Consider the following 63,100-nt stretch of genomic DNA (forward strand, 5'->3'; position numbering starts at 1 on the left):
CCGCTGAACGACGTCGCCGAGTAGATCCGCCGCCGCTTGGAGGTTTTGTTGAGGGGTCTTAAAAACTGCATGCCACTCAACCAGAGTGTGGAGTAGATTGCGTTGCACTTTGCGCGGGTGGCTCCTTAGATGTTCATGAGGTTGATTCTGATGTTGGCGTCTGGCTTCGTCTTCATGTCGATGGCGTTCGTCTTCCCGTCGCCGTTCTCAGGCCAGCTTGGCTGCTTGCTTTTCTTGGCACTCCTTCTCAGCCTTGTTCGTTGTTGCCCGAGTGATGGTGAAGACCTCTCTGGGGGGAACGAAGCTTCCCGAGCTGCTGTAGGTGTCTGATGCGGCAACTTGAGTAGTCAGCTTTGCATTGACCTCGATCCCGAGCGGCGGAGGTGCCGACTTAGGAGACGGCAACTCGGTGATATGAGATCTAGATTGGATGTCATCTTGAAACAGCACCGAGTTGTTTGGTTCAAAGCGGCACACCTCCTCATCTAGTCTAGATGAATCTGAACACGTGTAGAAGAGCGCACCACCCTGATCGGCGAGGAATCTGATGACGCCAAACTTGGAGGTTTGCCCCGGGACAAACTTTGTCTTCATAATCTTCGAGTTGTCCATTTATCTCGTCGGAGACCTCAGAGTAGCTTCCCCTACCTGGCGCGCCAATTGTCGACGATTTGGATGTCGGCAATATATATGGAGTGGCTAGCGAGGCGTAAAGATCGATGGTTAGGATGAAGACATAGGGTTACCCAGGTTCAGGCTCTCGACTAGCGAGATAATACCCTACTCATGCTTAGCGATTGTATTGGATTCTGGGCAAATCAACTAGAAGTTAGCCGATCTGATATGTCGTCTGTTTAGCTGTCCTCATGAGGTGTGCCCCTATCCCCCTTATATAGTGGGAGATAGGGCTTACAGATAGAGTCCTAATCTGATGAGACTAAGATTTATCCTAATTCGCTTACAACTCGGATCTGGTACATGCGGCATGCAATCCTACAGTAACCAAACTCCAGTTGATACCATATAGATATAATCTCTTTTCTATTCGGTACCCCTATGACTGTATGTATATGTAGTCTACGGATACCCCTAGTACGGGTATTCCACAAGAGGTTTGTTGGTGTTTCCTAACAGCGGGGACCGGACGGTCCAACCCTCTGGCCGGATAGTCGATGGCAGGACAGCCCGGACCTTGGTCCGGCCCCTATTCAGAGTGAGTGAGCTGAGTGTCGGCCGGACGGTCCACCCCATAGCCGAACAGTCTGATTAAGTTTCTTTTCCAACGGCTAAGTGACGTCTGCCAGCCTATATAAGGCCCCCTTGAGATCTAGCCGTTGGAGGGGCTATCTGTTCGAATTCATTGGTTGCTAGGGCAAGTTTAGCATCTCTCAAGCCTTCCCACTAACCCAAAACACTTCCTAGAGAGATTAATCATTGGATCATGTCTTAGTGAGAGTGTTTAGGTTAGTGAGTGATAAGTGTTCGTTCTTGGGTATTGATGGATGCGTGTGGAGTCAAGGTGGCCTATTACTCTTGGAGATTGATCTCCTAGACGGATATGCATCGCCCACAAGCCTCCGATTCTTGTGGATCGCCTGGGAGAAAGTTTTTGAAGGTTGTTGCTCCGCAAGGAAATAGTTAAGATTGTTAGTGGATTCTTGTGCTTTCTCATAGAGTGCTGCAGGGTAGAACGGATTGCAATCTAGGGCTGGGCAAGCCTCCTTGATCTTGACCTTGGTGGTCGATCGGAGGGGTTGCTAGTCCTTAGGTGTGAATCCGGAGACTCGTGTTGGCCTTGTGAGAGGAAGCCAAGAGAGGGAAAGGATCGAGAGAGATCCCGCTCGTAGGAGCGCCTCAACGGAGAGTAGAATTGAAAGATCCGAACTTTGGGATAAATCTCTCGTGTCTTTATTCTTGTGATTTCTGTGTTCTGTTTGTTCCTGCTATCTTTCTGCTTTTATATTTTGCACACGATCACATCACGTTCCCAGAAACCTCACCGAAAAAGGAGACTGTCAAGTCTGCATTTTTCACTGACCGGACGGTCCGGTGTTCTAACCAGGACGGTCCGGCCAGAGCTCTCGGCCCAACCCGAGAGTGCCCACTGGACGGTCCGGCCCCTACTAACCGCTGCGTTTTGAAAGATTTTTCAGAACACCTATTCACCCCCCTCTAGGTTGTCTCCCTAGGACTTCAAATATAAACTCTCAATCATTTCCTACATACCTGAGATTTAGTGCTGCTTAGAAATATATAATAGCCCGGCGTCCCCGACACAACGGCGTGGTCGATGAACCTCGTGAGCCCGAAGTCGCCCAGCTTGGCACCGAAGGACTCATCCAGCATGACATTCCTCGGCTTGATGTCTCGGTGCATGACGCATTTCTCCCCCTCTTCTCATGGAGGTAGACGAGGGCTTATCCGAGTCCAAGGACAAATTTGACCCTGTCGCAAATGAAATCCAAGTCAATGGGGTTCAATCTCACAAGAAATATATAGTACCGATCGATTTGGCATCGTAGTGTTAGTGTTTTATTATTTGTGGAGCAGGGGACTAGAGGTGTTGTGAAAGAGGTAGAGGGAGCTCGTGAGTATAGTTGCAATGTGCAGCTATCTTTGCTGGTTTATTGCTTCACAACTTGTCTCACACATCTCATACAAATGCACAACTTGTCTATTTATAGGCTATCAAACCGACATGGGAGGAAGGTTAATCCGACATGGGAGGAAGGTTAATGATACACTTCATATTCTAGTTTTTACTAGCTATTGTAAGCTACTACAAGCTATGAGATATGAGTAGATATGGCAGTGTACTATCTTTTGACTTTTGTGCTTCAAGAAAGGATGAGAGAGATAGAGAGTTATAGCTAGTGGTTTCTAGAAATGAATTAAACAACAAAGTTCCCCTTAATTCATTTCTTGTAGACTCCGATCAACTCTCTATTGCAAATGATTTTTTCCTTTGTAGGGCTTTGGTAAATATGTTCGTCAATTGTTCATCTGTGCGATAGAATTCTAGTTTAGCCTCTCGGTGATCTACTGCTTCTCGAATATAGTGATACTTGATAGCAATGCGTTTCGTCCTATCGTGACTGATTGGATTTTCACTGATTGTGATAACATACTTACTATCACAATAAATTATTGTCAGCTCATCCTGCTTCTCACCTAGATCTTTCATTATTCTTCTTAACCAACCAGCTTGTCAGATAGCTTTTGATGCCGCTGTGTATTCTGCTTTCGTGGAAGATAAAGCAATAATATTTTGTTTCTTTGTATACCAGGAGCACATACCTAAGCTAAGTGAGAAAGCATAGCCAGATGTGCTCTTCATATTAGCAAGGCATCCAGCCCAATCACTAGTATAGCCAATTAATTTTGATTCTTTGACTGACTTATACCATATGCTATAATCTGCGGTCCCTTTGATATACCGCAAAATTCTTTTTGCAGCGGTAAAATTTAACTGACTTGGGCTAGACATCTAGGCTTCTATAAATTGATGGATCTGCCTTAGTCAGCTCCATCTTTTGTCATTTGTTTTTCATTTGGCAACAAGTGGTTTGTGACTAATTTGCAATTCTCCATTTTAAATTTCTTCAAAATATTTTCAACATTTTTTTGTGATATAAATATTTCATCATCATTTTGATATACTTCCATTCCCAAGAAATAGTGTTGTAAGCCCAAACCACTCATTTCATATGCATTCATCATGTCTCTTTTAAATTCTTGCATCATCTCCTCACTATTACTAGTATATATTAAATCATCAACAATCATCAACTTGTAGTGAGATAATTAAAATACTCGTAACTGATTTCTTGACATAGAGAGTAGGCTCACTTATGCTCTTGGCAAATCCTTTCTGTATAAAGTATTTGTCAATTTGACTATACCATGCTCTTGGTACTTATTTTAATCTATATAATGCTTTCTTTAGTCTGTATATTTTATTTTCTCCCCCTTGAATTGAAAAAACTTCTGGTTGTTCAACATAAATTTCTTCTTCAAGATAGCCATGGAGAAAAGCTGATTTAACATCAAGCTGATAAATCTTCCATCTTTTTTGGGCTGCTAGAGCAATTATTGTATGAATTGTCTTTAGCCTTGCAACAGGAGCATATGTCTCATAGTAATCAATGCCCGGCTTTTACTTAAAACCTTTTGCCACGAGCCTTGATTTGTATTTTTGTACTCAGCCATCTAGATTTAATTTTGTCTTGTAAACCCATTTAACTCCAATGACTTCTTTGTCTTTAGAACGATCAACCAATTCCTAAGTATTATTTTTCTCAATCATGTAAATCTCATCATCCATGACTTTTATCCACTTTTTATGTTTTTCAGCTTCTTGAAAACTTTGTGGCTCAACAATAGAATAATTATAAAATTTATGTTGTTCTGGTCCTCTTTGTTGAGAAGTAGATTCTAATAATTTAATCATACTTCCTACCTGTCTTGGAGGTGATTCCGGTGTAGATGTAAGCTCATCATTTCCTGGGGTTAAGTGTGAACTAGAGCTTGAACTTGACCTTAGACTTGATGACTGTGGGCTTGAAGTATGATCTTCTACTTCATGATTATCATGCATAACTGGTTGGCCTAATGTGATAGTAGTGGTTGGCAATGATGTATTACTAGCATCTTCTGGAACCTTCCAGTTGCATCTAGTATTTTTTTAATCAAAAATCACATATCTACTAATACTAATTTTCTTTTTCTTTAGATTATAAAATCTATAACCATTGATACCATTAGCATAGCCAACAAATATGCATCTATCACTTTTATTATCAAAATTTACTCTCTTTTGCGCTGGCACCTGATCAGCATAACAAATGCAACCAAAGATTCTCATATGTTTGTGTTGTGGCTTGAACTTGCCATCACGGACGCGATGGCGTTGTTGGAGTACGCGATCGAGTTCTTGGTTGGCGTTGAAGTTGGTTCTGTTTGGAATTGTGGAGATGTTGCAACCTTGATATCACTTGATGTCTCAGTGATAATGGAGGTACAAAATTCCTCGGAAAACATGCACCTCATATCTCTCTTCTCACTAAACATCTCCAATAGCCGATCAAGCTTATCCTCATATCTAGGATGGACATCTCTCATTTTTCTTTTAATAGATGCACTGCTTCATCTCGAGTGATATTCTCCTCACGCATGACAAGAAGAACATCTTCCTCGAACACCTCATGCTTGTTGGACATTTCGTCAAACAAGTTGCGGGCACCAGTGCCATGAGCACCTCCCTTGACCAAATCTTCCTCCCTATCGGGTTGTGGCCTTCCCAACCTATCCATCATGAAGAATACCATGAACCGAGTGGCTCTAATACCAAGTTGTTAGCAACCCTGTTCTCCGATCCTCAACAACACCTCAAATATCAAACATCTAGTATAAAGTGAGAGTCTCCAATTAAGAGAAAGGAAAAAGAATGAACTAGGGAAATACAAATGATAGAATGTTTTAGAAGCTTCTAGACTAGGTAGAGTAAGAGGAAGGGTAGAGAGAGATCGACAAGGGTTGCCCACCGGCCGCCTAGGTTGCCATCGCCGAGAGATTCTGCACGTCTATTATGTTCGTTCCTTCTCTTCAGTTGTCTATTGTATATGTAAGCAGATAATTTTTTGAATTTAAATTTTATTTATTAAATATTTACAAATTTAATTTTGTATTTCAAAAATTCACAGAACTAACCTCCTGTCGCCCTTTAAGAAGGTGGAATGCTGATGTGTCAAATGGCCACCCGACCGGGAGGGACGGCCAGCAACGGCACGTCGGGCCATTTTACATTTAGCCCCTTTCCGCCCTCTGTAAGGGTGGTAAGAGTGTAAATGCAAAATAGCTAGGTGTGCCCTGGGAACTTTCAATTGAACCACGTTGTGATCCATATATATATATATATATATATATATATATATATATATATATATATATATATATATATATATATATATATATATATATATATATATATATATATAACATATGTAATTGTTTAATCACAAGCATATCTTCTATCTAGAAGACTAGAGGTCAAATCTCCAATATGCTGCTACGAGAATTCGACCTCTAGTCTCTAGGATAGAACAGAGTGGCAGTATGAGTCAAGGGAGTATTTATGATTAAACAATTACATATGTTATACATATATGTATCAAACCGTGGTTCGATTGTGAAAAGTTCCTGGGGCGCGCATGGGCATTTTGCATTTAGCCCCGGCCCGACGTGCCGTTGCCGGCCGTCCCTCCGGGCCAGGTGGCCGTTTGCCACATCGGCATTCCGCCCTCCTAGAGGACGTTAGGAGGTTAGTTATGTGAGTTTTTGAAATTTAAAATTAAATTTGTAAAATATTTAATAACTAAAATTCAAAAAAATCTATAAGCAGATGTATTGTTGCTTCTTGTGCTTGCCAACACTCTGCTTGCAACCTGGCCATCCTAGCCCACGTGCGGCCCAACTAGATCCTAACAATCCTGGGTGAAGGTGGTGTAGTTGAAGGACAAGGCGGCGACGGGAGCCACGGCCAGGTAGCAAACGGAGAAGAAGATGAGGCCGGCAGAGCACACGGTCGCCGATGTGATCAGCGAGCAGCCGGCCATCGCCGCCAGCTGATCAGCTTGGATTGGAGCAGAGTCGGGAATCTGGACGCCGTCGAGTTGATCTCTAATTTTTCCTACCGAGTATTACTTTGCAGCTAGCCAGCAACGTGCAGTAGTTGTTAACGGCAGCTAGGCAGCTAGCTGTCTATACACGTGAAAGTAGTTCTATAACATTGATCTTTTTCGATTCTAAATCCGACATGTGTCAGTGTAATTTTTATCTGAATCTTATATTTTTGGAAATTTTATTTCCACGTGACTCATCTTTTAATTGCTTTCTAATTTTATAATTTTTTTAAATCGTATTTCAGTTGATCTCCGATTTTCATATTACTTTACAGCTAGCCAGCAACGTGCAGTAGTTGTTAACAGCAGCTAGGCAGCTAGCTGTCTATACACGTGAAGTAGTTCTATAGGATTGATCTTTTTCAATTCCAAAGCTGACATGTGTACGTGTATTTTTTTTATTTTGTTCGATTGATTTTTTTTTATTTTTCTTTAATTAATTTCAGAATCTACCTCGTGCGAGATAACGTGTGGAGGCTGTTGAAATGTGACTTTTGTTGTCTCCTGTAACTTTTCTTTTTCTGACTCAAATGGATGAACAACTCTTCGTAATTATCAGAATCAAGTATCATTCGAAGATATATTTCAGCCTACAAGATCCGTAGGCATATATGGCATCATCAAAAAAGCATATTAATATCACACCACTGAATTCACAACTTCAAAAAATGGGTCGAGAAAAAAATACTTTTCATACATGCTTCATGTTGCTGCTCTTACTGTCTCTCGTTTCGTCAAGCAACTGTATAAGAAAAAATAGATGAACTGGAATTTTCAGAGCTGTTTCGAATTGATCCCCATATCCGGTCTTTGTCGCCGTTCTAATGAGCTGTGTCAAACCAAAAGAACTTGAGAAAGTTTTTCATCTTCAACAATCCCAAGCACTTTAAGAATTTGTTCGGTTAGTTGGGATTTAATTATCAAGAGAAATCTATTCCGGGGAGGAATGGGTGAACCTCTCCCGTATCACCCAATCCCTATGAGATTTGAATTCTCAATTTTCCCATAATCCATTCCATAAAAACATTCGTTCGTTTTGGAAAGAATTTATAGAAAGTAGCATGTTGAGATTTTACACATTATCATACAAGATGTCGGGATTTTTTTCATACCACCGATGGAGAGGATTAATTCCTCGGCAAATACAACGGAAAAATCCCAGGATAAGCCAGGCTAGAACCCTGACTAGGCTTAACCAAACAACGATTTTTCTGTGGGCCGAGATTTATTCCACGGGGGAGAAATCCACGGGGTTGTGGTCTAATTCCGTCCAATTCCCCTCTAACCGAACAAGGTCTAAAAGCACTATGGCATTCACGGCAACCATGAAAAGTTTTTCATGTTCGTAGACATATGGGGAGTTCGATTGAAGAGAAAATGGCATAAAAAAACTTTCTAGGCGACTCCAAAGAGAAAATCTAAATCAAGAACAAATAAATGATCTGAACATTATTAGTATTGATGTCTGAGCAACGAAGATGAGTCCTTCAGACCAGCTGAGGAGGACGTGTCGGAGGAAGCGGAGGTGTGAGTGCCATAGCCACTCGCCGTCGACGACGACTGCGTCGCACTTGAGGAAGACAACCCTACAGATGACGCGAAGAGCCCTTCCACCGAGATCGCCGGCGAAGTGTACATCGGCACGGGCATCTTGGCCGGCAGCGCCGGCAGCTGCCCACCGGACTGGAGCATAGCCATGGCGTCTTTGATAGGCGGCCGCATGGCCGGGTCAGGGTGCGCGCACCAGAGCCCGACGGCGACGACACGCTCCAGCTCCGCCGCGTCGTACATGCCGTCAAGCCGCTCGTCGGCGACGGCGAGAACCTCCCCCTTGCCGTACATGTCCCATGCCCACTCGACCAGCCGGAGGTTGTCGCTGTCAATGAGGCTCATCGGTCTCTTCCCGCACGCCACCTCGAGCACGACGATGCCGAAGCTGTAGACGTCCGACTCGGCGCTTGCTCTGCCGGTGATGATGCACTGGGGATCGACGTAGCCCGGCGTCCCCGACACGGCGGTCATGGTTTGCATCCCGGCGGCGTGGTCGATGAACCTCGCGAGCCCGAAGTCGCCCAGCTTGGCGCCGAAGGACTCATCCAGCATGACATTGCTCGGCTTGATGTCTCGGTGCACGACGCATTTCTCCCCCTCCTCATGGAGGTAGACGAGGGCTGATCCGATTCCAAGAACAATTTTGACCCTGTGGCAGATGAAATCCAAGTTAATGGGGTTTAATCTCACAAAAAACATACACGAATTACTTTGACATCGTAGCAATGGAGATGAAGTTAACCTCATTGGCCATGTGAGGAAGGTGCCATTGCCGTGGAGATGGATGTCGAGGCTGCGGTTGGGGAAGAGCTCGTAGATGAGGAGGAGCTCGCCATGGCCATGGCACCAGCCAATGAGCTGCACCAGGTTGCGGTGGCGCAGCTGGCTTATCACTTTGATCTCAGACTTGTACTCCTTCCTCCCTTGCTTGGAGGAGTCTTTAGCGAAGCGCTTAATGGCGACGGCGAGGCCCTGCTCTCTCAGGTAGCCCCGGTACACCGAACCGAAGCCGCCCTGCCCGAGCTTCTCCTCGGCGGCGAAGCTCTTCGTCGCCTCGACGACGTCGTGGTATGGGAACCGCCTTGGCCCTGTCCCCATTTCGATCTCCACGATAGGCTCGTCGTCGTCGTCGGAGCCTCTGTTCTCTGCCTCCTCTGCTTCTTCCCTCCTTCTCTTGCTCAGACGTCGCCGGACAAAGACCGCTGCCGTAGCGAAGAGGAGCACGGCGAACAGTGCTGCACCGACGGTGGCGCCCGCTACGACTCCGCCGCGTACGGAACCTGAGGTGGTTGGTGCCGTGACTGGCATCGAAGGTGGTGGCACTACTGGTGGTGGTGATGGCGCCGTCTTTGGTTCCATTGACGAGCTGAAATACCAAGAACGCACCTGATGCAGCTCGACGGATGTGGTCGTGGAGGCGGAGAATCCAACGCAGACCTTCTCCGGCAACACGCTCTTGAGGTCGACCTTATAGCTAAGACTGTAGTTCATGTTTCGGCTATCATCGAGCTGTAGCGCCATAGCCAGGATGCTCGTGACGTTGTCGTACTTGATCACGGCGGTCATGTTCCCGGTGAGGCTGAAGTTCGGCAAGCTCACGTTGGTGCTGGATATGACGGAGTTGATGTCGATGCCTAGGTGGTCATAGGTGTCGTCGGGGTCTTTCACTTCGGTGTTGTTGAAGGTGTCGAACTCCACCGCCACGAACCGGCCGTCGCCGGCCGCAATGGTGTCCACGCTTTGGTCGGTTAGGCCGAGGTTGTAACTACCGGACCTGGCGGCATCTGGGAAAGGGTAGGCGGCGAGGAAGAAGGCCATGCCGGCGCCCTTGTTGTTGATGCCGCCTTCCTGTTGCACGGGTTGGATGACGAAGGAGAAGCGCGTGGTGAAGCTGGCCACCTCGCCGGAGTCCTTGTCCCAGAGGAGCATCGGCTGGGCGTTGTACGCGCGCCCTACGCTGCCGCCTATGCCCGTGATCCTGTTCGCGGTGACGTCGATCAGCCCGGCACTGGCGTCGATGGAGGCCTGGCCTTCGCGCTTGATGGCGTTCTCGTCGCCCCGGGTGAAGTTGGTGTAGTTGAAGGACAAGGCGGCGACGGGAGCCGGAGCCAGGTAGCAGACGGAGAAGAAGATGAGGCCGGCAGAGCACACGGTCGCCGATGTGATCAGCGAGCAGCCGGCCATCGCCGCCAGCTGATCAGCTTGGATTGGAGCGGAGTCGGGAGTCTGGACGCCGTCGAGTTGAGAATCTTGAGGCTCTTAACATAGTCAAGACTGAAGAACGAGTCGTCCCGCCCGGGCAACGACTTCATTTTCGGCTTATTCTATGAAACATGTCTCAAAGTTTAACCAGTTTTGCAACAACTATAACACCCAAATAGGTTTCATTAAATCACTAGTATGATAGTATCTTTTTTTTATTTAACATCGTTACTTTTGGATCTATGTTTTAGCTCTTGTCTCACTTAAAAAAATTACATAGCTATTAAATTTTTATTTGTTTTATTATCAAAGGTCTTGGATTTGAATCCCACAAATCACATACTTATGAATTTAATCTAAAAAAATTGCATAAATTATCAATTAGGATGTAAAGTTGTGTTATAGATGACGGCTAAAATTTTTTTAAAAATGATTATTTTCACACCTAAGAAAACAAAACTTGGAAATCAATATCCGCTGGCAGTTGCATTATGCCGTTCCGCCAACAAAAATCAATTTTCACTTGCAGTCGGACGTCGACAGGGAAGATAGTTGATTTTTACTTACTTTTAATTGGTGGCGTGGTGTCTGGCTGCCAAAAGAAAGTTTTTTTTTCGTATGGTGTGGTAACTCAAACGATAAATTTACAAACGAAAAGGATTATAAAATATATTTACACTAAATTTTTAAATAAAACGAATGGTCAAAAATTATAAGTAAATAGTCCGAATTCTATATACTATGGGACACAGAGGCAGTAGCTTACAGGCATAAAATAAAGGATGTTAAGAAAAATGTGACAAGCTATGATGAAAAATGATGGAAACAGTCTAATATGCGTGTTAAGAAACAGCGACCGATCTACACCGACGCCGTCGGGTTCTCTGAGAGCAGGAGTAATAGCAGGCAAGCCAGCCGTAAATATATTTTAAAGAGATAAAAAAAGAGTAGTAGACTATTAATTTGTAGCTAACTATAGCATGGGCTTCAAGACACATTATGTATATGATATATTAGATAATATATTAATAACTATTAGATTGACTATAAATAAATTGGATCTAGTTAGCTATAAAAAACACCATGCTTCACTTCGCCTGGGTGAAGAGCATCGCCGGCGGCTGAATCCGCCGGGGTTGTTTACCTGGCAAAAATTTTTGCTAGATATGTCAAATCGAACATTTGACCGGATTTCGGAAGGGGTTTTTAGACATAAATAGGAAAACAAATTTCAGATTTTGCCTGGAAACCACGGGATGAATCTTTTGAGTCTAATTAATCAATCATTAGCACATGTTGGTTACTGTAGCACTTATGGCTAATCATGTCCTAATTAGGCTCAAAAGATTCGTCTCACGATTCCCCCCGTAACTATGTAATTAGTTTTAATGTTCATGTATATTTAATACTTCATTTAGCTGTCCAAAGATTCGATGTAATGTTTTTGGGAAAATTTTTTTGGACTTGCAGCTCTCTACAATTATATTTTGCTTTCTCTAGATTTATTTATGAATGAATATATATGTTTTAAAATAATTTTATCATTCTTAGAAAAACAATTTTATTATCTTTAATAAAATACCGAGAGATATTATATTCTATAGCGTAAAATTTGATACTCCAAGTACTTTTGTATCTCGAGATATAAAAAATTAAAATATAAATTTTGATACTTAGATGTATTTTACTGAAGGATAAGGATGATAAACACACAGTTTAACCGTTTAGAAAACGTATGTGTGGAAAGCAAGAGAATCTGGATTATTAAAGTCACGTACAAAGAGGTCTCTATTAGCTTACTCTCTTAATCGTCACGTAAGCAAATTTGATGATGTGGAGGAAAGAGAGGGAAGGAGAGAGAAAAACTATTGTCATGCATGACAATGACTTAGAGTCGACTCTTAGCATTTATTAAAGAAAACTTTCTAGCATAAAATGTATAAAAAGAAAACTAGTTTAATAAAAATATTTTTTACATTAATGAAGAAATCACACCTGACTCTGCCTTTATATATATATATATATATATATATATATATATATATATATATATATATATATATATATATATATAATTAAAAAATAGACTCGATAGAGCCCACGGTGGCCTCTCCCGTTGAACGGGGGACAGCCGAACGCGGCATGAAAGGGTAATAGATTGCAGTGGTCGGTCAAGTTCCAAAGGTTATGTGAACTTGTGAAGCGGTCAATCCATAGAGTTAGAAAGAAGAAAACAAATGAACAATGACGCGGAATTGCACGCTCCCACACTGGCGTGATGGAAGTAGTCTCTGCTAATTAATCTGCGCCTGTTTCACCTGGAATTAAAGACTGCTGTGCTCAGGCTTTGACCTTATCCCGTGTTTCTCCTTAATTAACTCAAGACTTCTTCTACATAAAATAGAACTATTGATTCAGAGGTTTACTCCGATCTAATAAAAAGTATTTCGAGGTACAGTATCTCACGGCACTAAATCGTTTTTCACCATTGGATCTAGCTAAGCAGAATAGACATCGTTACATCCAACGATCAGAAACGATTTGGTTACGTGAGGTACCGATAGCTTGACATATTTTTTGTTGGACTGAAGCAAATCTCGAAAATAAAAGCGCATTTCAAGTTGAAATTTCTAACAGTTGGAAACACGAAACGCGTACTGCGCGTGTTATCGGGCACATGTACGTGTTGAAAAACACTTGCACACTCATCTTTTAATTTTTTCCTATAGATTTTTTCACCGAAGTTTATTTTTAGCCTTGGGTTTTAGATCGGTAAGAATAAATATATAAAATTTTTATTCATAAATTATTTTTTAATATGTTGTTTAGCCTTTTTTTTTTTACAAACGATCACCCCTAATTTCTGTAGAGAGTCGAGTGTTCTCCTATGTATACTGCGCGTGTTGTCGGTCACGGTTTTTTCCTTTTCCATGTAACCTATTAGGATTTTTACTCCTATATGATTAGTTTAAAGTAATTGATAGTTCTTATTCGGTTTAGTTTAAAGTTGCTCACTGGAGCTGGTGGGTAGGAGGACGACGGTAGTGGCACACGTATGTGATGAAAAAGACTCGAAGAAGGTGACATGATTCTTTTCCACGTTTCACTTTTCGCGTTTCAAATGCTGGGTGTAATGTGACTATAAATACGCGAGGAACAAGCCAGATGGTGTTTGGTCCTGAATGGTTAAAGCGATTGAAATATACCCATCCAGGTTAATTAAGGACCATAAATAAATAACTAATGAGAAAAATCTGTGTTTATACGCTGCTGCTATGGCTGACATTTTCTGCCGGTTGATCGAGAATTCAGGACCAAACCGTCCATCACACTCCGAGTCTCGGGGATTTTCTTTATTTTTAAAACTTTTTAATAAATAATTTTATTACTAAACCTTAGAGAAAATATTTTCACCGTATAAACACGCCACCAATATTAGTGTGGCAGATAACGCTGCCACGCATTACCGGCGTGGCAAGACAATGATCCCATGTTGGTGCCCATGCCAAATACTCTGCGTGACAGCGTTATTTTGCCATGCCGCTAACATTGGCATGTCCAAAAGGTTCATAAAGTGAAAATATTTTTTTCCGAGGTTTAGTAACAAAATTATTTATTAAATAGGTTAAAAAAAATTTCGAGTCTCGGTAGTTATTTAGTTGTTGCTGTTTGTTGTACACGTACTGCTTCCCTCTCTGTCTCGCCAAATTCGACCTGCCGAGATGCCCGTTGCTGTTGATCAGCAGCAGCAGCAATTCGGGTGGAGATGCAAAATGCAGAGTGGCGTCTCGGTTGAGCTTGGCCATAGTGGAAGACCTGCACTGCAACTGCAACCACCGTATGTAGTCGTCTGGAAAGAAAGTCTATTTTGGTTCAACTATTGGCAAAATCTGATTTCCACCTGACCACAAAACAGATATAGATACTCCCCCCCCCCCCCCTATCAATGCCTTAACTCCCTGAGTGATTTTATCTTATATGACGTCTATTTAATATATTATTTCTTAAATATGGTGTCTCTCTATATAGCAAGAACAAATGAAATAAAAAATATAGTGGGCCCTATGTGAGGCCTAAATGTCAATGACACCATTTGCTTCCTCCTCGCCTCTCTTCTCTCTCCCTTCCCATATCTCTCCACCATCTCTGCTCGCCTCTCTTCTCTCTCCTCCCTATCTCTCCACCATCTCTGCTGGTGGCAACTAGGAGAAGTGGAGTTCGAGGTGGAGGCTGAGATTGACCTTGTCTGCAAGTGGGCTAATGGGCTGCTCCAGTAGAGGTTTTTTGGGCTTTTAGAAATTTTTCAAACATTATCAGAACTATTTGAACATAGACGCCGAATAAAATCGGTCATTAATAAAAAAAATAGCCGGAATTTTTCGTACTGTTTTTATCCCTACTAAAATCAAAGTCGGACAATATATAGGTAGGGAGAGAAATTAACTTTTTTCCTACTACTCAGCTCTTCCCAAAATCCTAGCCCAGCGAGGCCCTAATTAAAGGGATGATTGTTTGTTTTTTCATGATAAAACACAAATGATATATTTGTAAACAAAAAATAATTTATGAATAAAAAGTTTATATAGGTATTCTTAGTGATCTAAAGTCCAAGCGGAAAAATCGATAAAAAAGCCTAAAATCAACACCAAATTTAAGGTTAAAAATTTAAATTTTAGCTTATAGCATAAATAAAAGAGAAAAGACGAGGGCTTCAAGTAACTCACCTACTGAGCGTCGACGCGTGGAGTCCTGTAGCTTATGAGCGGCAATCAGACACCTGGGTAGCTTTTCCTGCAGTTTGCTTTAGAGCAGGTACAATAGCAGGCTATAAGCTGACTACAAACATATTATAAGGAGGTAAGAAAGGAGAGAGAAGGAGAGTGAGCTATAAATGTATAGCCAGCTACACACGGACTCCAAGATACAGTATGTATATAACATGCGGGACATAGTAGTGTATATTTTGTAGCTAGCTATTGTATGAATTGGCTATTAGTTGGCTATAAATGAATTAGAGCTAGTAGTTAGCTATACTATTTAACTCGCTTTACGCTGCAGGACACCCATGGTGCCCAATTCGTCTATAGCAAGACGTATGAAATCTTGCTGCTCATCTCTCGAGGGGGGCGGACGTGTACTACTACTCCCCGGGGACCTATCAATTCAGTTCCTGGCACTGCCGATGATACTGCAGACAGAATTGAACACACGCTTGCCCGGACGAGGTTTCTCTGACTCAAGTTAGAGAGACGTGGGTCGCTAACATGTGAACCCCACCGCCCACGGGCTCACATGTTAGCCCCTCTGATTTAAGTCAGCGGAATCCCGTTACGCCTGCCCCGGTGTAACAGTTTATTTAACACGCGCAAAACAGAGAATCTTAAAACCAATGGATGCATATCGATCGGTCCATCACGCCTGGATCATATCGTTTCGATGCACGCATGCATGAACTGAAGGAATTTTTCTCCCCTTGTTGGCTCTAGCTAATTAAATTTAATTAGCCAAAACTAATTAATCAATTAATCCGTGGTACATCCATGCATGTTAATTAAGAGCAGGTACAATAGGAGGATATAAACCAGCTATAAGCATATTTTAAAGAGATAAGAGGGGAGAGAGAAGAGATGTAGGCTACTAATTTGTAAGCAGCTGTACACGGACTCCAAGACACAGCATGTGTATGATATGTGGGATCATGTACTAATGTTTTGTAGGTAACTATTGTATAAATTGACTATTAAATTAACTATAGATGAATTGGAGACAATTGACTATACTATTGAACTTGCTCTAATTCGGACCAACCTCCTCGATAATTCTGCTGTCACTTGAGATGCATGCATGCAATGAATCTTGCCCATTTTTGTGCCCTATCTTTTCGTTTTCGTTTATACCTATAACCTAAAATTTAATTTTTCAAATATAAATTTAGAGTTGATTTAGAAGTTTTTATCATAGTTTATTTTTCAGTTTTGGCTTCGAACACGTATATAAAAGTTTTATTTATAAATTATTTTTTATTTATAAATATATCATTTGACTTTAATCATCCATTTACTTTCCTTCCGACGAGACACACTTAATACACCATGCAAATATTGCTCGATCCCAAAGTTAACGGTCGCTGGTCTGCTCCATGCAGCTGCATATGCTGCCTGGTCCATGCACGGGGATACACTTATTCAGATAAAGCAGCCACCCGGCCGTGTGATCTCTAGCTATAAAAGGAGGAGCTAGCTATAGCACCATGCAGGTGTCCATCTCTGTCAGTGACAGAGCAGATAAAATCCTAGGAAAAGATGGTGCAGCACATGTTCAGGCTGAAGCCGGGAGCAGGCGAAGAAGAAGGCGCCATGGGTGGCAGCAGGTGGAGGAAGAGCCGCCGACGGCGAGGTCGGGAAGCGATCATGGCTATCAAGAAGAAGATGCTGCAGTGCAGCAGCGCCAAGGAGCATCAAGGGAGAAGATTCAAGAGGAGCTACTTGGCCGGCGGCGAGCAGGGCGACGCCGCCGCCTCCGCCATCTTCTACCTCGCCTGCCTCGCCACCTGTGCACCTTACCCTTTCACATCAGTTAAGACATTTACTTCCACCATCCAAAAAAAATTTATTCTAGCACTGGACGTGACACATCATCCATCCCAAAAAAATGATTCTGACATGGGATGTAACACATCCTAATATAATAAATCTAAACAGATACGTCCAGATTTATAAAACTATAATTTTTCATATCCAATACTAGATTAAGTTTTAATAGGACGAAAGGAGTAGAATAGATGACCAATCAATCCTTCGGGGTTTTTTTTCGAGGGAGTATTGCTGTTCTCATCTTTGGTTGGATCACTTCTGTTTTCTGGGCCTGATTGATTAACTGTGTTGGGCCACTTGGCCAGAGAATTTGGGATGGTTGACATGGGCTGGAAGATCGATTGGGCCCGTCGTTAACATACTCCGGTATTTATTGGAGGAAAAATATACTTGAATCCGGTTCATATTCATCAACCATAAAATTGTGTTGACTTCTGCGATATATTTGACTAATCACGGAATTTTGGTATAGGCCTTGAAAATTATTCAAAGGGATACGGAAGTATGATGGTTCATTTGAAGAGCAACTAGCAGGGTAGACCCGCATTTGTGGGCTAGATCCAATTATTACTTTAGATTATTTGTATCTATAAAATATAATTACTGTTTTAACTACAATGGGATACTACGATGATGAGTGTGATCTTTCTTTTTTTTATCTCTATTTTTCTTGTCATAACTTCATAGAATATTAATCTTGTATATCTTTAAAATTTTCGTACCGTAGCAAAACAGTGAGCAAGGACTCAATGAGAGCTTACGGCTTCAAATAGGATATGCACAGCTGTCTTTTTCTTTACTTATATATATATTCCTTGGTCTCAACCATTAAAATCTATATATAGTTAGCACGATCATACTGTGTATATATTTAAAACAAAATTGGATTATATATGTATATATATATATATATTCTATTTTTTTATTATATATGGTATATATATAAAACCGATAATATAATTGGATTTCACATCCAACTCTTAGAACAAAAAAAATAGAGTTGGATTCATCGTCAAAACAGTAATATCTCAGAGTTCCCATATGTAAAAAAATCAACCAAGTCAAAATTTTAGACATATTTTAATTAAAATATCAATATTTATAATCTAGATCTACTATGATCTAACGGCTTGGAATAATATCCCTTTTTTATGAATGTGGATAATTGATATTCTATTATACGCGATATAAAATTTTTAAATTATATTTTCATAGATATAATTCTACTTTCCACACAAAACCTTTTAAAGGTATAGTTGGATTTCATATAAAATTTTTATCTTTCTTTTGTTGATATAATTGTATTTTTATATGATAATATACATCAAATACAAAATTTTTATAATCTACATCAGTTATAATCTAATAGTTTAATTATTTTTCTTTGATTAATCTAAAATTGCTAGCATACTTTGCTTTTTCACTATACGGAGCTAGCTCACTCGTTTCAATATATGGTGCAACAAAAGGAAAGATGAAAGGATGACTTATGTCCGTCGTATATATACATGTATGATACTATATATGTTTATATGTTAATCCAATGGATATGTTACTGCTATAGCGCTATGTATATATTTTAGAAAGAAAAGTCCGCGCATTAATTAATCAATAGCATTTGGACCATAATCAAATTGATCGTTCTGAATTATGAACGATCAATATGATTGATTCATACATGTATATATACATATACTTGCCTTTCTGGCGCGGATTTTGGTGACGGAGAACTCGAGCTGCTGCTCGAGGTTGTTGATGTCGGCGAGGGTGAGGTTGGAGAGGTCGTCGTCGGTGAACTTCATTATGCCGCCGTCCATCTCGTTCCTCATCCTCGTCATCTCCACAAATATTTATCGTATAGGAGCGAATTATTATTAATTCATCAGGGCTTCACGACCTTCGATCCGACGGCGGCGATACCGTAGCTGAGCTTGCGATCTGCATTGAGATCCGTGCAGGGAGACGACCGCTTCCTGCATGGGAATCTCAGGGAGGTTACGGTGTCCAGCACGGAGTCAGGACTTGGGTAATGCTCCTCGGACCACGCCATCTGCGTTGTCGACGATGGCTTCCACCGGTCGTCTGATCCCTTGACTGTGGCTTCTGGCGTCAGGACATCGGACGCGGCGGCTGAGCGCATCTCAATGGCAATGATCTGCCGCAGCGTCTTGAGGTCCTCGTCGCACTTCTCTAGTGCGTGTCAGATCGATCAAGAATACGTAGATCGATCGTTTTCTTGCGCAAGGCTATCCCCTAGTCGTACGGGCCTAGTCCATATATAATATATTTGCTTTTCTTTTATATAATAAATCTAGACCATATAATCTAGATATGTCATGATAAATCACAACCATCGATATAGATTTATCACAATCCAACGGTTATTTATTTTCTTATTTTTCTCTGATTAACGTGGTAATTTCTAACCCCCAGAGCAAACGTGGAGTCTTCTTTTCGGGCTGTCTTTATATTATAACTAGTAGGTGGCCCGCGCATTTACGTGGCTAGATTTAGTTTATATTTAATCTTTGTGTACTTTTTGTTATTCATAGTATAAAAACATATTAATATATATTGTTTACTTCACTTAATTGTTGTCCATTTTAATTATATTTAATATTTATATGTTTGCAAAATTAGCTCTATTAAAATGGTTGATAAGCGAAAGTTACCTCCGCTCATCTATAGTTGTCGATTTTATTAGTTTTCCACTTTATTTGACTTATCAAAAATCACAGAACGAAATAGCTAAACTACTCATTTGTCCTTTCTTTCCCTCCAGCCTCGCACCCCTTTCTTTCTCCTCTGCAAGACCGCCTAATCTTACAACAATACATTGTTGCCCGTGAGACCATACCAAAAATCACCCTCTCGAGATTACTTGACACTAATGGCGCTTCTGTCCTCGCTCTTGCATGTTGCGCTGCTCGAGCTATCTTGCCTTCTTTAATCTCTCTCAGGATCCCATACAACACTATTTCATGTGTCCTTGAGCTTGTCTATAGTCACTGTAATATTGAGTTCATTTGTAATTACACTTAACTCCATTTTGTACATTTTGTATGATACCATCACTGATGCTGCCACTATCGATAACATAGATATTTATCTATATATCAATATTGTTTTTTATCCATTTTCTAGAGCTTATCAGCCAAGCTCAATTGATATAGCTCTTATGTTTTCATATATACAATTGTATTGTAACATCGAGTTTAAGAGTCAAACAATCATAATTAAAATATAGAGAAGTAATTAACCTCTAAGCCTAGAGAGCTGAATTAAATAGACTAATGTATATGAAGTTGGAGTAAATACATTTTGCAACAAAATATGTTTGAAAGAACTGGCTCTGCCTATACTTTAGTTCAATCGATTATTACTTCGATGGTCCTACCAATCTTTAATTAAAATATTAATCTTTATAATTTAAATCTGCTAGGATCTGACAGTGTGGAATAATATCCTTTTTTGGGTTAAAGTGGTAATTTTTAGCCTCACAATTTTGTGTGGACTGGATAATTGATGTCCAATTATATCTGATATAAAAATTTTAAATTATATTTCTATAGATTTAATTCTACTTTTCACACAAAATATTTTAAAGCTATAATTGGATTTCATATACAATTATTATCTTCTTTTTATTGATATAATAGTATATTATATATGATAATATCCATCAATCAAAAATGTTATAAGCTACATCAGTTATAATCTAACAGTTTGATTTTTTTAATGTGAAATAGCTAGCATACTTTTCTTATTCACTCATCATGGTAGCAAAACCGAGCAAGCTCGCTCGTTCCAATATACGGCACAGCAAAAGGAAAGATGAATGCCTGCCCTATATCCACCATATATATGCATATACGTATGCACGCATTAATCAATAGATGGACTCTTTCCTTGATATTAATTATTTTAGAAATTTTAATCGAGATTTAAATTTTTCTAAACTGTATTTACACATGAACTTTTTATTGTTCTTTATTTTTAATTTCTAAGTTGTATTTCTAATCTAGTTAGTTGTTTTCAAATTATATTTATACTGTGAATTGTGATGATAGCTTTTTCTGCCCCTTCTGGATTCGCCGGGCCAAGAAAGACAGGCACGTAGGCAGGCGGGGCGTGGCGAGGAGTCCATCGTCCGTCCGCCTTTTTTCTTTTTGTTCGTAGTCGTCCGATTCAACAAAATATCTTTTCTTTTTCTCTCCTGTTTTCCGATGTAATGTTATAGATTTTTTTTCTCCGATTAATCTACACCATCATAATTTGGACCCACCATGATTTAACGGTTATATTTTTTTCTCTTCGATTAACGTGGTAATTTCTAGCCCCTAGAACGAACGTTGAGCCTTCTTTGGGATGTCTTTATATTATAACTAGCATGATGGCCCGTACAAATTGTGCGACTAGCTTCGTTATTAAATTTCTTATATAATATCGAATATAGTTTATATTTTATTGTAAAATATAAATATTGAAAGTGGTAATATAATTTTAAACTCTAGACTAACTTGATCAAACTTTACCCTAAATAATATATAGGGTAAATATTTATCAAATAACATAAACAATAATCAGAAATCTTTGAAAAAGATTGAAAGGAAAAAACATAAGAATATTATTGGGAAGCCAATTCTGCCGGTATCTGTTGTATTGTTTTTCTCAACACCTTATTCGATCCAAATTCAAACTATTAATAATAAAGCATAATTTAGACATTTTGCATCATGAGTTTTTTAATAAAATTTATTAAATTAAAAAAATAAAATCTAAAGTCTATCACGGTTGTTGTTTGAACAAAGTAAGAGTCCAATTCCATATATGTAGCCAAATTGAGAGGGTTCCCGTAAATTTTTTTCTAATATCTCCAAATATGATTCTATTTCTACATAGATTTAAATTAATCTACACCATCAAAATCTAGACTTACTATAATCTAATGGTATAGATTTTTCCACATAATATTTAATTTTCTAAAAAGGTTACCACGTCAACGAAAAGCTGTGTGATTTTTGATTAGATGGGTTGTATTGCCATAACTATAGATCATATCGAGATTAAAAGTTCATGTTAAATAAAACATGTCGCTTAAGATAACATGAACTCTTTACTTTCAGTTATCATAAAATTTATTAAATTCAGAATAAATATTCAGTTACATACCTTCGACTCTCAATGATTTTTATTTTCTTTTTTCCCCGAGTAACAGAGATATACGCGGCAACTATCAATGATTTTGTTTTTCTCCTGAGTAATAGAGATATACACGGAATCCACCGTGATCTAACTATGTGTATTTTTTCTTTTTCTCCAATTAATCTACACTGTTATAATTTAGACCCACTATGATCTAACGGTGCATTTTTCCTCTGATTAATCTACACCGCTATAATCTAGACCCACCGTGATTTAACGGTGCATTTTTTCTCCGACTAACGTGGTACTTTCTAGCCCCAGGATTAATCTATACATTTATAATTTAGACCCACCGTGATCTAACGATGCATATATTTTTCTTTTCTTCGATTAACGTGGTAATTTCTAGACTTTAGAGCGATCGTGGAGCCTTTTTTTGGGCTGTCCATATAGTGCATATTACTTAAATATTTTTAAAGGTGCATCCAATTATTGTATTTATTTCGTAATATTAATTAAACTTAATTATTTATTTATATTAAATACCTCATATAAAGTGTCATTGCCTAGTTGTTACGTTGCCCGTCTATATGTAACTTTCTACGTCTCGAGGAGCAAACAGTTGATCGTTTTCTCTTTTTTTCTTTTCTATGCAAAATTGTTCCTGGAGAGAAACACCAAATCGGACAGCTCAAGACCAAGTCCGACTCTCTCTCATAGGCGATGCATCAAGCGTACCAATAGGATTTTAAAACATACCTTCCAGTGGCTGGCACTTGGACGTATTGGAGCCGAGGCCGGGCGGGCTATCCACCCGCCGTACGGGCCCAGTCCATATGATCTATTTACTTTTCTATAACGAATCTAGAACATATATATTATGATCTAGCAGTGTATGATCTTTTTCCGATTTACGTAGTAATTTCTAGCCTCTAAATTAATCTATATCGTTATATCTAGTGGTACATATTTTTTTCTCCGATTAACGTGGTAATTTATAGCCCTCAGAGTGAACGTGAAGCCTTATTTTAAGCCCGTCTTTATATTATAATAGATAGAATATTTTATCTTCCTTAGAATGTACAGGAGGTTACACTAAAATTTTGGTACCTCCTTATACCTTCTCAAAAATTATGAAATTGCTCTTATTTGATATGTTACCAGATTTTGGTGACTCCAACGGCTTGTTCACTTTTGATAATATTTTTAAATTTTGGTATTACCAAATTTTAGGAATGTAATAAACTAGGCAAACAATTACCAACATAACCCTACCAAATTTTTGTAATCTTGGAACTTTCAGCTAAAGTTTGGTAAGGACTTAAATCAAACACCATCCAATCTTACCGACATTTAGTAACACCGAAATTTTAGTGTCACTAAAGTTTGGAAAGGATTTCTTCTGGCAATGAAGTAACTAAAGCAATCCCAAGTATCGGTTCATGGAGTTTTTTTGCAACCGACCAAATTAGCCTATAAATACCGAGATGAAATGAATTCGTTGACTCGAGATATTCAGAGAAAGCTAATAAAGCGATTCCAATGCAATTTTAAAAGCTTAGAATCCACTCCCGTTGATCGGTCCTATATAGCATTTTATAGACATCTTATATGATAAAAATTGCCACGTCAACGCCACATCAGCACGAGTAATTTGAGTCAATGAGCCACTTCACCACTCTGTACGCTACCCCAACCGCGTCGCGCCGGTTGTACGCACAGTTTCAAACTCACCGATTGCGTTTGCGTACATGCAAAGCATATATAAACATTATATTATGTATGATACCAAAAACATAAACCACACCAAACTTTGGTACATTCAGATTAATAAAGAATATATTACGAAACTAATATTTCCTCCGTCCCTAAGTATTTGACAGCGTTGATTTTTTATACACGTTTGACTATTTGTTTTATTAAAAAATATAGAATTACTAATTATTTTTATATCATTTCATTTATTGTTAAATATCTTTATATATATATAGCTTTATATATTTAAAAAATTGAATAAGACGAATAGTCAAACGTGTATAAAAATATCAACGACGTCAAACATTTAGGTAGGTACAGAAAGAGTATTTGATAAAAAAAATTAATGTCGGTTGAGGGTTCCATTTGCAACCTAACAGATTATTGTCCAATAAATACGAGGAGATCAAACGAGTTCTTCAGAGATTATCCATGGCGACGGGAGGAGGAGAGCACTGCGACGCCTGCCACGGCGGCTTCGACTTGTGGCGCCCCGCCTTGACGGCGGAGTGCTCGCACAAGTTCCACCCTACCTGCGTCTCCGGCGCCGGCGTCTGCCCGGCGTGCGACGCGCGGTGGACAACCTCGCCGGCCGCGCCGCCGCCGACCACCTTCCGCTTTGGGTCCTCGCCCGCCGAGGCTACGGGCAGCCAGACGACGGCGACTTCGCCGCCGCAGCACGCTTCCCAGACGAGCTTGTTTAGGTGGCCGACGCCACCGCAACCATTCCAGACAGCAGGCTTGTTTGGACAGATGGCGCCGCCGGCGATGGGGTTCTTTGAAGGCTTCCGGCCATGGCCGCCGTCGTGCGACAGATGCCACTTCGCCATCGACACCAGCCAGGCCACCGTCACGTCCGAGTGCCACCACAGGTTCCACCTCCACTGCTTCTTCGGGAGCGTCTGCCCCGCCTGCAACGCGCGTTGGCGCGACGTGGCGGGACCTAACCCTTCGCCGCCGTCCACCTTGTTCCCCGCTGCTCCACAGGCTTCTTGGATCTTCTTGGAGAGCCAGTTGTACGACGACGACGAGCCGGTGGAGACGCCGGCACAGGGGGCGGCACCCGGTGGCGGCGAGTCCGTCCAGGCTGCAGCAAACAATGGATCGCTCGTCATCAAGACGCACTGCGAGTTCCCGGCCATCGCGAGGAGCACGCCCATGGAGAACTTCGCCGTTCTTGTTCATATCAAGGCTACTGGCATCGACGCGGAGGCGACGGCGGTGCGCACACCGGTCGACCTCGTCACGGTGCTCGATGTGAGCGGGAGCATGGCGGGATACAAGCTCACGCTGCTGAAGCGCGCCATGGGGTTCGTCATTGATCAGCTCGGCCATGGCGACCGCCTCAGCATCGTCTCGTTCTCCGGCGACGCGCGCCGAGTGATCCGGCTGACGCGCATGTCGGATAACGGCAAGGCCTCGGCCAAGACCGCCGTGGAATCGCTCGCTGCGGGCGGCGGGACGAACATCCTCAGGGGCCTTGACGAAGCCGCCGAGGTGCTCGACGGCCGCCGCCACCGGAACGCCGTCGCCAGCGTCATCCTTCTCTCCGACGGTCAGGACACGTACAATCTGAACGGCTACGGAGCCATCAACGTCGGGGGAACCACGACGAACTACAGTGTCCTCGTGCCACCTTCCTTCAAGCGCGCCGGCGACCGATGCTTGCCGATTCACACGTTCGGCTTCGGCACCGACCACGACGCGGCGGCGATGCACACCATCGCGGAGGAAACCGGCGGCACGTTCTCCTTCATCGAGAACCAGGCGGTCGTCCAGGACGCGTTCGCGCAGTGCATCGGCGGGCTCCTCTCGGTCACCGTGCAGGAGGCGCGCATCGCCATCACCTGCTCGCACCCCGGCGTGCGCGTCAGGTCGATCAAGTCGGGATGCTACGCGAGCCTCGTCGATGCAGACGGCCGGGCCGCCTCCTTGGACGTCGGCGAGCTCTACGCCGACGAGGAGAGGCGCTTCTTGGTGTTCTTGGACGCTCCAGTAGCCGGAGCCGGAGAAGACGCCACAGAACTGATCAAGGTGAGCTGCACTTACCGCGACACCGCGAGTCGGCAGTCGATGGTCGTCGCCGGCGTGGACACCGTTGTGGAAAGGCCAGTGGAGGTGACCGCCGACATGGAGCCGTCCATGGAGGTGGCGCAAGAGCGTATCCGCGTGGAGACAACCGAAGACATCGCCGCCGCGCGAGAAGCAGCCGAGCGCGGCGCGTACGCGGCGGCGAAGGCAATACTCACCCGCCGGCAGGAGGCGCTGGCCCGATCGGCGACGGCGCTGTCCGGCGACGCCAGGAGCGCGGCGCTGGTGTCGGAGGTGCGCGAGCTGGTCGCCCGAGTGGCGGACAGGCGGGAGTACGAGCAGACGGGGCGCGCGTGCTTGCTCGCCGGCATGATCTCGCACGAGCAGCAGCGCGCCACGTCGGTGCATCTCTTCGGATCTGCGGCGCCACCGTTTTCTTCGTCGTCAGGGACGCCGTTCGCGTCAACGGCGGCGGCGCCGTATGGGGCTCCGGCTCCGCCGTCGTACGGCGGATTTGGAGCGTACACGACGCCGGCGATGCAGAGCATGATGGAATTGTCGTGGAAGAAACGGGAGAATGGCGGGGAAAGCTCGCTTGGTTCGAAGTGAAGAAGGCATCATCTCAGAAGACACCTGCAGTTTGAAGATCTTAATGATTTTAATTTGTTTACAGCGATGGTTAAGTACTTTGAGCCTAAAATTGGCACCATTGTTTGTAATCGTACCGTGTGTTAGGTTAAGTTTGGTTGGTTTTGCTGGCAAAACTTTGATTAGTTTTTGGCTTGTATTTGTTAATCCCAAGTCTGAAATTTAAACTTGTTTGGAGCCTTGTCTACCTAGTTCGGAGTACTTCGAATCTAAATTGCCACCATTATGCTGTTTCGCTTTCTGGAAGAAAAACCAAAACCGTGTTTTTTACAAACAAAAAATAACTTGCAAGTGAAAATTTTATATACATATTGCAAGATTTACAAAATAAAGCATGATTAAAAAATATAAAATTAAGTTTTTAAAATTTAAATTTTGGCTTAGAAGTTGTTGCAACTTACAACTGCGGAAAGATGAAATATATTGTTTGTGCAATTTCTACTACGTTTGGAGTCAGTAATCTTCGGCCTTAATATTTTGGGGCCTCATGGGCTGGATTTCTGGCCTTTCAGTGAGGCAGTGAGACGTGCTCTTCCCTTTTTCTTATTTGTCTCTCTTGCTCGATAAAAATTGTGTACTTTGTCAGTTCGGTTATTACGTACTACCTTTCTTAAATATTCTAAATTATAAGTATTTATTCTTGTTTAGTATAACATAAGGAGATATCAAAATATTATTTATAAAATCATTGTAGTGATCAATTTTGAATTTTAAATGGATTAGATTTTCTTTCTAAGCATCTGATTTACTTTGAAATTATTGAAATAATTAAAATTATGAGAATATATCAGTGCAGAAATGCCTATACTATAGCACAAAATTTAAATCTTAGAAATATTTATATTTTAGAACGAAGGAAGCATAGATAGTTTTTGAATAAAATTTTGTTACTTCGAATTTCGATGCAATTTTTCTTTAGCAAATGGTAGGGACAATACTACCTTTTGGGTGTACTATTTCTCCTGAAGAATCATGCGCTATGTTATAGAAAAAAACAGTTGCATAACTTATAAAATATTTCAGCTCACTTGATCAAATATTTCGGTACGATGCAATACTCAATAAACAATGATTGCAACACTGACACTCGACTGCATAAAACACTAAAAAAAAGTAAAATGAAATCTAAAATATATACCAGTCTTCAGCTAAAACGTTCGCTTCACATAAAACACCCGATGTGTTTCACCTACGTGAGAGCCAGTCTCATCACGCAAAGCATTTTAAATCATTTTAATTATATATCTACTTTGTTGTTCTTGTTCAGTTGTCAACTTGTCATCACATAGTTTTTTATATAAAAAAATGTTATGAACTTCGAGTTTACTGTGTACGCTACGCGTCTGCCTCCAATAATAATACCCTAACCACCATGCTCATTCCATGACATGATCACCATCAAGCTTAATTAAGCGAACCCAACAGCATATTGCAATTGCAGAACGCGTCATTCCATGACATCTTCAGGACTAAGCAAAAGTATCGGATTATTGCATTCCAGAATAAACCCAAACAATAAACAGTCAACGTACTTGCCAGATGTATCACATGTCATAGGTGGAAGCAATAAAGCATATATATAAGTCATTATAGCTGGTTACAATAAATTGCACCAAATTTAAGTACACCCAGAGTAAATAATATGGAATTCTAGAAACATATCATGTGCATATCCTAAGCAAACAACTTATCTATCGATCGAACTCCCACGGAATCACCGAATTATTAATTAATTTGCTAACTAAGGGTCCTTTTTCAAGTAATAAATATCACTAATATTTAAGGGTCTTTACAAACTAAGGGTCTTTACACACCAACTAATAAATATCACCAAAAGCTCAAGAAAAAAAATAGATATCACCAACGGTGCCACTCATCTTTCAATTCATTTTATCATCGATGTAAAAAAAAACCCCTACTACTCGGTCCCAAAAAAAAATTCTGAGTTTCCTAGGTTAAGCATTTGATCATTCGTCTTATTTGTAAAATTTATTAATTAAAAATTAGTCACACATAAAGTACTATTTATATTTTATCATATAATAACAATAAAAGTATTAATCATGAAAAAATTTCAAATAAGACAATGAGTCAAAAGTTCTATCCAAAAACTCAAAAATTAGTTTATTTTGGGACATATGTTGTACAACTCTATGATTATAAATATATCATAATTTTGCCCTTTTTTCCTACTCACTATCTCTATAATAAATATAAAAATAATACTTTTATACATACGTGTAGTTACAGGTGCAAAAAATTTTACTACCTCCGTCCCAAAATATTACCATTTCTAAATTGTTTAGCAGAAATTTAGGTTGTGAAAAAAAATACTATAGTGTCTCTTAATCAATCCGAAATGAATGTGATGAAATGTACATGGGGATAAAATAGAAAAAAATTGAAATAAAAAGTAATTGATAATACAAGCAATACTTTAAAAAACGCCAAAAATGTTTATATTTTAGGACAAGATTCAAATCCAATGAATACTTATATTTTGAAACGGTAGTATTTTAAATAATGTTGTAAATAATTATATTTTAGAATAAGATTCAAATTCAGTAAATGCTTACATTTTAAAAGTTATATTTATTACTTAATGTGTACGTCTACGGAGTGTGCACCGGAAGCCATCTTAGCAACCGACTAAACTTGGCTATAAATACACAACCTCCTCGCCGCGAAGCCTCCACCGACCGCCGCAGCAAACTCGTAGCACGGCACGAGCTTCACCGACTTCGTCGCCGTCGTCTCGACCGCCGGCTCGCCCTCGTCGCCAGTCGCCACTGCCATATATCCAGACGAAAATGGCGCCACCAACGTTCACCTTGCGATCGCTTCTCCGGCCCTTCAGGGCAGCCACGGAGAGCGACGTGCACGACGGAGAAGACGAGCCGGTGGAATCGCCGGCGCGGGGGACGCCTCCCAGTGGCGGCGTGGCCGTCAATGCCACAGCGAACGACGGGGCGCTCGTCATAAAGACGCACTGCGAGCTCCCGGCCATCGCGAGGAGCGCACACAGGGACAACTTCGCCGTTCTTGTCCATGTCATGGCCCCTAGCATGTCCGTGGAGGCGACGGCGGAGCGCGCGCCGGTCGACCTCGTCACGGTGCTCGACGTGAGCGGGAGCATGGCGGGCTACAAGCTGGGGCTGCTGAAGCGGTCCATGGCGTTCGTCATCGATAACCTCGGCCCCGGCGACCGTCTCAGCATCGTGTCATTCTCCTGCGATGCGCGTCGCGTGATCGGGCTGACGCGCATGTCGGACGAAGGCAAGGCGTCGGCCAAGGGCGCCGTGGAATCCCTCGCTGCCGGCGGCGGCACGAACATCCTCAAGGGCCTTGTCGAAGCCGCCAGGGTGCTCGACGACCGCCGGTACCGGAACGCCGTCGCCGGCGTCATCCTTCTCTCCGACGGTCAGGACACGTACAATGTACACTCGAGCAGCTACGGTGCCCTCGTGCCGCATTCCTTCAAGCGCTCCGGCGACAGGTGCTTGCCGGTCCACACGTTCGGCTTCGGCAACGACCACGACGCGGCGGCGATGCACACCATCGCGGAGGAAACCGGCGGCACGTTCTCCTTCATCGAGAACCAGGCGGTCGTCCAGGACGCGTTCGCGCAGTGCATCGGCGGGCTCCTCTCCGTCACCGTGCAGGAGGCGCGCATCACCATCACCTGCTCGCACCCCGGCGTGCGCGTCAGGTCGGTCAAGTCCGGTCGCTACGAGAGCCTCATTGACGCCGACGGCCGGGCTGCGTTGGTGCACGTCGGCGAGCTCTACGCCGACGAGGAGAGGCGTTTCCTGGTGTTCGTGGACGTGCCAGTAGCCGGCGCCGAAGAAGACGCCACGCACTTGGTCAAGGTGGGCTGCACTTATTGCGACACGACAACTCAGTACTCGATGGTCGTCGCCGGCGAGGACGCCGTTGTGCAAAGGCCAGTGGAGGTGCCCACCAACATGGAGGCGTCCATGGAGGTGGAGCGGGAGCGCTCCCGCATGGAGGCGACCGAAGACATCGTGGCCGCGCAAGAAGCAGCCGAGCGGGGCGAGCACGCGGCGGCGGCGGGGATACTGAACCGCCGGCAGGAGGAGCTGGCCCGGACGGCGGAACGACTGGGCGACGACGAGATGTGCGGGGCGCTGGTGTCGGAGCTGGGCGAGCTGGGAGCCCGCGTGGCGGACAGGTGGGAGTACGAGCACACGGGGCGCGCGTGCATGCTCGCCGGCATAAACGCGCACGGGCGGCAGCGGGCCACGTCGGTGCAGCTGCTCGGATCGGCTCTGGCTTCGATGCCGGCCGGGGCGGCGCCGCCGCCTGCGATGGGGAGATTTGGAGCGTACGAGACGCCGGTGATGAGGAGGATGGTGGAGTCGTCACGGATGAGACGAGAGGGCGGCGGAACAACTGAAGATTTAGAGCTCGACTTCTTGAGAGACTTGAACTGAACATCTTTTTTCTTTTTTCCCCCTTTTGAGAGAGCCATATACACTTCTGGCTGGTGAAATGTTTGGTTAAGTTTGGTTGTGTTTGGTTTGTGGTTTGAATTTATCAATTTGAAGCTTGAAATTTGAACTCGTTTATAGCCTTGGCAACCTATAATCTGATATTTGGAGTACTAATCCGAACCTATATTTTGGGCCTTTTTACAATACCTTCTACCTAGTATGGTACGAAGTATAAAACAAATATGACCGTTCACAACAATGGCCATCGTAGACTTTAACTACAATACTATGCAGGGGTGAAGGGCCCTAGCGTCTTTTTCCATATTTTTCACTTGAGGTAATCTATGGGTGTGGAGGAGTGGTGTTCATCACAGCCATTGAATTATCATAGATGATTCTAGATCATAAGAATAATCCGATGAGTAAAAATAGTTTATGCACCGAAGGATAGATAGATAGATAGATAACTCAATATTTGTCCTTTATTTATATTCTGATGTTGGCTGATGGTAGTGAATCTGGCACGATCAACAACGACTCCTCGTTTTTATCTATGCTTTGCTTTCAAAAGAAAAAAAATAGTCATGGATCTTACATGTCAACCACTCTCGGTAACTCACTTGTTGTCCATACTCGTATAAATATTTTTAATTGTGGTGGTCGGTGACAGTGAAACTGCCACTGTCACCAATTCGATGTTTTTTATCTATACAAATAGTTATGGACTCTACATGTCAAACCGCTCCTGTTAACTCTTCGTAAGAAGAAAAAAAACCTGTGGTATCAATAGACCCACGTGTTAATAATATTTTTTAAATAAAATTCCGTTCCAATCGCACAATCAGTACGCCAGTTAAGTAAAGTGTCGTTCTCTGCCCTGTATGCTGCTTCTGTACAAGATGTGTGGCGTACCCCATGCTGCATCGCTACCAGAGATATCACTCAAGTGATTTTTAAATCCATTTTCTAAGAAATTAGGGACTTCAGACCAAGATCTTTGTGAATAAATATGTGACTTTTTTTTGCAAAGTTAATAATAAAATAAATAACAACAAAATAAATAATAACCAAGTGGTTTTTAAAAATAGACGATATAGATCTGAAAATTAGTCACATTAAGGCTGCGTGGTTTAAACAAGGGTTTAGTAGATTTTTACTTAACTTTTATACGTACGCTTATCGAACTACTAAACGCATAAAGTCGTAGGTAGATACTCCCATCATCTTGCTTTTCAAAAATAAAATTTGAAATTTATAATAACTAATTTTATTATTTACACCATTCAATAGTTATAAAAAATTAGACAATATTTCATCTACTATCCTCTGCTTAAAAAGGAGCCCAACCTAAGTATAAAATACAAGGAGGAGTTCTACATAAACCAAAACAACTTTTGACAAACACATAAAGTAACAGCAAAAGAAAAACTAAATTACACATATTTAATGCGGCTTGTTTCTGATTCTTCACCTTATTGGCCTTCTCCTTCTGACTTTGGCCTCTTATAGTTTTGTGAAAAATATAAATTAGTCAACCATCTTTTTGACTGTGTAATGGCTGCCTCGCTGGACGTCGTTGTTGTGCTTGTGCCTGGAGGTTTGCCGATCCGTGTGCCGCGTGTGAGAATAATCCGTGTGAAGCAACTGCTTAAAATCAGCTGATGTTATAATTGGAAGCAATCAACACACACACACACACACACACACACATATATATATATATATATATATATATATATATATATATATATTTATTGTGTGTTATAGCTGGTTACAATAAATTGCACCAAATTTAAGTACATGCAGAGTAAATAATATGAAATTCTATAAACATATCATGTGTATATCCTAAGCAAACAAGTTATCTATCGAACTCCGACGGAATCGCCGAATTAATAACTAATTTTCTAACTGAGGGTCTTTTTTAAGTAATAAATATCACTAATTAAGGGTGTTCACACACCAAGTAATAGATATCACCAAAAGTTCAAGAAAAAATTAGGTATATACTTCCAACGGTGCCACTCATCTTTTAATTCATTATATCATCGCCTTAAAAAAAACTCATACAATTCTATGAGTATAAATATATCATAAAATTGCCTTTTCCCTACACTCTCTTTCTATAATAAATTTAAAAATAATACTTTTATACATATGTATAGTTATAGGTGCAAAAAAAATTTCCGTCCCAAAATATTATTGTTTCTAAATTATTTAACAGATATTGAGGTTGAGAAGAAAATACCAGAGTGACTCTTGAAATGAATATGATGAAATGTACGTGGGATGAAGTAGAAAAAAATTAAATAAAAAGTAGTTGACAACACAAGCAATACTTTAAATTATTTTAGAACAAGATTCAAATCCAGTGAATATTTACATTTTAAAACCCCATTTACTTTTAGATATTATATTATAGTACAAGATTCAAATCATGCAAATATATTCGATATTTGTTCTTTGGGTATGCCTAGTGATCAAATGTTTGAAAATTTTAATTCCATCAATCAAATCATGTCACTGCTGTTCGATGATAATCTAAAGGGATGCACGTAAGTCAAAAATCTTATACACGCCCTTCTCCCTAGTCCATATGAATTTGCGCACGTAATTGACAAAAAAATAAAAAAACAAACATTTGAGAAATAGCAAAAGTGTTGTTTTTTTAGCGTGTATGCTCTACATGCACCGGAAGCCATTTTAGCAACCGACTAAGGCCTTGTTTAGTTCTCAAATTTTTTTAAAAAAACATCACATTGAATTTTTGGACACCTAAATAAAGCATTAAACATAGATGAACCAAAAAACTAATTGCACAGTTATGGAAGAAATCTTAAGACGAATCTTTTAAGTCTAATTAGTCCATGATTAGCCATAAGTGCTACAGTAACCAACATGTGCTAATGACGGATTAATTATGCTCAAAAGATTCGTCTCGCGATTTCTAGGCTAGCCGTGAAATTTGTTTTTTCATTCGTGTCCGAAAACCCTTCCAACATCCGGTCAAATATTTAACGTGACACTTCTCCCAAAAAATTTCTTAATCTAAATTTGGCTATAAATACACAACCTCCTCGCCGCGAAGCCTCCACCGCCGCAAACTCGTAGTACGGCACGAGCGCCACCGACTTCGTCGCCGTCGTCTCGACCGCCGGCTCGCCTTCGTCGCCAGCCACCACTACCATATATCCAGAGGAAGATGGCGCCGCCGACGTTCACCTTGCGATCGCTTCTCCGGCGCCGCTTCAGGACAGCCACGGAGAGCGACGTGCACGGCGAAGAAGACGAGCCGGTGGAGTCGCCGGAGAGGGGGCCGGCTCCCGGTGGCGGCGAGGCCGTCCATGCCACGGCGAACGACGGGGCGCTCGTCATAAAGACGCACTGCGAGCTCCCGGCCATCGCGAGGAGCGCACACAGGGACAACTTCGCCGTTCTTGTCCATGTCATGGCCCCTAGCATGTCCGTGGAGGCGACGGCGGAGCGCGCGCCGGTCGACCTCGTCACGGTGCTCGACGTGAGCGGGAGCATGGCGGGCTACAAGCTGGTGCTGCTGAAGCGGTCCATGGCGTTCGTCATCGATAACCTGGGCCCCGGCGACCGTCTCAGCATCGTGTCGTTCTCGGCCGATGCGCGTAGCGTGATCCGGCTGACGCGCATGTCGGACGAAGGCAAGGCGTCGGCCAAGGGCGCCGTGGAATCCCTCGTTGCCGGCGGCGGCACGAACATCCTCAAGGGCCTTGCCGAAGCCGCCAGGGTGCTCGACGACCGCCGGTACCGGAACGCCGTCGCCGGTGTCATCCTTCTCTCCGACGGTCAGGACTCGTACTCGACCGGCTACGGTGCCCTCTTGCCGCCTTCCTTCAAGCGCTCCGGCGACAGGTGCTTGCCGGTCCACACGTTCGGCTTCGGCACCGACCACGACGCGGCGGTGATGCACACCATCGCGGAGGAAACCGGCGGCACGTTCTCCTTCATCGAGAACCAGGCGGTCGTCCAGGACGCGTTCGCGCAGTGCATCGGCGGGCTCCTCTCGGTCACCGTGCAGGAGGCGCGCATCACCATCACCTGCTCGCACCCCGGCGTGCGCGTCCGGTCGGTCAAGTCCGGTCGCTACGAGAGCCTCATTGACGCTGACGGCCGGGCTGCGTTGGTGCACGTCGGCGAGCTCTACGCCGACGAGGAGAGGCGTTTCCTGGTGTTCGTGGACGTGCCAGTAGCCGGCGCCGGAGAAGACGCCACGCAGTTGGTCAAGGTGGGCTGCACTTACTGCGACACGACAACTCAGTACTCGATGGTCGTCGCCGGCGAGGACGCCGTTGTGCAAAGGCCAGTGGAGGTGCCCACCAACATGGTGGCGTCCATGGAGGTGGAGCGGGAGCGCTCCCGCGTGGAGGCGACCGAAGACATCGTGGCCGCGCAAGAAGCAGCCGAGCGCGGCGAGCACGCGGCGGCGGCGGGGATACTGAACCGCCGGCAGGAGGAGCTGGCGCGGACAGCGGAACGGCTGGGCGGCGACGCCAGGTGCGCGGAGCTGGCGTCGGAGCTGGGCGAGCTGGGAGCCCGCGTGGCGGACAGGTGGGAGTACGAGCACACGGGGCGCGCGTGCATGCTCGCCGGCATAAACGCGCACGGGCGGCAGCGGGCCACGTCGGTGCAGCTGCTCGGATCGGCTCTGGCTTCGATGCCGGCCGGGGCGGCGCCGCCGCCTGCGATGGGGAGATTTGGAGCGTACGAGACGCCGGTGATGAGGAGGATGGTGGAGTCGTCGCGGATGAGACGAGAGAGCGGCGGAAGAACTGAAGAAGGCAGCAGCAGCAGCTCGAGACACGTGAATTGAACTTCTTTTTTTCCTTTTGAGAGAGACATATACACTTCTGGCTGGTGAAATGTTTGGTTAAATTTGGTTGTGTTTGGTTTGGTTTGTGGTTTGTGGTTTGAATTTAGCATATAAAGTGTACACATTTTTTTTAATAAATATACCGTGGATCACCTCATAAATTAAGCCGGAAAAACTAAATTACTAATGGAGCACATATTTAATGCCGTTTGTTTCTGATTCTTCTCCATGTTGACTTTCTCTTTCTGACTTTGGCCTTTTAGTTTTGTGAAAAATAATCCGTCTGCCGCGTGAGAATAATCCGTGCGAAGCTACTGCTTAAAATAAACTGATATTGGAATTGGATAGCAGACTACTCTCGCTTTCATGATGTTGATAAGTACTCATATATAATCTCCTAATCTAGTACTAAAATGGAGCTATTTCTAATCCTCATTATGTGTTCAAATATAACAGCTTCATTTTAAAGTTTTTTTCTCGTGCTTATAAGCAAATTTAAATTTTTAATCTTAAATTTACAATATATTTTAAGATTTTTTTCACTATAGGCTACTTTTCAGACTGAGCTTTTAGATTTTTAATAACATGCACACAAAAAATTTATTCATAAGTTATTTTGAATTTGCAAATCTATTTTTTTTTTGTTTTTTCACTGAATAAGCTAATTGATCATCCCATAAATCTATTTCTCCACCTAATTTATCATTTTAACCAATCATACTTATTTTCTATTTAATTTTATCATCTACGTTCTCTTCTCGGACAATCATAACTCTTCTTCGATCATCTTCACCTATTTTATTAATTCTAGTGCTTAGCTTAGCCATGGTTATATTTTGGGATGGACAAAGTAGTGTCAGTTTTTCCTTAGTTAGCAAGGATAGTAGAGGTCAGTAGGACTTTTTCGTTCTTCGATAAGCATTTTGATGACATGATAAAGCAACGTTTTCCCTACAGCTCTAGCTGGATTTTTTTTATAGCACACAATATAAGACGAGCAATTCACATATTATTAAGGGAAAATTGCAAGTATGCCATTATGACTCTGCAAAATTAAAGATATATCATCCCGACCCACATGTCATTGACTCGTGTGGTCCCACATGCCATTGTGATACCAATGGTGTATCTCCAACTTGCAAAATTATAATGACACGTTTGTAAATTTCTCTATTACTAAACAGTCCACCAACTCTGTGTCGATATAAACAGGGTCGTGTTGACATGTTGCTTGTCAACCAGGAAAATGTGTCGATAAAAATATTTTTTCTTAAAAAATATCCTAAGATTCCAAATATATATTTTTTAAAAAAATAATCTCTGCGTCGGAAATTCTGAAGTAACACAAAAACACTAAAAATCATGGAGTTATGGAACAAGACGATTCGGCAACCAATATAGGATTATTTTTCTTTTCGGGGCTTGTCTCATGAGAAATTTTGGGCCCCCGGCCATACGAATTTGGAGACGGTAATGGGCCGTAACCTTATGTTCTCAGAAGTTAACGGCTCCGATATCTTGTGTCGTTCGGGCTTTAGGGCTACATACATGGGCTGCAATTGCTAGCCTTTCTTAATTCTTACCTTGCTTTCCAAGGAAAATTGCTGGGCAATGTATTCTATGCAACTAACGCCACAATTATGTGATGAATTAGCTTTTAGGGCTCCCATCGTTTCGCAGTTACCACTTCCTATAAACCAAAATTTGAATTTTTAAACTTAATTTTAGACTTGAATTTGTGATTTTTTCATCGTGTTTTTTTTATAACTTTTGTTTTTGAGTCGCTATGGACACGTATATAGAAGTTTTACCTGCAAATCATTTTTTGTTTGTAAAAACGTGTTTTCGTTTTTTCTTCTAAAAAGCGAAACGATGTGAGCCTGAATTTGCTTGTGATCATTCGTTATATTGAAATACATAATTTTAATTATTTTATAATTTATTTTATTATTATTTATTTTAACATTAGCATGTAATTATATATTTTTTTAACAAGTTATCATAGGTAAAACCAAAATCAATATCGGTATCACCTTCTTTCCCCGCAAGCAACCAGAACAAACTAGAGCTTCAAAATCTCTAGAGAATCTAGAACGGCACAGCGTTCTTCCAAAAGAGAATTTTGACAAAACGAACCAGACCAGCCAAAGCAGAGAAGACGACGAGCCGACGGGGGCGACCGCCATCGCCGGCCGCCGCCGCGCACGGCCGCCGTTTTGACAGGGCCGCCGGCGGTGACGTGGACATTTTCCTAACCCCAGGACACACACAGAGACACGCAGGTAGCGACCAGGCGATAGCTCGGAGAAAGAAAAGAAGCATCTGGAAGCTAGTGGGATTTGTGGCTGGGGCATATTCTCTCCTGCGTGCGTGGCATTCCCGATATTTATCGCCGCTGCGTGGGTGGGCCCCCACCGCCGGCGCCACGGGATCCCCGCCCCGCACGCGCGAGATCCGCGGATCCTCCGTGGCCACTTTCCCTGTTGTCTTCCGTTTCACGTGGAGTTGGAGGGGATATGTTTTCTTCTGGTGATTTTTTTTTCTGGATGAACACACTGGGTGGATGATTTTGGGATTGCCACCGTGTTTTTAAATTTGCAACTTGTTCAGTGGTAGAATGTTGGTACTACAAAATTCAGCGTATGGCAGCGTCTAGCGCTATAATTTACTGTTATACTTATTCCAATTGTAAATACGTAATGTTTGTATCTCTTTTAGCAAATTATTGACGTGAATGAGACCTGTGTTATCTAAATTTGGTCAAGATGTGGCTAGAGAAAAAAGGTAGCACTATAGAAGTTTAATTTTTTTTAAAAGAACTCGTATAAGAGAAATTATTATGATGATTATGGATTAGAGTTTAATTGAACTAGAATGACATTTTCTGCAACAAAAGGGTACCGAAATTGACAATCCACTTATCCATTTTTTTATGTACTACATGCTTTTAGTTTCTTTGCAAAAATAATACATTTAAAAGCTTTTAATAAACATAATAAAGCCCTTAAAATGTAATCCATTTCCAAAATCTTAACTATACTTAATTAATTATGTGTTAATTTTCGCTCTATTTTACATTTTAGAAGGAAAAGGTTCCCACACCCAAAAAGAACAGAGCGTTATTTTCGGAGAATACCACAAATATAATTGGACAAAACGTTGGTGCAAAACTAAAGACATCACTGTTGATTAGCTCTCGATAAATTATGCAACGAGCGGCCATATGCCACAGCCATCAGAGAAGATCCGTATTCGATCTCGCGAGTGTCGGACAACAGTGCGGCGCCATCGCCCATCGCCACCTCGCCGCCGGTGACCGTCCACCCCTTCCGTTACGCCGCCGGAGCAGCCCCACTCCGGCTGCTTCAGCGTCTGTTACCCCGTCCCAATCCTTAACCAACAAAACATCGACACGTACCTCTCAATCTTTTCGATTAATACTTATAAACCAAAATTTAAATTTTAAAATATTAATTTAGAGTTACTTTTACGAAAATTTTATCATATGTTGTATTTTAGTCTATGCTTTAGCTAAAAAACATATATAAAAAATAATCAATTACAAACTATTTTTAATTATTAATATATCTTTCGATTACGCTTAACTTCCACGAAATGACCGTGCACGGGGATGTGTTTTTTCTAAAAAATCAAAGATGAAAAAACTTTATATCTTTGATTTTCATGATAGCTATTTAATGATAAGTGTGATGAACTATAGTAAGATCAAACTTCTATATGAAAATTTATCAAAAAATATAAATAAATATGTGTAAAAATAGAAAAATAATCTAAGTACACACAACACCTCGGGCTTCATTGTTTCGCAGTTATAGCTGCTTATAAGCTAAAATTTAAATTTTAAAATTTTTATTATGATTTGTCTTACGTATTTCATTTGCTAGATATATATATATATATAAAAGTTTTGCATGTAAATTATTTTTCGTTTAAAAAACGTTTAAACGAGTTTTCATTTATTCCTCGTGAAAAGCGAAACGGTTGGAGCCTGGGCACGAGCATCCGATGGCGCAACACACCACGATCCGTTCAGCCTTTTTCCTTCTTATTTTCCACGTCCTTTTCCGCTAAATTTCTTTACTCGCACTATTGCAAATATGCTTTATTCCATCTCGTCGGATTCTTTCTTGTGTGAGAAACCACGACCCGCCACGCACCCTACCCTACGCGCCGCGCGTTACACACAGATGACACGTGGGCCTCGCCCATGCCCGGGCCCACACGTCATGGGACACCTCAGCTAACCTTACCTGCGCGCCTTCTAGAGAAAAAAAGAAAAAAAAAAGAGTAATCAAAGACAGGTCACCCACGCACCTCGCGCTTAATTAATTTAATTACTTAATTAATAATTGCTATTTCTTTTTTCTCAAGCTTTTTCCGCCTCCATTTCCTAGTGATATTAATTTAGACCTTTTAATTCCTCTCGGCTTTTTATAAGAAGATAGCTCCTAAACCCTCACTACATATCTTCTTCTAGACGCTTCTCTCCCCAACTCATCTCATCTCCAGTCTCTCTCTGCTCCTCGTCGTCGTCCCCCTCGCAACTCGACTCGCCATGGGTGATTTCTCGAACTAGTTTCTCCATCCGATTGCTGCTTGGTTCCTCGTCGCACGATCTGATTGAGTTAACGCTGTTTTTTTAAAAATATTTTTGTTGGTTTTTTGGGTGATTTTTTCGGTGCTGTTCCGATGCAGGCAAGATTAAGATCGGAATCAACGGTGAGTTGAGTTGCTACGTGAATTTACTGGTTTGTGCTTTGTTTTTTTTGGGTGTGGTTTCGTTGGATTTGTGGTGATTTGAGTGAGGGGTTTTTTGTGATTTTGCTCAGGTTTCGGAAGGATCGGGAGGCTGGTGGCGAGGGTGGCCCTCCAGAGCGAGGATGTCGAGCTCGTCGCCGTCAACGACCCCTTCATCACCACCGACTACATGGTATGCTCTTCGATCCGGGCGTTTCGTTGTCGTTCCCGTGTAGATCTAGTTGCTTGTGTGGTTCTACAGTGGGTTTAGCTCCGATATAATGTTTGCTTGCGCGCTCCAAGAGGTTTACTGTTGGGAGAGCTTTTGGTTAGGATATGGCAGTTGCTTTTCCCCAGATCTGAGTATGTTTGTGGTTGTTTAGTTGCTGAATTATGCTGCTAGATAGTGCGTATGGCTTGTTGATTCGTAAATTCGAGCATATGGCGTGATGATTTGTGAATTACAGCATCTGTTCTGTATATGGAAGGGCTGCTGCTCACTTGTATGCGTCGGACGTGTGATTTGCAGACCTACATGTTCAAATACGACACCGTGCACGGCCAATGGAAGCACAGCGACATCAAGATCAAGGACAGCAAGACGCTGCTCTTGGGTGAGAAGCCGGTCACTGTCTTTGGCATCAGGTGACCTGATATTTCAGCTTCGATGCAAGTTACCATGAGCCTACTTGTTTATGATCTGAGCAGGCGTGGAACTGATGCTTGATCTGTGGAATTTGATAGGAACCCTGACGAGATTCCGTGGGCTGAGGCTGGTGCTGAATATGTCGTGGAGTCCACCGGTGTCTTCACCGACAAGGAGAAGGCCGCTGCTCACTTGAAGGTATAAACTGTTGCTGTCAGCTCAACAAACTGTCGCTCCCATCCCATGGGATTACATGCTTTACAACATGTTATCTTACACTATTCGCAATACATGGTTTTGGGTTATGCACAACTAAATGTAGGCAGATGTGTCACGAGCCCAAAGATAATTAAGAAAAAGAATTACGTTTGTAAACCGAACATTCACCCAATGCTTTAAATCAAGGCTCATAAAAAAGGTTTCGACCTGCAAGGTTAAGAGCATGACTACTTACATGTCCTAAAGTTAGGATAATGCATCATAATATGGATGATAGAACTCTTAATTTTTTTGCCCCAGTTTCTGTAGTTGTTATCCAGCAGTGCTCTACTAAACGCCCTATTGATTTCTTTTGTTGATTTGGAGCAAAGCAATCCAGTTTCTTTCCGGACTGCAACAGTGACAAATTTGATAAGAGTAATTAGTACAAGGAATTGTAAAATAAGATTAAGCTACAGAGCTAACTGTCTTCACTCCACAGATTTCTCTCCAAACATCTTCCCTTTTTACTTTTAAAGTACTTATTCTGCACCTTTCCTTGTTTTGCACAGGTAGCTATTTCAGTGCATTTTTCATGCCTTACATTGTTCTTTTGGAAATAGGGCGGTGCCAAGAAGGTTGTCATCTCTGCCCCTAGCAAGGATGCCCCAATGTTTGTTGTTGGTGTCAACGAGGACAAGTACACACCTGATATTGACATCGTCTCAAATGCTAGCTGCACCACAAACTGCCTTGCTCCCCTTGCTAAGGTATTTTTCTCTTTAAGTGTCACATTTTTCTATGTTTACTTGGACTTTTGATTCGTTTCTTAATAACTCGTTATCAATTTATCATCCATCAGGTCATTCACGATAACTTTGGTATTGTTGAGGGCCTGATGACAACTGTTCATGCCATCACTGGTAGGGTTTCATTGACTAATTGGCAATTAATATGAATAGGAATGTCTTGTAGTAATAAACACTGATGTACTTGCCTTTCAGCCACCCAAAAGACTGTTGATGGTCCATCCAGCAAGGACTGGAGGGGTGGCAGGGCTGCCAGTTTTAACATTATTCCGAGCAGCACTGGTGCTGCCAAGGTATGTCATGAATTTTCAATGTTATGCATACATAATAACCACACTACGTTCTCTTTAAAGTTTCATTTGTTCGACGCTAGTGTTATCGAGCTATATATATTTTTTCTTTTGTGAATTTATTTGGGGATGTTGTGCTTGCTGTTTTAAGCCCCAAGAGTTCCTGTAGATAAAGGAGCATGTACGTTGTTTGTTCAAGTACGAATTTTCTATCTTGTGAATCCTATGATGGATTCAAGTGCTACAGCATCTTGTATTTTATTCCCCTTCCTTGCTGGTTACTTGCATTCTGCATTGCATCTGTTCGTATGTGCTTGTTTTCATGGTGCTTTGCTGTTCATGCTTCTGTTCAGAGTAGCTTCCAAGACTGTTTAGTGAAAAGGGGGTCATGTGTGCAGTAGTTTTGTCTTGATCTTCTGTTGTGAAAGCATATTTTATTATTTGTAAAATGGGACTGCAGCCTTAATGACTTCTAAAATCGATGCATTGCAGGCTGTTGGCAAGGTTCTTCCTGATTTGAATGGCAAGCTTACGGGAATGTCCTTCCGTGTTCCAACCGTGGATGTCTCAGTTGTTGATCTCACAGTTAGAACCGAGAAGGCTGCCTCATACGATGCTATCATGAGTGCTATCAAGTAAGTATATAGCTTCCAAAGTATGGGTAATGTACATACATCTGATTTTGCAGGGATGTGTGTATGCCGTTTATAGAACCACATCTTGTGACAGGGGGTATCTCCCACTGTTGTATGTTGTTTAAATAATTGAAGCATTCGTAGATAGGTGTATTTATAGTTCTTTGTGTGTGGCCACATAACAGCATTATTATGTTAAAGTTCGTAGCATGTCACTGATGAGAATATGCTAATTGCTTTCCAGGTCTGCGTCCGAGGGAAAGCTCAAGGGTATCATGGGATATGTTGAGGAAGACCTGGTTTCCACCGACTTCGTTGGCGACAGCAGGTATGCCTTTTTTATCTTGACAGCTGTAACAATATGGAAATCTGCAGTGCAGATCTGTTCTAAACTTTAGTTGTCGTGAATGTTCTCCGCTATGCTATCATTCATTCTCTACTCATTTTTCACTCAGGTCGAGCATCTTTGACGCCAAGGCTGGAATTGCTCTTAACGATCACTTTGTCAAGCTTGTTGCCTGGTACGACAACGAGTGGGGTTACAGGTGAGCCACCTGCAGTTTCAAACTTTTAACTACTTATACAGTTGCATGTCTTGGCTCCAATTCACTCTTATTAATCAAACCTTGTCGAACTATGTTCTGCAGCAACCGTGTTATTGACCTGATCCGCCATATGTCCAAGACTCAGTAGAAACCTTTTGCTTGCCATGGTATTCCATGGCCGCTGAGCCGGAGAGACCGGTCTGCCTTGTCTATGCTGAGAATAAAACGTGGACGGTGTTCACCAGCGACCCCCTGTTAATTCTAGTTGGGACATGAGTTGCCTTTTGTTTTCCAATCTACCTATCTACCTACCTGTAATGAGGTTGCTGATATGGACCTGAGTCTACTTTTTTTGCTTGTGAAGAATATAAGCCGTCCGGTGCAGTTGTAATTTTGTTCTACCTGGTTGCATAGACGAGCTTTGTGTTTGGCTGTTGCTACCTCTTTACTCCGGCTTGCCTGGGTGATACCTGTTGGTTTGTGCACTTGTTTGTTCTGATTTGCAACGTGGTTGTTCCGTAGGATGCTACTCCATACGTGCTAAAAAAAGTTTTTCATGGTTAAATTGTGGAGGCACCTAGAAGAGGATTTCTTGTCATTGAGTGGAGCTGACGATCACGCTGGCTGGCTAAATGTGTGTTCTCTCAGCGTGTTTTTGTTTGGATTGACGTGTCCGCTGACACCTGGAAAACTGTAGCCGTTCCCGCCGTCCTGTGGTCGCATGGTTACGATCGGTTACGATCTGTTAAACTCTGTGGTCTGTGGTTTTCTTGACAAAATCACGTTGTTATTATGCGGTTTTGCTATAGCAAAAACGTGGCAAGGTCAGTTTGAATGAAAAAAAAATCCTAAAATGCTTAAAAAGTTAAAGACATAGAAGTAACTATTATGTTATATTTGGAAATGTAGGTTATATCAGTGGGTAAATAGAAAAATTTAGCAAAATCTTATAATTAAAATTTGAAATTCAAGCAATTATAAATGCTAATCACCAACTGAGAAATCATTATAAAGCATGCACATACCATAGTCTTCACTATGCAAATATTTATATAAAAAACCTATAAATTTACTCTAAATTTAAGATTATAAATTTTATAAGCAGAAGAGAATTCCAAGGCATGAATGCAGATCAAATAGCACGCAACGCACAGGCAAATTAAGGCCACAAAGGGATCGGCGATGGCGCGGGCAAAAACACACGCCCGGCGCGAGAGATCGATGCGAAGAGCTCGGCGGCGGCGGAACCAACGACGACGGGCGGTACAGGCAAAATCACACTTGTGCCAATTTTGCACCCGTTAACTCGGGGAACAGCCACCAACGGACCAACCAGATACAAGAAACTAGACCTGAAAAGACCATTTTTTAACTCCATCCTAACAAAATAGTATAATGGTTTGGTTTCATTACACAAAAAAAAACCTATTTCACTTTATTACTATCCGAAGATAATAAAGAAATGCACCCCAAAGTCCAATTACTAATAACGTTTCAATTTTTGGTGTTTTTATGTTTGTTGTCGTTGATTTTGATACATGTTTAACTAACCATCTTATTCAATTTTCGTATGTAAAATACGTAGAATAAATATAAATCATACTTACTAATAAAACAAATCACAAACAAATACTACTACTTATTCATTTGAAATAAAAAGTATGATAAAACATAGGCACAAAATTTAACGGGCGTCGAACATGAAAAAAAAAATGAAGCATGAAACTTGTCCCAAGTCCGATTCACACACGACGAGCCCTTTTTTGGACATGAACATGGTGAGGTGATTTTGCCACACCAGTACCCATGTAGCACCAGCAGATGGCGGCGTGGGCTTCATCGCCATTGGGGAAGCACGGCGATGACTTGCCAGTCTCCATGTCGAACACCTTGGCCTCATTCCGGCTGCCGTCGATCCAGTACACGCAGTTCCTTCTCAGCCCCGGCGTGGCGGCGCCGCCGCTGCCATCCACGCGCAGAGCCACCGCGTTGTTCTGCCCGATGAACACCGAGAATCCGCCGAGATCCTTCGCCGCGACCCAGCACGGCCGGCGGCGAGGGTAGTACCTCAGAACGAGCATCTCGTCGTTACATTTGTTCCTCCAAATCTGGTAGAAATGGCCGTCGTGGCAGAGCACCAGGTTCTTGGCGTTCTCGGTCCGGCGGGTCGCGTCGTCGTACGGTGGCGCGAACGCCACCGTGGGGTAGAAAACCATGCTGGCCTTGTCGAAGAGGCGCTGGAACGACGGCGGCAGCGGCCGTCGTCTCCGCTGGCCATGGCGACCGGCGGGGAGGTGGAGGACGTGCACGTCGCCGCTTCCGGTGAGGCAGTACGCCACCTTCTTGCCGCCGCCCTTGTCGTGGTACACCACGTCGGCGATGCCGTCCCGCCGGGGGAGACCGGGGACCTCGACGTGGGCCCATCCGCCGTTCCCGCGAGTCGTGTAGGCGATGCGGCCACGCCCGGTGAAGCAGGCATGGTCGGAGATGACCACGGCGGTGAAGTCGCGCGCCGTTGGGTTCGGCGCGAACACGATCTTGGACACCACCAGCCCCCGCTGCGGGAACGAACGGAACGGTATCTCCTCGCCGGTGAGGGGGTTCACGAGGCCGACGACCTCTGGGCCGCAGACGGCGATCCAGCCGGGGCCGGAGCCGGAGCCGACGCAGCGTCTCGTGGGGGAGAGCATCGTGGGCGGACATTGCAGCACGGCGGTCGCGGCGGACAGGCACCAGGTGGAGAAGCGGTGGCAGCCGCCGTCGAGGCGGCGGACGAGAAGCGACGGCAAGGTCGGGGGCAGCGCGGCGCGCCAGGCGGTGCAGACGGCGCGGACGCGGGTGTAGTCCTCGAGCGGGAGCGCGTCGGCGACGACGTCGAGTAGATCCGGCGGGAGATCGCCCCACCCACCCAAGCACGCCATGGCCACCATGCTATATACGCTCGTCGATCACCCGCCAAATGCCATGGCCGCCACCGTGCATGCTATGCTCGTCGCGATCACTCGCCAAAACTGATTCTTTGTGGTATTAATAGAGGTGAAAAAGATATATAACCCCTATAAATCCTCATCTGTTGAGGGTATTCCGCTGAACAAATGCATGAAGGAGTGATTAATCTCGATCTTGGCTAGCATACTGTTCCTCCGGAAAAAAACGTTTTTTTATGGTTGCTAACGTATGAAAAAAATATTCTCTCATCTACTAGAGTGAAGCGTCATGTTCTTGTTCTCCTTTTCCACTTTAATGCATCTGAATACATCAAACTAATTATAACAATTTTATAATGCTTAAAATATATCCAAAGTTAACGTATTTTCTAATATAAAAATTGGTACCTTTAATATCTTGAGGTATGGATGAAAATGGTCAAAAAAAAAACTATCTCATTTCTATTTTCATTATTTTTGTTTGGAACAAAAACAGAATAGTAATACGGAAACGAAAACGATATTGGCGTTGTCGGAATTCCAAAAATGGTACCATTAAAACGGAAATATATCGATATCGGTCGGTAAACAGAAATAACGTCAAAAACAACGATATATTTCATTAAATAATAAGGATAAGTGCATGACAGGTTAGTAGTACGAATTCATACTCATGTCATATCAATTAATATCATACTAAATATAGGCAATCAATAAAAACACGACGATATAACAAATTGACAATAAATTCAACAATCAATGTAACGGATGTACAACTCAAGAAGGCTCTTGTGCTGGCCGTCATGCTACTCCTATCGTCGCACACGCTCATCGCGGCTGCTCTAGATCAGATCAGCGAGACGCAACAGTTCATGAGGCAACAAACGCACCTTGGGAGATCTACTGCCTGCGTTGACCTGGTGGACCCGGCAGCCCACGGCTAGGGGGAGCCACGCAGCAGCGTGGCCGTGCGGAGCAGCACGGCAGTACGTGCAGTTGCGCGGAGGAGCGCAACGACATGATTGACGATGACGCGAAGGCCTCACGGGGAGAAGTCGAGAGGAGGAGCGGCTGACTGCGGGTGGGCGTGCGGCGGATTGAGATCCGGTGCAGTCATAATACCAACTGCATGGTAAGGACTATACCGAATCTCAAACGTCAATTTTTTCAACCAAAGGCCAAGATTTGATGCTACAGTGTCCGTGCGTGCTACAGTGTTTTTGTATGAACAGTGTCACAAAATTTTTTGGGTAGTTGGATTGGGATCAATCAGTTATACTGTGACTGCATAAGTTGTAGTCACAGTATAAACTGCATGGGATCCAAATCTGCGTGTGACGTGCACCTGTGCTGTGCAACAATTGTCTAATGGAGTTAGGGTTAGGAAGTTAATGGGCCGAGAGTTTATTAGGCTTTCCGAGATTTTCTTGTCATTTTGAAAATTTTCCTATCAACTTGGGTTGGCTGGCAGTTTTGCGGGCTTTCGAAAATTTCTAGCCTAATATGGAATTTTGACAAAACGGTTGAAAAAAAATACACTATCGTTTCCGGACAACTCTATCGTTTCCATTTTCGAGAATTAAGTTACCGACTAAAACAGTCGGAAAAAAGTGGAAACATGAGCAAGTACGGTCAGGATTTTCCCTTCTGTTTTCTATCCTATCTCAAGGTAAAAAAAATTAAGTGTAAATTTTAATACCTAGAAATATTTTATCAATAATAGTAAAATTGTCCAACCAATTAATAAGCTTCTGTTGCATATGTTGTCGATAGGTGAATTCCAACAGGTAATGCATGAGCATGTTAATTTCTTATGATTTTTTATCATCTTAAAAAAATACCTTAAGGTACTTCTCAATTATGAAAAAGATACCCTAATTTTTCCCCATTTTCCAACTTTTTTTTATAACAACTAGTTAAATATCTGTGTTTTGCTACGGATTTTATGATGTATTATCAAATTTTCTTATATGAAATAATCACCTTAATTTGGATTTATATGTAGATATCAATCTAATAAATTGAGAGCTAAATTGTAAAACTGTAGCGAGGGTAGGTGGCGGTGGCTACCACCACTACTTTTTACAGCAGTATAGATTCTGAATTTGACTCTAAATTGGTATGACAATCTGGCCATGGTTTATTCGTAGATACAACATATCGAGCAACCATTTTTTTTTCAATTTCTGATAAATTCATACATAATTTTTCTCGTTTAAGATCAATGTATTTCCGTAGCTGGCCCTTGAGCCCAAAACAGCTGCCATCTCTTTCTAGTTACAGCTTCATGTTTTATAAAACTGAAAATTTTTGAACTCAAAATACTTTTCAAAGAGGGTAAAAAAAGCCTCATTCTTCAAGTTTTATAACACTGAAACTAAATAAACTTCACTTCTTACATTTATGAAAAAGAAAGATGCTTTAGGTTTTATAACACTGAAACTAAATTAACTTCCCAACTCAGTTTATCACCATCTGAAATTCTGAATATCTGGTTCTTCTCCACGCGGTACTCTCCCCCGCCGGGCAGCGGCTTGATCCGGGTGCAGGTGTCGTTCCTCCAGATGCTCACCGTCGTCGCAGACCACCACCACGTTCTTGGCGCCGGTGCACTTGCCGATCATGTCGTACGGTGGCTCGAACGCAGCTGCAGCGCCGAACACCGTGCTGTGCTCTTTCTTTTTCTCGAACCCGCAAAAGATTTGCGTGTCAATATATTAGAAGAAAAGAAGTTGTGTTACACAACACACAAAGCTAGACTGGCCTTATGCAGGGACCCCTAGGCACAGGCTTGGAACAACTTCGAGCGAACAGACGTGTACTAAACACGACACCCACAAGGAGAGAGGGGGAGGAAGCAGTACAACTAATGCCCCCAAAGGCCGCCAAATGGTGCTACCCCTGTGGCTGCCCAAAGCTGCCCCTCCGAGCGGATGGACTCGAGCACCACTTGTATAGAGGACAGAGCATGGTCGAAAACCCTACGATTGCGCTCCTTCCAGAGGTGCCAGGAAACGATGAGGATAAGGGAGTCGAAGCCGACCTTCAGGTGCTTCGGAAGGAGGGCTATTGATGAGGAGCACCAGTCTTGGAGGTAGACGTCCCTAGGAGGAGAAAGTGACGCCCAGCCTGTAACTGACAACACACAGAGCCAATTCTGCCTGGCGAACACATATTTAAGACGGATGTGGTTCGCTATTTCGGAATCCTGAGCACAGAGGGGGCACACAGAGTGGGAATCGAGGCCACGTTTAAGGAGCAAGTCCGTCGTCCAACATCTATGTTGGAGAGCGAACCAGAGGAAGAATTTGCACTTTGTCGGACCTTTCGCACGCCAGAGCAAATCAGCACAAGGGAGGAGCTGCTAACCAAGGAAGAAGGCCTGATAAGCTGAATACGCCAAGTAGCATTGGTCGCTTGTCCAATGCCAACAAAGATAGTCCTAAACCCCTGGCGTGAGCTGAACCCAATACACCGTATCCCAAACCAACAAGAGTTGACAGAGGACTGGAACAGTAAGCGGCCCTTAAATGTCTGAGATACAAGTGTTGTTAGCGAGACCCGTTGCGACTGAATGCTAGTTCCGAAGGCGACGGAGAACCAAGGGAAGCAGGAGTGGGGCCAAGGAGGCTACCGATCGGCCCTCGATCCACTGGTTGGTCCAGAAAAAAGTTGTCTCCCCGTTGCCAGGCAAGAAGAAGGTGGAAACGACAAATATGTCAGAGACACAACACTTAGGGAGGGCCTTAAGACCAGCCCAATAGGGGTGCCCTGAGTGTTGTAGCCAAAGCCAACACAGGCGTAGGGCAAAGCTGACTAACCGTAGGTTAGGGATGCCAAGCCCCCCGAATACCTTCAGGCGATAGACGTTTGCCCATGATACTTTGCATTGTCCCTCATGAACTGAGTCTGAGTTTGTCCAGAGGAAGGCGCGTCGCTTCTTATCAATGGCTTTCACCACCCAACTAGGCAAAGCCGCCAACTGCCATCGCCACATGGATTGGGATGGAGGAGAGTACTGACTGGACAAGCATTGTCTGGCCGACAAGGGAGAGGAGTTGGCCTTTCCAAGGAGGTAGGCGACGGGAAACCTTGTCCACCAGTGGCTGTAGAGCCGCCTTCGGCAGCTTACGGACTGATAGCGGGATGCTGAGATAAGTGCAAAGGAAGTCAGAGATCACGCAAGGGAAGGAGGAGCGGATCAGCCCAAGCTCGTTGGTCGAGTAGCGGATCGACGTGATAGAGCACTTGGAGAAGTTGGTGCAGTAGTGGCTGGAACATGCCGCGGCGGCCAGCGGTGGGGAGGCGGAGGACATGCACGTCGCTGCTCCCCATGAGGGAGTACGCACGACCACGGTCGTTGATGGCCGCCGCGGTGAAGTCACCCGCCGTTGGAATCGGGCGTGAACATGACCTTGAACACCACGAGATCCTCGACAGAGTTTTGAATCCTACTGGGGCAATGAAAATGAAGGGGACCACCTCGCGGGTGAGGGGATTCACGAGGCCGAACCTGAACTCCGGGTAGTAGTATATCTGATGGTGGAAGACGACGACCCAGCTGGCATCGGAGCTGATGCAGTGCCCTGAGCAAGAGAGTACCGTGGCTAGGTTAATTATCGTGGAGAACGTCGGCGATCCTAGGGTACATGCACTTGGCGGAGAGGCAGCTCATCTGTCTTAAGTCAGAGAGGCATTGGTGGCTGACATGTAAGGCCCACCACCGTTCATGGACCCATATATCAGCCACTGAAATCAAAGTTAGATGATCTCGCTCCTGGTGTACCCGTCGAGGCGGACGAGGAGCATGCCGTATTGAGACTTGAGAATAGTTGATTGATTCATACTAGATTGAACTCTCTCATGATCATGCTATATACCATTGGAGATATTGTCGACCATTTTACATAAATTCAGCTAGCACTTCATCTACCTTTCTATGCACATGGATTACACATCTCACTGAAGATGTAAACTCGTTCACAGTGATTGTTGCACTCCTGTCAAAAAGAACATTGACGAATGTAAGGTTCAGAAAAGTTTAGTTTCGTCATAAATTAGATGCTTCTCAGGCCTCAGGTTCAATTAGATGCATTGTTCCATTTCGAAGTATTCGTAACTCAAATGTGTGAATTGCACACTGTTCTGAAAAGTTTCATGTTTTAAGTTTTATATATAGCACTAGAACGAACAAGGTCACTCTAATCTTTTCGTTTCTGTTTATACTTATAAGCTAAAATTTATTTTTCAACTTTAAATTAGAGTTGATTTTAGATTTTTTCATCAAAGTTTATTTTCCAGACTTGACTTATAGATTGCTAAGAATACACGTATAAATTTTTTATTGACTAACTATTTTCCATCTATAAATATGTCGTATGACTTTTTCATCCCTTCATGAGCAAAAAATCATGTTCAAACCTTTCGATTTCTTTCGTGCAAGGATGTCACCTTACTATTGTGCGGACGAAGGGCGATCATATCAACATTCCCCTACACTTATCATCATCCAGTCGATGGAATGATCAGCTAATTAATTGTCAAACGAATGGAATATTCCATACTCACTCAATTTTAGGTTATAAGATAAATATGTTTCGGGTTTTTCTTGATTTATTTAAAAAATACAGTATATGTTATATATATACATATTTATTGATATCCATATAAATTTCTTTGAAAAAAATAAAATATCTTGTAACATAAAACGACGGTAATATTATCTTTTTCACCTTAATTATATATGTTCTGCTGGTGGCTGGTTGAACTGGCCAAAGAAACAACGAACTAGCTAGGCTTTAGCGAGCCCTCCGCATGTGATGCAAATGCGATCCGATCGAAACACTCAATATCACCAGTTTGTTAGTCTGACTAACTTTTTGATCAGGGAGGACGAGTGGCTGGCGCTGAACAAAAATTTAGGAGGTGGAGTACCAGCAAATTAAACCAGAATTAGCTAGCCCTTGACCATTATTTCGAGATTTTATTAGCCCCATTAATTCGTTTCTGTCCATGCTTATAAATCAAAACTTAAATTTTCAACTTTAAATTTGAAGTTGATTTTTTTATCGTATTTTATTTTTCAGTCTTTGTTAGCCTATAAATTTCTATTCACGCAGTATTTTTGGTTTACAAATACGTCATTTGGTTTTATGATTTTCCTAGACCCCCTAAATGTATTCCATAACATGATTGAGATTTACATATTTACAAATATTTAAACCAAGTCTAAACATGCTATATATAGAACCCCATGGTCCAAACATGCTAAATATAGAACTCCATGAGACTAACATGCTATACATAGAAATCCATGACTCCATGAGCCTAACATCATATACAAAACCTTTGAATTCGTTCGACATGCAATGGGGTCACAGGAGGGAGGAACTGGTCTACCTCGGCCCCTCTGATCTGCATCCACCAATGGCGATGGGGAGGAGGACGACTTGGCACCACCCCCCTTCCTTGAGAACAGGTCGCCATGGACGCCTCTGCTCCATTTATAAGGAGCTCAGGTGTGAGGTGTGTGACAGTGGCAGCCAGCGTCGATCAAGATCGAGCTTGTGGGGTGCGGCAATGGAGGTCCCGGAGTTGGCGAAGCTGGCGTTCTCGAGGGTGCAGAGGGTGGAGCCGGAGAACGTGGGCAAGATCATGGGCGTCATGCTGCTGCGGGAACCCGACGAGGACGAGATGGTGCAGCTCGCGTACGGCACCGACGCCGCGCTCCTAGCCAGGATCGACGACGCCAAGGCCGCGCTCGCCGTCATCTACGCGCGCTGCTCCGCCGTGCATGGACCTGGCGGCGGCGGCGGCGGCGGTGGAGGAGGAGGATACCACCAGCACCAGCAGCAGCTCTGCTCCCGGCCGGCGCCGGCGGTCCATTGCGGCGTCCGCCACTACTCCGCCCCGGCGGTGGCGGCCTTTGGCTTCCACGTCCAGCCGCAGCACTGGCCGGACAGCTCGCCGCCGCCGGCGAAGGCGCAGCAGCAGCAGGACGCCGCGCATCCCGGGCTCATCAGCGCCGCCGCGGAGGGCCCCTACGTGCTCGACGACAGCTTCGGCGGGTCGTACTACTACCCGGCCGGCGGCGAGGACGTCGCCTTCCACAGCAGCACCGGCAGCGGCGCCGGCGGCGGGGGGGTGTCGCTGGCGAGGGCGCGGCGATCGGCGGCCGGGCTGCCGTCCAGGCGGCCGTGCCACTACTTCTCGAAAGGCATGTGCAAGAACGGGCAGAGCTGCCAGTACTCGCACCACCAGGCGGCGTACCAGGACCACGCCGGCGGCGACGTCGCGTGCGGGACGCCGGGTTCGCTGGAGACGCTGGAGCTGGAGATCGCGGAGCTGCTGAACTCGCGGCGCGGGCAGCCGGTGTCCATCGCGTCGCTGCCGACGCTGTACGGCGAGAAGTACGGCAAGGGGCTCCAGGCGGACGGGTACCTGACGGAGAGCCAGCGCCATGGCAAGGCCGGCTTCAGCCTCACCAGGCTGCTCTCCCGCCTCAACAAGATACGGGTCATCGAAAGGTGCCCAATCAACTCATCTTTCGTTGAGTGATCGTTCATCTAATCATCTTTTTCATATATTCAAAAACGAAAAATAATTTGAGATTATATATATATATATATATATATATTCTTAGTGATATAAAAGTCAAGGCTAAAAAATAAACAACGATGAAAGAATCAAAATCACCACTAAATTTAAGACTAAAAATTTAAATTTTGGCTTACAAATATAAACAGAACTGAAAAGATGAAAGTGTAATTTCTTCTCGATTTGCTTTGTTGTATCGTGAGAACATCACTAGTGCAATTACATGCGCGCGTTTTATATAGTAATTTTTTTATCATATACAATTTTTGTTCCAGGAAGCCCTTTAGAAGATTTTTTTTTTATCTTACTTTTTGGCTTGATCCCGGTGCATGCTAGCTTCTTTGATCCGATTTTCTTTTTTTTTTTTTGCAGAGGCTTCTTTGATCCAAAATTTTATCTAGTATTACCTACATTTTGGTGCAAAGGGACTAATTAAATAATCATTCTAGTTTTTTGTTTTTATATTGTTGATTTTTAAAATATATGTTTTGTTAATAACAAAAAATCATTAAGAATGTAAATATAAGGTGATGAGACAAACACCCAACTCTTTTCAATAAATAATTCTGAAGGTACTACATTATCTAAAGTGGAACAAAAGATTGGTGTCTAACAATTCCAAGAACATAGCTCCACTGTGCATAGTATCATATTGTTTCTGTGATGGCATCATATACCAAGAGCTGAGTCAATTGGAACACAAGTAGATAACTCATTTTATTTAAAAAATCGTGCAACTATCATTTATTTTGTTATGTTTTGTTTCATCATTAAGTAAATTTTAAATATGATGTACATTTTATTATATTTATAAAAAAATTAAATAAGATGAATAATTAAATGCATGTCTAAAAGTTAATGGAATGAAATATAAAAAACAGGAGAGAGTAGTATATAATGCGAGCACAAATCTATTGATGTTGTCACCATTATTTCTTCTCAATTTGGTTGGTTAGTTGGTTAATTTGTTGACTGATTTACAATTATAATGCAACAGGCCGCATGGGCAGCATTCGGTGGTTCTCGCCGAGGACGCCGGCAAGTACATGGACTTTAGAGGAGGCGGCGGCGGCGGCGACACAGGCTCAGTTCCGGCCAGCGCCCACCAGATATACCTCACCTTCCCGGCTGAAAGCACCTTCACCGAGGACGATGTCGCCAACTATTTCGGGTTTGTAATTCCGCATATTCACCTAGATCATTCACGATGCAATGACTAGTTTATAGAATTAATGAGTTGTCACGTTGAAAAAAATAATGTGATAAATGAGTTAATAAAGAAAGATAAGAAAATCGTATTTTTTATTTTCTGAATAGTTGTAAAGAGAGTGGTGTATTATAGACTTTTATTATTGTTTTACAAAATAGTTAAGACCAAATAAAATTTTACGAAAGAACTATAATGTTGTAATGTTTAGAAGTCCGAGAAACGAGTTGCGAGGAACGAAATGGATGTATTCCCTTTCTTACGAAGCATATGAATACGTTTGATAGGCAGTACGGGGCAGTGCGCGACGTGAGGATCCCGTGCCAGGAGCGGCGGATGTTCGGGTTCGTGAGCTTCCACAGCCCAGAGACGGTGAGCACCATCCTGATGCGGCGCAACCCGCACTTCATCTGCGGCTCGCGGGTCCTCGTCAAGCCCTACCGGGAGAAATCCAAATGCGTCGACAACCTCAAATCCATGCCTCCTCCCTACTCTCCCTCACGGTTCTTCGACTTTGATCAAGACCTCTATACAGCAGGTAATAACACCATCTCATGCTTCAAGATGTATATTATCCTCTCCGTTTTATATTATAAGACCTTTCTAATTTTACCAAAATTTATATATGTTACTGAATCCAGACACATATACATTAATACATGAATAGATCTAGGTAACTCAGAAAATTTTATAGTTTGAAATGGAGGGAGTATATCTTTACATGCTTCAATTGATCCTGTGCACATGCATACAGCAGAGTTTGATATTATAAGACATTTTTGATCTTATATAAATTTATATATGTTACTAAATCCAGACATATATATATTAATACATGAATAAATCTAGATAAACTTAGAAAGTTTTATAATACGAAACGGAGGAAGTATATCTTTGCATGCTTCAATTGATCTCGCGCGTGCACATGCATACAACAGAGTTTGATGCTTCGAGGTTGATGAGGAAGCAGTTGGCGGAGAAGCACGAGAGGATGTTGGAGATGGAGAGGCGGCACGCGGCGGTTCGTAGGCTTGAATCCTTGACGCCACAGTTTGCCTACTTCGACTGCAGCATCGACGACCATTCCTTCCCTGAAGGTCTCTCTCTCACTGTTCATTTGCCATCTCTAGTATTTCCATCTTGATCGATCGATCTCTCATCTCTCTATCCTGATGATATTTTTTTTTTCGTTTATAGAATCGAAACAGCTCGACATTATGAACACGCCATTTGCGTCCACTGATCCACTGGAGATCGTTTCAGCCGACCAATCTCCTCCCACACAGCCAGAGAACAGCTATGGTGACCATGAGAGGTAGAGGCCTATGCTGCAGTCGATGTTGCTACCTGACATTTGAGCTAGTTAGTTCCTCTTTTTGTTCACTGGATTTTTGCTTCATTGATCTTTCTAACTGCAGTAGCCAGGTCGAACTCCTGCCTGAGAGTCCATTCGCCTCATCAGCTCCTGCAGGAAACATCATATCTGCAATCATTTAGGAGGAGCAAAGTACAGAGACTTTTGGGCCTTTTTTGGTTAGAAATTCAGGTGCCCCTTTCAGGAATTTGGTGCATGTTTGGTCCAAGAGTACCATAATTATACACACACAGGAGACAGCAAAGCAACAATATTTGTTCATTGTAGTTAGCACATGGAAGGTGGAAGTAGAGCAATTTTAAGCTCGTTGAGAATATAACGAGAGATACCAAAATTTTAGGGTAAAATTTGGTATCTTCTCGTACCTACGGTACCAAGAGGACAGAAACGACAGCTAGCAATAGTCCTGCCTTGCAAAGGTAAGGACAGTTACAATGGTGGTAAACTTTCTGGGTGGTTTCATATTAGTGTGTAGTTTGACTATAATTAAGGAATAGGGAATAATGTGGTGTGCTAATTATATATATAGTCCTAGAATAAGAGATATGATATTATTTACATATTTAGTCTACTGGCCTTTACGTTCACAAGGGAGGCAGAACCTTTGCTGATACTCATATTGACAAGATCAGCAAAGAGGCCCATTTGTACTTCCCATCAGTAATGGAGAAAACTGCCTTTGATGTTTAATTATTTCTGATCTCTATAACAAATACACAAAAAGTTGTCCCAGAAATTCTGTTTTCTGGAATTCTAATCATATTTTGAGGGAAACAGAGTTCTGTTTTTTTAGAAAGTTAACTAGGGCAAGGGTTGGATAAGGGAACGACATATCTACAAATGAAAAATAATTTGTCCATAAAACTTTTATATATGTATTTTTAGCGATCTAACAACCAAGACTAAAAAATATACTACAGTGAAAAAGCAACAAAATTAACTTTAAATTTAAGGTTAAAAATTTAAATTTTGACTTACAAGTATATAAGAAGCGAAAAGATGAGCGACAACTTTCTTTTTCATCAACAGCCCAAAATTTTGGGATTAGAAACCATATTGGGAATCTGTTGCTGTTGGTGATGCTCTATTATCACTTCACGAGACTTAAACGACTAAAGTCTTGGCTTGATCCATATCATTAGCAAGTTCCATTCGCTTTCAATTCGACTGCATCCATCGAAATCGCATCAGGTTAAATAAAAGTTCAGTAAGCACCGTGATTCCCCTGCGTTTCTTTTCCGCTTAATTAATTTTCGCGCAAAGATTCGCCTGCTCAAACTTGGCTGAAACTTGTCATTCTTCAGAGATACAGCTAGTCCAAAAGCAGAGTAGATTTAACCAAAGAACCCCAGTAAGGCCCTTTTTAGTTTCCAAAAAGTTTTCCCTAACACATCGCATCGAATCTTTGGACATATAAATAGAGCATTAAATATGGATGAAACAAAAAACTAATTGCATAGGAAGAAATCGTGAGACGAATCTTTTAAGCCTAAGTAGACCCTGATTAGCCATAAGTGCTACAATAACCAACATGTGCTAATGATGGATTAATTAGGCTCAAAAATTCGTCTCACAGTTTCTTGTCATAATCTGTATTTTTTTTATTTGTGTCAAAAACCTCTTCCGACATCTGATCAAATGTCTGACGTGACATTTGTTCCAAAAAAAACTTTTTGAATCTAAACAGGCCCTAAGACGCTTTTACACAAGCAAGCACATATTTCTCCAATCCCCTGCTTAGGGAGATAGGAGAGCTCGAACACAGTTATCTCCATCCCAATTGTGCCCGTCAGTATTTGACTTTTTAGTAAAAAATTCTACAGCATATTACAAACAAAAAATAATTTATACATATAACTTTTATTTTATATATATGTTCTAAGTGATCGATCTAGAAAAAAAAATGAAAAATAAATTATAATTAACAAACTCTAAAATTAATTTAAAATTAAAAATTAAAAATTTAAATTTTGAAACGTGCCTATGTCGATGGACGAAGTTGCCAGGAAGAAGCAGCAGCCCCAGCAGCAGAGCCACTGCAGATAGGGCAGGATCCGTGGAGTCAACGACTGCGAGACTGACGAACTAGCATACTGTTGCAACTTGCAAGTCGCTGTAATGCAATGTCAGTGTCAGTTCATGGCCTGTACTTGCATATACAACTAGCAGTATCAGGATTTCAACTTTCAATTGCCCTAGCTTGTATCGTACGTCCACGCGTTTCCCAGTTAATTATATGATTATGATGTGTAACAGTGTTGGTATTGCTCATTTCTGGTCAGGGCATGCAACTAGAGTAGTACTACATGTATAGCTCGATCTGTAACCACTGCTGAATTGATTAAAATTTTTGTTATAGAAATATCATACGAGGAACTTTATACATATTTTTTTAATAAAATATACCGTTTATGCATTTGAAAAACATACATGTCAAACATCCAAAATCTGCTGAGATAAAGAACGCAAAATCGTCGATTCTTCCTCGTCTTCCTAAGCATGCGCGGCGACGCGTGCAGCACTGCAGCTAGCTGAACTTTTAATCTATATTACTATATTACTAGCAAAGTTTTCATGCTTTGTAATGGGTAAACCTGTATTCTAGAGATAAAATTAAGATATTAATAATATGTATAAAAATTATTTTTTAACATTAAAGGATATTTTAAAGTAGTATAGATATTGACATAGGCCCTTATTATTTGACATTATATTTATAAATAAAAAATACATATATATATATATTCTTAGAAATCTAACAGTAAATGGTGAAAATTAAACCATGATAATTTTTTTAAAAAAATAATTTTAGATTTAAGATTAAAATTTTAGATTTTAGATATAAGCAAAAGCGAAGTAACGAGGGTGATACTCCATTGCTTCTACTGTTCTTAACCGTCGATCAGGTAGTGTCGCTCTCGCTGTACGGCTGGTGTAATTCCGCGATCCCAAAGTCTGAAGAAACACAACATTACGTACGTCTTCTGCTTGATCACTAGTATAAGAAATTTCCTGACAGCGAAAGAGAGACGCAAAGGAAAATCGGCCTAGTTGATTGACAAATTAAGACAGTTAGGCCTTGTTTAGTTTCTAAAAATTTTTAAAAAACATCGCATCGAATTTTTGAACATTTAAATAAAGCATTAAACATAGATGAATCGGAAAACTAATTGCACGGTTATGGAAGAAATCTTGAGATGAATCTTTTGAGCCTAATTAATTTATGATTAGCCATATGTGCTACAGTAACCAATATATGCTAATGACGGCTTAATTAGGCTCAAAAAATTCGTCTCGCGATTTCCGGACAAGCTATGAAATTCGTTTTTTTATTCGTGTCCGAAAACTCCTTCCGACATCTGATCAAACGTTCGATGTGACCTCTTTCTAAAAAAATTTGCCATCTAAACACCCCTTATCTCGCTGAGGCGGTGTGTGCAATGCTGATGTGAACACGGCTGTGTGGAATTTCCCGCCATTTTCTTCCTTTTCAGCGAGAGATTCGGTCGGAAACCCGCGTGAAACTTCTCTTTCACCCTCGATCCTCTCTGCTCATGTTTATAATTATAAATCAAAATTTAAATTTAGAGTAAATTTTAAGTCTTTCACTAAAGTTTAATTTTCTGTCTTAGCTCTTAGATCACTAAAAATATAGACATAAATTTTTTATTTATAAATTATTTTTCATTTACAAATATGTCTTTTGGTTTTTTCGTAAAACACTCACACAATCGCACCCTTTGATTCTTCACAAGTTGAGAACATCTCTATCTGATTAGTTATTGTAATCCTGCTCTGCTAAAGCATCAGTGTTTTGTTTATAAGCGAGATGCAGTTATACAACTTTCTTATATTGGGCTGAATGTTCTTGGAAATTGAAGAGGTGTACTTGCCAGATCCTTTTATTCTTCACACAAGGAACTGGGGCCTCTTGACCCTCTGAATTCTTCAGTCCGAAATGAAAAGTATATATGTCTTAAAAATTCAAATAAGCATGCTTACACAAGCAAAAATTCCTTTAATGGAAAGGGGAAACTGAAGAAACTCTTGGCCAGATGGGCCAGACTGATACCTGAAAAATATGCAAAAACGACTCTATTTTCCTCCGATTCCTTGACTCTCCCGGTGTCTGTGTTGGATTGGATAACGTGATCTTTCCCAAAGTCTACTCTAAATCTCTGGCAGCATCACTTGGCTCAAATTTTCGTTCAAAAAAGCAAGAACAAACGTCACTAAATTTCAATATCATTTTTGAAATATTTCCATTCAACAAGTCAACACGATACGTGTGTATATATGCTTGGATTTTTTTTTCAGTCTCTTATGATGATTGGTCAAATGTTCAACATGTACTTATCATCGAGCCAGTAAAGACTTAGGCCTTGTTTAGTTTCTAAATTTTTTTTAAAAAACATCACATCGAATTTTTAAACATTTAAATGGAGTATTAAACAAAGATAAAAAAACTAATTGCACAGTTATTGAAGAAATCTTGTGACGAATCTTTTGAGATTAATTAGTCTATGATTAGCCATAAGTGTTACAGTAACCAACTTATGCTAATGACGGCTTAATTAGGCTCAAAAAATTCGAAGCCGAGCTGTAAAATTTGTTTTTTCATTCATGTCCGAAAACCCATTCCGACATCCGATCAAACGTTCGATGTGACCCCTTCCTTAAAAAATTTTGCTATCTAAACACCCCCTTAAGGAGGAAGACAACTGATTCCTTGCAACCTGCGTTACTGAATTATGCATTCTCACACAACATAAGTTGACCAGCTTAACTGATGGCGACATATGGATGTCATACATTAAACCAATCGTTAAAATGGAATATAATCAAACTAAGCTGATTAGGATAATCAGGGTGAACTAACAAATGAGTAAATGAAGAACATACTGATGGATCAGTTGATGGCCATTTTGTCCTACTGGTGTTCTTCTGCGGCTAAAGTTAATTACGTACGGGTGACTAACTGACAGACAGACAAAACACAAAACACATATAGAACAGATTGTCAGATTGCTAGTCTGAAACACTAAATAGAATTTGGTGGAGAGAGGAGCAGTTAAGTTAGCCCCAGTTTTTGCTCATATTTAAGAGTAGTCAGTCCCTTGTTTCCAGCTCTGGCTGTTGAATTCCATAATTTCCATGGGTTGGTGATCTTAATGATATGATGCATAAGACAACTGAAGGGCTTATTAACATTCAGAACTCAGAGGTGAAGATGAAAAACAAGCCTTGTTGACTTAACATTAAACTAGGTAACACTGAGCACCTTGTTTTAAAGTATGTAGAAGCATGAATCGTATGGCCCTTAACAAATGGAGAGAAAAGTCGACCAAAATCTTGGTTTCAGATTGAATTGAATGACGTATAATGTAGCATGCCAGAATGGCTGCATCGATGAGCTGATCATGTACATGCCATGTGATTGACAGAGATATATGTCCACTTGGTGGAAGATCATGTATAAGAAAAGATTTTTCTCCGATACTCCAGGCAAAGTAAACACTTAGTATAAAAGTTCCATGAACAATTTTACAGTCCTCAACAAGGTATTAGGAGGTATCAAATTTTACATTAAAATTTTGGTACCTCTGGTTAGAGATATAGATACAGATACATACGGTTAGAGATAATAGAGTCCAATTGTATCTATATCTCTAACATTCCCCCTCAGTCGTAACGGGAGCAAAGCGAACAATTGAGATTGGATTTGAAATCCTGTGTTTCACCATCTTTTCTTCTTTGTTTTCTCCACCATCAATTGCATCTCTGATGGGATAGACCTCCACATCAGTGATTGCATCTCCTTCTGTGTCGTCTCGGTCCTCCACCTTGGTGACTGCGTCCTCTTCTGTGTCGTCCCTTGTCTCTCCTCTATTCCTCTCGGTATCTATGCAAGGACTATAAAATTGATCTATTTTCATATCTTCACCTGGCCAGAGGAGATGCGTGCAGAATTTGCATCAACCTGTATTCTCTGGCTCTGAACTCTGAAGACCTACCGTTACTACTAGTGTAATAATCAGAAGAAAAACCATACAAGTGATTCAGTCGGATGTGTTTGCAACTTGTAAGATATGGCTATACAAGAGCATTGGAGGCCAAAGAAAGCATTCCATGGTTATGCAATAATTGGCTGTGGGGCCAGCATGAAGACAGACAGTCCGGACAAACGATATATTTGCAAACGAAAAATCATTATG

The 63,100-nt window shown here is 42.3% G+C and overlaps 7 protein-coding genes across 7 annotated transcripts; 5 read left to right on the top strand and 2 right to left on the bottom strand.

The window, feature by feature from the left end:
* Positions 1 to 7,902: 7,902 nt before the first annotated feature.
* On the bottom strand, positions 7,903 to 10,415 carry LOC102700450 (L-type lectin-domain containing receptor kinase IX.1-like). The gene is made up of 2 exons (XM_040526618.1): positions 8,974 to 10,415; positions 7,903 to 8,880 (listed from the first exon to the last, which is right to left on the bottom strand). Exons 1-2 carry the CDS (start codon positions 10,413 to 10,415, stop codon positions 8,133 to 8,135), a joined length of 2,190 nt encoding a protein of 729 aa, XP_040382552.1. The 3' UTR covers positions 7,903 to 8,132.
* A 13,943-nt stretch (positions 10,416 to 24,358) lies between these two features.
* LOC102701373 (E3 ubiquitin-protein ligase WAV3-like) lies at positions 24,359 to 26,818 on the top strand. The gene is made up of 2 exons (XM_006659722.2): positions 24,359 to 24,575; positions 24,666 to 26,818. Exons 1-2 carry the CDS (start codon positions 24,359 to 24,361, stop codon positions 26,564 to 26,566), a joined length of 2,118 nt encoding a protein of 705 aa, XP_006659785.2. The 3' UTR covers positions 26,567 to 26,818.
* Positions 26,819 to 29,415: 2,597 nt separating this feature from the next.
* Positions 29,416 to 31,246, top strand: LOC121055132 (E3 ubiquitin-protein ligase WAV3-like). The gene has a single exon (XM_040526706.1). It carries the CDS (start codon positions 29,416 to 29,418, stop codon positions 31,057 to 31,059), a length of 1,644 nt encoding a protein of 547 aa, XP_040382640.1. The 3' UTR covers positions 31,060 to 31,246.
* Positions 31,247 to 34,261: 3,015 nt separating this feature from the next.
* LOC121055133 (E3 ubiquitin-protein ligase WAV3-like) lies at positions 34,262 to 35,899 on the top strand. Its single transcript, XM_040526707.1, has one exon. The coding sequence runs from the start codon at positions 34,262 to 34,264 to the stop codon at positions 35,897 to 35,899; it is 1,638 nt and encodes a 545-aa protein (XP_040382641.1).
* A 4,493-nt stretch (positions 35,900 to 40,392) lies between these two features.
* Positions 40,393 to 44,249, top strand: LOC102700729 (glyceraldehyde-3-phosphate dehydrogenase, cytosolic). The gene is made up of 12 exons (XM_006659018.3): positions 40,393 to 40,479; positions 40,616 to 40,639; positions 40,750 to 40,850; positions 41,187 to 41,302; positions 41,402 to 41,501; positions 42,125 to 42,271; positions 42,364 to 42,424; positions 42,506 to 42,603; positions 43,093 to 43,235; positions 43,480 to 43,563; positions 43,691 to 43,780; positions 43,883 to 44,249. Exons 1-12 carry the CDS (start codon positions 40,476 to 40,478, stop codon positions 43,926 to 43,928), a joined length of 1,014 nt encoding a protein of 337 aa, XP_006659081.1. The 5' UTR covers positions 40,393 to 40,475; the 3' UTR covers positions 43,929 to 44,249.
* Positions 44,250 to 45,404: 1,155 nt separating this feature from the next.
* On the bottom strand, positions 45,405 to 46,824 carry LOC102701650. The gene has a single exon (XM_006659723.3). It carries the CDS (start codon positions 46,708 to 46,710, stop codon positions 45,523 to 45,525), a length of 1,188 nt encoding a protein of 395 aa, XP_006659786.2. The 5' UTR covers positions 46,711 to 46,824; the 3' UTR covers positions 45,405 to 45,522.
* A 6,266-nt stretch (positions 46,825 to 53,090) lies between these two features.
* LOC102702209 (zinc finger CCCH domain-containing protein 54-like) lies at positions 53,091 to 57,645 on the top strand. Its single transcript, XM_040526937.1, has 6 exons — positions 53,091 to 54,233; positions 55,301 to 55,474; positions 55,798 to 56,048; positions 56,449 to 56,607; positions 56,708 to 56,825; positions 56,929 to 57,645. The coding sequence occupies exons 1-6, from the start codon at positions 53,134 to 53,136 to the stop codon at positions 57,005 to 57,007; spliced, it is 1,881 nt and encodes a 626-aa protein (XP_040382871.1). The 5' UTR covers positions 53,091 to 53,133; the 3' UTR covers positions 57,008 to 57,645.
* The last annotated feature ends 5,455 nt before the right edge of the window (positions 57,646 to 63,100 follow it).

This window comes from Oryza brachyantha, chromosome 8, assembly GCF_000231095.2.
Source record: "Oryza brachyantha chromosome 8, ObraRS2, whole genome shotgun sequence".
Lineage (NCBI taxonomy): Eukaryota > Viridiplantae > Streptophyta > Magnoliopsida > Poales > Poaceae > Oryza > Oryza brachyantha.

Bases quoted from the DNA above. Each gene is read 5' to 3' on its own strand.
- LOC102700450 (XM_040526618.1), bottom strand. From the start codon at position 10,415: ATGGCCGGCTGCTCGCTGATCACATCGGCGACCGTGTGCTCTGCCGGC. The intron at 8,881-8,973 runs GTTAACTTCATC...CATCTGCCACAG, and splicing joins TTCCTCACATGGCCAATGAG to GGTCAAAATTGTTCTTGGAA.
- LOC102701373 (XM_006659722.2), top strand. From the start codon at position 24,359: ATGGCGACGGGAGGAGGAGAGCACTGCGACGCCTGCCACGGCGGCTTC. The intron at 24,576-24,665 runs GCCAGACGACGG...TCCAGACAGCAG, and splicing joins GCCCGCCGAGGCTACGGGCA to GCTTGTTTGGACAGATGGCG.
- LOC121055132 (XM_040526706.1), top strand. From the start codon at position 29,416: ATGGCGCCACCAACGTTCACCTTGCGATCGCTTCTCCGGCCCTTCAGG.
- LOC121055133 (XM_040526707.1), top strand. From the start codon at position 34,262: ATGGCGCCGCCGACGTTCACCTTGCGATCGCTTCTCCGGCGCCGCTTC.
- LOC102700729 (XM_006659018.3), top strand. The intron at 40,851-41,186 runs GTATGCTCTTCG...TGTGATTTGCAG, and splicing joins TCATCACCACCGACTACATG to ACCTACATGTTCAAATACGA. The intron at 42,425-42,505 runs GTAGGGTTTCAT...CTTGCCTTTCAG, and splicing joins AACTGTTCATGCCATCACTG to CCACCCAAAAGACTGTTGAT.
- LOC102701650 (XM_006659723.3), bottom strand. From the start codon at position 46,710: ATGGTGGCCATGGCGTGCTTGGGTGGGTGGGGCGATCTCCCGCCGGAT.
- LOC102702209 (XM_040526937.1), top strand. From the start codon at position 53,134: ATGGCGATGGGGAGGAGGACGACTTGGCACCACCCCCCTTCCTTGAGA. The intron at 55,475-55,797 runs GTTTGTAATTCC...TACGTTTGATAG, and splicing joins GATGTCGCCAACTATTTCGG to GCAGTACGGGGCAGTGCGCG. The intron at 56,826-56,928 runs GTAGAGGCCTAT...TTCTAACTGCAG, and splicing joins AGCTATGGTGACCATGAGAG to TAGCCAGGTCGAACTCCTGC.